Here is a 50,489-nt window from a genome sequence, read left to right as displayed (position 1 = left end):
CCCAAAGTGGTGGGATTACAGGCGTGAGCCACTGTGTCCAGCCTCGTGTACTTTTAAGTTACCAAAATGACTGAAGGCTTCAAAATGACCGAAGGGAATGGCTTCCCTACATATTTTACACTTACAGGGTTTTTCTGCTCTGTGAGTTGTTATATGTTGACAACAGTATTTAAAAAGAATTGATTGCTTTCCCACATTCCTTACATTCATATAGTATCTCTCCAGTGTGAGTTGTTTCATGATTTTGAAAGGAATAAAAATTATGAAAGGCTTTCCCACATTTACATTTATAGGGTTTCTGTCCAGTATAAGTTTATTCATGATGTCAAAGGGAACTGGAAATATAGAAGACTTTATCATTGTTTACATTCAATTTGTTTCTCTCCAGTGAGTCTTTTCATGTCTTTGACATACACTGGGATAAACAAAGGCTTTCCCACATACCTTGCATTTATTCGGCCCATCTCCCGTATGCATTACCATATGTCTTCGAAAGCTTGAGCTATGAGATAATGCTTTCCCACACTGCTTGCATTCATAGGGTTTCTCGCCACTGTGAGACTTTTCGTGTCTTTGACATACACTGGGATAAACAAAGGCTTTCCCACATACCTTGCATTTATGAGGTCCACCTCCAGTGTGCATTATCATGTGTCTTCGAAAGCTTGAGCTATGAGATAACGCTTTCCCACACTGTTTGCATTCATAGGGTTTCTCTCCTGTGTGAATTCGTTCATGATATCGAACTAAACTGGGACGATCAAAGCCTTTCCCACATATCTTACATTTATGAGGTCGATCTCCAGTGTGCCTTTTCATGTGTATTTGAAAGCTTCCAAGATGATGAAATGCTTTCCCGCACTGCTTACACTCATAGGGTTTCTCTGCACTGTGAGTGGTTTCATGTCTTCGAAGGGAACTGGAAACACTGAAGGCTTTCCCACATTGTTTACATGTATAGGGTTTCTCTCCAGTGTGAGTTCTTTCATGTCTTATATAGGAACTGGAATCAGGCAAGGCCTTAGAACACTGCTTACATTCATATGGTTTCTCCCCAGTGTGCATTCTCTCATGTCTTAGATAGGAACTGTAAAAAGGAAAGGCTTTAGAACAGTGCTTACATTCATACGGTTTCTCTCCAGTGTGCGTTCTTTCATGCATACGCAATAAACTGGGCCAAAAAAAAGCTTTCCCACACAACTTACATTTATAAGGTCTGTTTCCATCTTGCACTACCATGTGTCTTCGAAGGTTTCTACGAGAACTGAAGGTTTTTCCACATTCCTTACACTCATAGCGTTTCTTTCCAGTGTGAGGCCTTCCACATGACTGAAAGGAGTGATGATAACTGAAGGCTTTCCCATGTTGTTTATGTGTATGTGGCTTCTCGCCATATTCCTGATAGTCACATGGTTTGTATCCAGCATCAACTCTGATGTGGCTATTAAGGGATAAATGACCCATTATGACTTCTTCACACTCGGTGCTTTGACATGGATCTTCTCCAGGACAAATGCTGTTGTTCACAATACTACCTCGAATCAGGCTAAATGTTTCTCCACATTGACTACTGTCTTTACTTTCACTGAATCTCTCTACCATATGACATCTATAAAAAAATAAGAAGTACGTTACTAAATAGTTGCTTCTAAATGATTTTATGTGTATTAATAGGTATCAGATGTACTTTTTCTTTTTTTTTTTTTTTTTCCCTGAGATGGAGTCTTGCTCTGTTACCCAGGCTAGAGTGCAGTGGCACGATCTCGGCTCACTGCAACCTCTTCCTCCCGGGTTCAAGCAATTCTCCTGCCTCAACCTCCCAAGTAGCTGGGATTAGAGGCGCACGCCACCATGCCCAGCTAATTTTGTATTTTTAGTAGAGATGGGGTTTCACTATGTTGACCAAGCTGTTCTCAAACTCCTGACCTCGTGACCCACCTGCCTTGGCCTCCCAAAGTGCTGGGATTACAGACGTGAGTCACTGCACCTGGTCAGATATACCTTTTTATTTATTTTTATTTTTATTATTATTATTATTATTTGAGACGGAGTCTCGCTCTGTCACCCAGGCTGGAGTGCAGTGGCCGGATCTCAGCTCACTGCAAGCTCCGCCTCCCGGGTTCCCGCCATTCTCCTGCCTCAGCCTCCCGAGTAGCTGGGACTACAGGCGCCCGCCACCTCGCCCGGCTAGATTTTTGTATTTTTTTAGTAGAGACGGGGTTTCACCATGTTAGCCAGGATGGTCTCGATCTCCTGACCTCGTGATCCGTCCGTCTCGGCCTCCCAAAGTGCTGGGATTACAGGCTTGAGCCACCGCGCCCGGCCAGATATACCTTTTTAACATTACCATGCAAAGTGTAGGCTTCAAGCCCTGTTTGAACATGAATGAACTGAATGCTATGCAAGACAACCCAACACCAGCAGGGTTTTTGGTTTTTTTGTCTTTTAATTAATTTATTTTTTGAAACAGGATCTTGCTCTGTCACCCATGCTGGAGTGCAGTAGCAGGATGATGGTTCATGCAGCCTTGACCTCCTGAACTCAAATGATCTACCTACTTCAGCTTCATGAGTAGCTGGAACTATAGGTGTGCACCAACACACTTGGCTAATTTTTTTTTTTTTTTTTTTTTTTTTTTTTGAGACGGAGTCTTGCTGTGTCACCAGGCTGGAGTGCAATGGTGCAATCTTGGCTCACTGAAACCTTCACCTCCTATGTTCATGCAATTCTCCTGCCTCAGCCTCCCAAGCAGCTGGGGTTAAAGGTGCACACCACCATGATCAGCTAACTTTTGTACTTTTGTAGAGAAAGGGTTTCGCTATGTTGGCCAGGCTGGTCTCAAACTCCTAACTTCAAGTAATCTGCTCGCCTCAGCCTCCTAAAGTGCTGAGATTATAGGCGTGAGCCACCATGTCCAGCCTCATATGTAAATTCTTAGAATATGTTTTAGGAGGAAATATTTAAAGACTAAATAAATTTAGGCTGGTGCAGTGACTTACGCCTGTAATCCTAGCATTTGGGGAGGCCAAGGCAGGCAGATTACTTGAGCGTAGGAATTCAAGACCAGCCTGGGAAACATGCCAAAACCCTGTCTCTACAAAACATACAAAAATTAACCAAGTGTGGTGGCATGCACGTGTAGTTCCGGCTACTCAGGAGGCTCTGGTGGGAGGGTCACATGAACCTGGGAGGTTGAGGCTGCAGTGAATCAAGATCATGTCACTGCACTCCAGCCTGGGCAACAAAGCAAGGCCCTGACTAAAAATAATAATAAAAATAATTTTAAAAAATAAAAAATAAATTTAAGCTGGGCTTGTTCATTTTGTTTTTAAAATTTCCTTTCATTCTGAGAATCACTTCAGAAACACAACTTTCTCCTGTGAGTGCAAATTACCTTAGATTTCTCCTAGGATTTTTGTTCTGATCTTCAGTATTCTGGCCTTCCCATATCTTTCCTAAAAGGTAGACCCAGAAAATCACTATACATTATTATAAAATTATATAAAACACTAAGATTTTACATATACTGCAATCATACATGATTCATTCATCAAACTACAGTTAATTCTGTACAGTTTGGGGGTGGAGGCAGAGTCTCACTCTGTTGCCTACGTTGGAGTGCACTGGCACGATCTCGGCTCACGGCAACCTCCGCCTCCCAGGTTCAAGCGATTCTCCTGCTTCAGCCTCCTGAGTAGCTGGGACTACAGGTGCCTGCCACCACACCCAGCTAATTTTTGTATTTTTATTGGAGATGGGGTTTCACCACGTTGGCCAGGTGGATCTCGAACTCCTGACCTCAAGTGATCTTCCCACCTCGGCCTCCCAAAGTGCTGGGATTACAGACATGAGCCACTGTACCCAGCCTTACAGTTGATTCTCTAACAACACATGTTTGAACTGCACAGCTCCACCTATATATGAATTTTCTTCAGTTTCTGCTGTCCCTAAGACATCAAGATCAATCCCTCCTCTTACTTAGCCTTCTCAATGTAAAGATGAGGATAAAGACCTTTTCATCATCTACCTCCACTTAATGAATAGTAAATATAGTTTCTCTTCTTTATGATTTTCTTATCAGTATTTTCTTTCTCTAGCTCACTTTATTGTGAGAATATAGTATGTAATACATGACTTACAATATATGGATTAATATGGATTAATCAACTTTATTTTATTTTTTTATTTTTTTGAGAGGGATTCTCGCTGTGTCTCCCAGGCTGGAGTGCAGTGGCATGATCTCGGCTCACTGCGACCTCTGCCTCCTGGGCTCAAGTGATTCTACTGCCTCGGCCTCCTGAGTAGCTGGGATTATAGGCACATGCCACCATGCCCGGCTAACTTTTGTATTTTTAGTAGAGACTGGGTTTCACCATGTTGGTCAGGCTGGTCTCGAACTCCTGACCTCGTGATCCACCTGCCTTGGCCTCCCAATGTGCTGGGATTACAGGCGTGAGCCACCGTGCCCAGCCAATCAACTGCTTATGTTAGCAATAAGGCTGCTGGTCAATGGCTGCCTAAGCTGTGGTGGACAAAAAATTATATGAGGAAATACTTCTTTCAGGGCTGTCACCTCTGAATTCTGTGTTGTTCAAGAGTCCATCACATGCCCTTTCCATATTTCAAATCATTGAACAGCACTGATGACCATGAAACAAATGTCTGTAATTGATTAAGTGAAGACATGATACCATCCTTACTTATACAGTCCAGGTTCCTGATGGTTTCTTGCATCACATATCTGTACAAATTCTTCTGTGATGGACCCAACAAAGCCCATTCCTCCTGGGTGAAGTTCACAGCCACATCCTCAAAGGCCACTGTGTCCTGAAACATTAAAAAGTTACTTTACCGGCTGGGCGCGGTGGCTCAAGCCTGTAATCCCAGCACTTTGGGAGGCCGAGACGGGCGGATCACGAGGTCAGGAGATCGAGACCATCCTGGCTAACATGGTGAAACCCCGTCTCTACTAAAAAACTACAAAAAACTAGCCGGGCGACGTGGCGGCGCCTGTAGTCCCAGCTACTCGGGAGGCTAAGGCAGGAGAATGGCGTGAACCCGGGAGGCGGAGCTTGCAGTGAGCTGAGATCCGGCCACAGCACTCCAGCCTGGGTGACAGAGCGAGACTCCGTCTCAAAAAAAAAAAAAAAAAAAAGCTTCTCACTGGCTGGGTGCAGTGGCTCACACCTGTAATCCCAGCACTTTGGGTGGCTGAGGTGGGCGGATCACCTGAGGTCAGGAGTTCAAGACCAGCCTGACCAATATGGAGAAACCCCATCTCTATGAAAAATACAAAATTAGCCAGGTGTGGTGGCACATGCCTCTAATCCCAGCTATTTGGGAGGCTGAGGCAGGAGAATTGTTTGAACCCAGGAGGTGGAGGTTGCGGTGAGCCAAGACTGCGCCATTGCACTCCAGCCTGGTTGATAAGAGTGAAACTCTGTCTCAAAAACAAACAAACAAAAACCCTCTTACCAACAAAGTGACAGTTTTTCAAAAACAGATAAAGGATTTTGAAACTATAATATTCAGCACCCCATACCATTAACAAAGAGATAAACAAATAGATAAATAAAAGTGTAGCCGGGCGCGGTGGCTCAAGCCTGTAATCCCAGCACTTTGGGAGGCCGAGACGGGCGGATCACGAGGTCAGGAGATCCAGACCATCCTGGCTAACACGGTGAAACCCCGTCTCTACTAAAAATACAAAAAACTAGCCGGGCGAGGTGGCGGCGCCTGTAGTCCCAGCTACTCGGGAGGCTGAGACAGGAGAATGGCGTGAACCCGGGAGGTGGAGCTTGCAGTGAGCTGAGATCTGGCCACTGCACTCCAGCCTGGGTGACAGAGCAAGACTCCATCTCAAAAAAAAAAAAAAAAAAAAAAAAAGTGAAAAAATGGTAGAAAACCCTTGTGGAGTTTTTACTTGTCCTTGGCCCAATCACTCCCCACCTCTGTGCCAGTCTTGAAGACAGCAGCCTGAGATCCCAGTGTGGAACTCTGGTCACTATTCTAGAGAAAGCAGATCAGATGTTATTCACAAATTATTGTCTTTGTATTTTCCAATCATTCTGGGGATGATCAGAAGGTGTGAAACAAGGCTCTCTTTTGTTTTTAATCTACAATGGAATCCAGTTAGGGTCAAACATAAGAAATGCTGAAAAATGTTGCAAAATACACAAATAGCCTGCAACTACTTGGGACAACAGATTGTAGTTAAGACATACATCAAGGCCAGGCGCGGTGGCTCATGCCTGTAATCCCAGCACTTTGGAAGGCCAAGACGGGCAGATCATGAAGTCAGGAGTTTGAGACCAGTCTGGCCAACATAGTGAAACCCCGTCCTCTGAAAATATAAAAATTAGGCACGCTTGGTGGCGCATGCCTGTAACCCAGTAGCTGAGGCAGGAGAAATGCTTGAACCCAGGAAGCGGAGGTTCCAGTGAGCCGAGATGACGCCACTGCACTCCAGCCTGGGCGACAGAGCAAGACTTCATTTCAAAAAAACAAAACAAACATCAACAAACCAACAGATGATTCGCTGAAAAGATCTGTAAAATGGATAAGCCCACAGCAAAGTTAACATAGAAAAAAGAGAGGCCATCGCTACTAACCCTATGGACATTAAGAGCACCATGAAATATTAGAAACAACTGAATGGCCCACATATTTGATAAATTACATGGAATGGACCAATTTCATAAAAGATACAATCTACCAAAACTCACAAAATAACACCAAGTCATATGAATAGGCCTCCATCTATTGAAGAAATTGAATCAATAAATGATAAATATCCCAAGAAAAAGGAACAGGCAAGGATGGTTTCACTGGTGACTTATGACAAATACTTACGGAAGAAATGATACCAATTCTCTACAATGTCTTCCAGAAAACAGAAGCAGAGGTAGGAAATACTTTCTTTTTTATTTTTATGTTTTGAGACTGAGTTTTGCTCTTGTTGCCCAGGCTGGAGTGCAATGGCGCGATCTTGGCTCACTGCAACCTCTGCCTCCCAGGTTCAAATAATTCTCCTGTCTCAGCCTCCCGAGTAGCTGGGATTATAGGCACCTGTCACTATGCCCAGCTAATTTTTGTATCTTAGTAGACACAGGGCTTCCCCATGTTGGCCAGGCTGGTCTTGAACTCCTGACCTCAGGTGATCCATCCACCTCAGTCTCCCAAAGTGCTAGGATTACAGGTGTGAGCCACCATGCCCGGCACAGAGGTAATACTTTCTAATTGATGTTACAAGGCCAACATTGCCCTAGTACTAAAAACAGACATTACAGACATATCTCCACTATGTAAGGACATAAAGGGAAGATTGCCATCTTTAAACCTGGAAGCGGGCCCTAACCAGAGATCTGACCTACTTGAACTTGAATTCCCAGCCTCTACCCCTTTGAGAAATGAACGAATATTGTTTAAGGCATGCAGTTTATGGCAATCTAGTATAGCAACCCTATGTAATTAAGACAGGGAAGCCCTTTCTCTACCACACATCAAGGTTTTGAAGTCTACAGTAATCAGAAGAGTATGGTGTTAGCAAAGTGATGGGTACAAAGTCCAACGGAAAATGGCAAATTCTGGAACAAGAGCATCTATTTAAGGTATGAGAAACTATGGCACAGCAGGTATTGCCAGACAGTGATACAAATGACAGCCACTTCAACCCAAAGAACAGGGACAAATTCTTAACTCCAGGAGAGTAATCAATCTTCTGCCTAACACCTCCATATACAATAATCAACTAATTACAGATCTGCTTATTTTCATGAATTTTTATTCACTCTATTACCTCAGCTTCCATTTTGAATGTGGTTCTACCTTTCTCATACCAGAAAAAGTATTTTAAGAGCCTTGAGACAGTATTCATTTTTCTGTAGTCATCATGGAAGAAAGTTTTTTCCAATTTATTTTTCCTGGTAGCATTTTCTCTGCTAAACCCTGAAATTCTATTTGAGATAATCCAATTAAAAAACTAAACAACAACAACAAAACAGACCTGGGAAACTTGCTATACAGGCTCTGTGTAGTATGACAGAAAAGTAAACAAAAATTTTTTAAAGGCATATAGGACTAGATCTATACAATTTGTTTTCTGAAATCCAACTCTCTCTTGTCCCTTTAGGAACATCTTATCTTCTCTATCAATCTCTAATGATAGAATGCATTTTTTTTTTTTTTTTTTTTTTTTTGAGACGGAGTCTCGCTCTGTCGCCCAGGCTGGAGTGCAGTGGCCGGATCTCAGCTCACTGAAAGCTCCGCCTCCCGGGTTTATGCCATTCTCCTGCCTCAGCCTCCCGAGTAGCTGGGACTACAGGCGCCCGCCACCTCGCCCGACTAGTTTTTTGTATTTTTTAGTTAGAGACGGGGTTTCACCGTGTTAGCCAGGATGGTCTCGATCTCCTGACCTCATGATCCGCCCGTCTCGGCCTCCCAAAGTGCTGGGATTACAGGCTTGAGCCACCACGCCCGGCCTAGAATGCATTTTACAGTTAAGAAAAAACTGAACAGAAATGAGTGAACAAATCTTCTCAAGGTTGACAACCCCAGGGAGGGGCAGTGCTGACTGGAACACAGACAAGTCTCATTCAAGGGTTAGGTCAGGTCCTCCTGTCACCTGGGACATCCCCCAGCCCCAAGCTGCTCATTGAAGTGCTCAGTGACTACTCCCCACCCCGAACCACCAGACGCCACACTGTGTACTTTCAGGCTCTTGCACCACCTCACTGGGGTAAGATATCCTTGACCTTTTGGATAGTTTTTCTTGCTTCACTAGTCTAAAAGAATTCAAAGGATGGGAACGATTTCTATTTTACCCTCTCAATACCAGCAACTGAGTGTCTGACCAGCCATGTCTCTAAGAAATGAAAACTGGGCTTGGGGTGAGAAAATTGAGTACCCAGGGCTTAACTTTTTACAAGAGGATACCAGGGGAATCCTCCCACCACAGGGGATCCAACTCTTCCCCTGGGAGGCCCCAGCCCTGCATCTCAGGCTGTCCTCCGGGAGGAGTGACCCAGGGGCTGATATTCACTACCCTCCAAGACAAGGCTGCTGTATCCACTTGGTGCCAGTCCCAGGCAGTTATCAAAGCCAGCACCAGGAGAAGATAGTGTGGGCTCAGGACTCATCAGCCGGTGGTTTCCAAAGGGGAACCTCAACCCAGACACATTCAGATAAGGTGCCTGTGCCCAGGGAAGATAAAAGGAGGAGAGGCGCAGACGTTTTTCTTGTTCGTTTTTACAGCGGAGTGGTTAAACCACCTGACAGGTGGTTATTCTCTGCATCCTCACATATGAAACACTCACAAACAAAAATAGTATCTTCTAAAAAAGAGTCATATATTGCTACCCGGGGGAAAAAAATGACAGTTAAAATACCGCGTTTGTTTGAAATACAGCCTAGGGGACAAAGAGTTCATTATGTTGCTGTGAACTGAGGACAGTGTGGAGTCTTAATTAGGGGAAAGGTTAAGGGGAACAGGGGAAAAGGCTGTTAAAATCTTAATTAGGGAAAGGCTAAGGGGAACAGGGGAAAGCAGAAAGATAAAGCAAGTAAGCTATAAATCTGTCTATCTTCATGTCCAGAGAATTTAAACAAAAGAGAATGCAGGTAAGTTACAGGTCTAACTTTGTCTTTTTTCTTTTTTTTTTTTTTTTTTTTTTGAGACGGAGTCTCCCTCTGTCACCCAGACTGGAGTGCAGTGGCACGATCTCAGTTCACTGCAACTGCCGCCTCATGGGTTCAAGCGATTCTCCTGCCTCAGCCTCTCGAGTAGCTGGGATTACAGGCATATGCCACCACTTGCAGCTAATTTTTGTATTTTTACTAGAGAAGGGGTTTCGCCATCTTGGCCAGGCTGGTCTGGAACTCCTGTACATATCTAACTTTCTTTATGGCCCAAGACATATGGCCCAAGACATGGCCTTCTTGCCCAGATAACGCACTTAATTCACAGACTTCCTGCTCACCATCAAACGCCTCAATTTATCAAACACCGGGGCTGACAGAGGAATGCAAGTTAAGCTCCCTGCTGCCTTGGCACCCTGCTGCTTTGGCACTATCAATCAGTCCAAGTTCCATTCTATAAAATCGCCCACAAGCCTCGGTTTCTCTCCTGCAGGCTTCCCATGGCCTCCCTTGCGATGGATTTTCCTACTTTCGCTAATAACTCTACCTACAACTGTCTCGGTAAAAATTCTTTTATCCCAGCATTACCGGCCCAGATGGCAGTCGTTCCTCTGTGACAGAGAGAAATCAGCTTTATTAAATGCAGGGCGAAATCTGGAAATCTAGGGATTTACTGCCAGCCCCAGGAGTTAGGGTGAGGAGACAAGATAAGGCATTAGACACCTGCCTTCCCAAACCTTTGAAGACTCAGAGGGAAACCGGTCCCCTTTGGGAAGAAAACAGAGACTGAGGATCCCACAGATCACAGCTCCTCCCACGCACGAACCCCACACACGAGTGGGGATTCCTCCCATGACCCTCCCCCAATCTTGGGGAGAAGTGGGGCTCCGGGCGCAGAGCTGCCCAGAGAGGGCTCCGAGGTCCGGACCGCAGTCGCCGCGCAGGGACCAGACAGGACGCCCGGGGTCCCGGCTGCCGGCCCAGCCTCATCCTGCAGAGCAGAGCTGCGCCAGAGGGACTCGGGTCCCAGACCCGGGAGCTGACAGCGGGGAAGGCCCAGGTTTCGCCGTGGCCGGTTCTGGACGGTTCCAACCAGCCCTTCCCCACTTTTGGGACACTTGACCCTGCACACGCACCATTTCCCGGCTTCCGGGATGTTCCAGGGTACTCCCTCTGCTTCCCGCTGCCAGTGGGGGTCCCAGTGTGACAGAGGCCGCCACAGACTTTCCAGGGCGTCTCTCAGTGACCGAGGCTAAAGCTGGGCGCAGGGGCGTGGAGAAGACGCCGCGGGCTCTTTGAACCTCGCACCCTCTTCCCAGCCGCGCGCCTGATTGACAATTCCTACGACCTCGCCCCATGGCTCTGATTGGATAGGGCTCCAGGTCCAGCCCCTTGGGCACTGAGTGACAGAAGAAGCGATCACGCAGTGCTGAGTAGAGCAGGATGAACGAGTTCCAGGCACAGCCCTTGACAGGGCAGGCTTCCTCCCAGAGCTGTGTAATGATCCCTTCCACTCAGCGGGCCCTTACTGCCTTTTCCTCCTGGAGAAGGAGTCACAAGTGTTTTGCAGGGAATCCCAGACTCAACGGTCCGGTGGAGCCATTTCCCTGGCCTTAGAGCAGAGGGAAGCCCAAGGCCACACAGGCCACACTGCAGCAGGAGGGGGGCCTCATGTCCACCGGGCGTCAGGATTTGAGGATGAGACTCTTGGCAGCAAGGTCAAGCCTTCCTCTCTCACCTTGCATCTCAATCTACTCATTTTCAGCCAAGGAAATAAAAACAGGTCAAGAACGGTATTAAAGTATCAAATGTGTGGAAGAACTGAAACCATACGGCAGCAATAAATGAACGAATGAATCAAAACAAAAATGAATCAAAACAGAAAAAAAAAAAAGCAAAAACTTGAACTAGTGCAGATAAGCAGCCTGCTGCCCTCACACTTCACAAGCAAAAGTCCCATTCAGGAGGCTAAAAATATTCCCAGACTTGGCAGCCAGACTCTTGACTGTTGAAATGGAACTCCAGAGTGAACCAAAACCTGGTGATGAGACTGGGACACTGAAGGATTTGGCTCTGGGAGCTCAACATACTTCCCTGTGCCCTCTGCAGAGTGTGGAAATGGTCTCTCCGTCAAGACGTGCATTTTCACCAGCAGGAGAGTTTCATGTAAAGTTAGTTTAAGGGCCCAGCGCGGTGGCTCACGCCTGTAATCCAGCACTTTGGGAGGCCAAGGCGGGTGGATCACCTGAGGTCACGAGTTGGAGACCAGCCTGGCCAACATAGTGCAACCCCATCTCTACTAAAAATACAAAAATTAGCTGGGCATGGTGGCGGGCACCTGTAATCCCAACTACTCGGGAGGCTGAGGCAGGAGAATCACTTGAACCTGGGAGAAGGAGGTTAAGTGAGCCAAGATCGAGCCATGGCATTCCAGCCTGGGTTACAGGGTGAGACCTGGTCTCAAAAAAAAAAAAAAAAAAAAAAGTTAGTTTAAGGCACTGACCTACATAAACTGTCAAATTAATCAACCCTTTACCCAGATTTTCCTTTTTTTTTTTTTTTTTTTTTTTTTTTTGAGACAGTCTCACTCAGTCGCCCAGGCTGGAGTGCAGTGGCACGATCTCCGCTCACTGCAAGCTCCGCCTCCGGGGTTCACGCCATTCTCCTGCCTCAACCTCCTGAGTAGCTGGGACTACAGGCGCCCGCCACCACGCCTGGCTAATTTTTTATATTTTTAGTAGAGATGGGGTTTCACCGTGTTAGCCAGGATGGTCTCGATCTCCTGACCTCCTGATCCGCCCGCCTCGGCCTCCCAAAGTGCTGGGATTACAGGCGTGAACCACCGCGCCAGGCCTACATATAAATGTTAAGTTCTGATTCTATGCGCAGCTTCGGCCTACGTGCAGGCAAGCACAGGCTGCGGAGGAAGCACCAAAGGGGGCTCTATTTGCCTCCCTTTGCAACCTTCAGAATGGGCTCGGTGTAGAGTCACTGCTTCAAACTCTGCTGCCCACTCTAGGTGGTCGGGGCTCAGAAAACAATACCCCAAAAAGAAGACCTTGGAAGAAGCCTCAGAAGCAAAAGTTTTTCTCCGCAGAGGGCAGAGGAAAAACAGTCCCATTCTTGGAACTCTTAGTCCTACTTTTCTAACCAAGGCTAGCAATAGAAACGAGAATCTCTCTTCTCCAAAGTGGGTCATAGAATCCAGAACCCTTTTCCCCTAAATCCAGGCATAAAATCAAAACATATTACTCTAACTTTCCATTGTCCTTTCTGTGTAAAAACTGGCCATAAGCAAATTAACTGTCTAACAAATTAATTGTAGGTCAGGGGTGGCCCTGGGGCTTCCACATTGGAAGAAGAATCATCTTAGGCCATATATAAAATACACTAACAATAGCCGATGAGTTTTTTAAAAAGTAGCAAAAAAAAAAAAAAAAAAAAAAATCCTAATGTTTTAAGAAAGATCATGAATTTGTATTGGGCTGCATCCAAAGCCGTCCTGTGCCATGGGTTGGACAAGCTTGCTGTAGGTCATACGACCTTCCATTTCAGATTGGGTCCTGCCTCATACCCAAAGGAAGGAATGCATGTTCAAAAAGGCCAAGAACAATCTAGACACACAGGCCTTGATGGGTTTCCCCACTCAGTCTGTTAGCATTGGATCATACTCTTTTGGTCTAATCACATTTCTACATGGCTGTCCATATGTTGTTAAGCCTAAGCATAAAAATGAACAAGTTCCTTTGTATCTCTGGGTCTTTATTCTGAAGCTTCCCAGATATACACATTAAATAAAATTTGTCTGCTTTTCCTCCAATTAATCTGCCTTCTCTCCAATTAATTCAGCAAAACATCAGAGGGCAAAAGGGAACATTCCCCATGGCCTCTGTAAGAGTCTTCACTTGCTTCCCACCAGCACTGATGAGTTAACTGAGACAAAGACCCTCAATTCCACTGTTTGAATAAAAAATTGGCCGGGCGCGGTGGCTCAAGCCTGTAATCCCAGCACTTTGGGAGGCCAAGACGGATGGATCACGAGGTCAGGAGATCGACACCATCCTGGCTAACACGGTGAAACCCCGTCTCTACTAAAAAATATAAAAAACTAGCCGGGCGAGGTGGCGGGCGCTTGTAGTCCCAGCTATTCGGGAGGCTGAGGCAGGAGAATGGCGTGAACCCGGGAGGCGGAGCTTGCAGTGAGCTGAGATCCGGCCACTGCACTCCAGCCTGGGCGACAGAGTGAGACTCCGTCTCAAAAAGAAAAAAAAAAAAAAAAAGGAAAAAAAAATTGGCAGTCTTGCGTTTCTTCCTGTGTTTATATATAAAGTAGAGGAAAAAATATATATATAAGATATTTAATAGGGATCTGGAAACTGGTAAATACACTGGGCATGGTGCCTTGGGCCTGTAATCCCTGCACTTTGGGAGGCAGGAGGATTGCTTGAGCCCAGGAATTGGAGACCAGCCTGGGCAACATGGGGAGATCCTCTTTCTTCTAAAACAAAACAAGGCCCAGTGCGGTGGCTCACGCCTGCAATCCCAACACTTTGGGAGGCCGAGGCAGGCAAATCACAAGGTCACGAGTTCAAGACCAGCCTGACCAACACAGTGAAACCCTGTCTCTATTAAAAATACTAAAAATTAGCCAGGCATGGTGGTGCATGCCTGTAATCCCAGCTACTCAGGAGGCTGAGGCAGGAGAATTGCTTGAACCCGGGAGGTGGAGGTTGCAGTGACCTGAGATCGCACCATTGCACTCCAGCTTGGGCAACAGAGCGAGACTCCATCTCAAAAACAAACAAATAAACAAAACCAACTGGTAAATATTCCTTTGAGAAACAAACATGCTAACAAACTATTATTTTTACCTTAACAAACTGTTGTGTAAAACGACTAATTAAATGTGAGCTTTCCCCTCTCCTTGGCTTCAGTTACTCCCTGACCTTCACAGTTCAGGGTTGACATCATGTGCTCTGTGCCTGGAGACGGACATGTCCCATTTATCCATTTGAAACCCCCTCTCAACCTCAGCCCACACCATTGACCCACTTAGTCATATCTGTATCTAACTCCTAAGCATTATATAAGTACTTTTTCCTTTTAAGCAAACTGGCCCAGGTTGAATTCACCTGTTGTTCTCATGCCCAGAATTTCATTTATTCATTTGAAACAGTCTTCCCATATAATGTCTTGGGTGAGTACATATCCATTTTATTTGCTTCTGTTCTTCTTAACCTGTCTCACTACCTGCTTAGTGAGGGTACAGAGAGAATATTCTAAGTGACCATCACCTGCTGTAAATACTGGAGGTCTCAGCACAACCCTGAGAAATCTGCACCAGGGAAAGGATGTGTGACTATTAATGTCACCCCTTACCGCAACAGTTAGCTTTTTTTGTTAGTTTGTTTGTTTTTTGTTTTTTGAGAGAGGTTCTCGCTCTGTCACCTACACTGGAATGCAGTAGTGTCATCATGGCTCACTGCAGCCTCAACCTCCTGGGCTCAAGCGATCCTCCTACCTCAGCCTCCCAAGAGGCTAAGACTGCAGGCATGTCCCACCATGCCTGGCTAATTTTTGTATTTTTTTGGTAAAGATAGGGTTTCACCATGTTGGCCAGGCTGGTCTAAACTCTTAGACTCAGATGATCCACCCACCTTGGCCTCCCAAACTGTTGGGATTATAGGTGTGAGCCACGCTGTCTGGCCATTTTATTTTCCTTTCTGGAAAAAGGCTTTTAAAAATGGTTTTCCAGGGTACTTTCATATACAGCAATACAGATGATAAAAGTAAACATAACACCATTCAATTTGGTTTCATTTATATTATTTAATTTTTCTTTTTTTTTTTTTTTTTTTTTTTGAGATGGAGTCTCGCTCTGTCGCCCAGGCTGGAGTGCAGTGGCCAGACCTCAGCTCACTGCAAGCTCCCCCTCCCGGGTTCACGCCATTCTCCTACCTCAGCCTCCTGGGTAGCTGGGACTACAGGTGCCGCCACCTCGCCCAGCTAGTTTTTTGTATTTTTAGTAGAGACGGGGTTTCACCGTGTTAGCCAGGATGGTCTGGATCTCCTGACCTCGTGATCCGCCCGTCTCGGCCTCCCAAAGTGCTGGGATTACAGGCTTGAGCCACCGCGCCCGGCCTAATTTTTCAACAGTTAAGAAATCAAAAAATTCTGTCAACCTTAATTGGATCTCCCTGAATCTAAAAAGTGCAAAGAAAAAAATTCTACAAACAAAAACATGTAAGAGTCACTGAGGTGGTATGAAGAACCCTGAGAAGGTGACATTTAATGTGAGACATGAAATAATATATTAGTGTAAAAACTCAAGGCAAAGCCAGGTGCAGTGGTTTATGCCTGTTAGCTCTGCCCTTTGAGAGGCCAAAGCTAGAAGTTCAAGACCAGCCTGGGGAACAGAGTAAAACCACCATGTCTACCAAAAAATAAATAAATAAATAAATAAAAATTAGCTGAGCATGGTGGCATACATACACCTGTAGTCCTAGCTATTCAGGAGGCTGAGGCAGGAGGATCACTTGAGTCTAGGAGGTCAAGGCTGGAGTGAGCTATGATCACACCGCTGCACTCTAGCTTGGGCAACAGAGTGAGACACTGTCTAAAAAAGAAAGAAAGGAAAGAAAACAAACAAACCCCTCAGGGCAGAGGATTCAGGGTAGATGGCAGGGTACCAAGCATAAAGAAGCTGTCTCCCCACCTAGACAACAGTTTAACTGGCAAAATCTGTCTGATTGAGCTGTTTTTATTTTTTGACACAGAGTCTTGCTCTGATGCTCAGGCTGGAGTGCAGTGGCACAATCTCAGCTCACTGCAACCTCTACCTCCTGGGCTCAAGTGATTCTTGTGCCTCATCCTCCTGAGTAGCTGGGATTACAGGTGTGTGCCACCATACCTGGTTAATTTTTTGTATTTTTAGTAGAGATGGGGTTTTGCCATGTTGGCCAAGCTGGTCTTGGACTCCTGAACTCAAGCGATCCACCTGCCTCAGCCTCCCAAAGTGCTGGGATTGCAGGTATGAGGCACCACGCCAGACTTGATGGAGCTATTTTAAAACACTGCAGTCAGCTGAGCGCAGTGGCTCATGCCTGTCATCCCAGCGCTTTGGGAGGCCAAGGCTGGAGGACCACCTGAAGTCGGGAGTTTGAGACCAGACTGACCAACATGAAGAAACGCTATCTCTACTAAAAATACAAAAATTAGCCAGGTGTGGTGGTGCATGCCTGTAATCCCAGCTACTTGTGAGGCTGAGGCAGGAGAATCGCTTGAACCTGGGAGGTGGAGGTTGCACTGAGCCAAGATCATGCCATTGCACTCCAGCCTGGGCAAGAAGAGTGAGATTCCATCTCAAAAAAGCAAAACAAAACAACACACTACAGTCTATTGAAGCCTTGAAAATTCCAGAAAATGACTTGAATGGTAAACTGTGGTTAATTGTGGCCATTTCAACATTCAGCATAGGACCAGCTGGCCTTCTCCCCACTACCTCTGCTGCAGGCAGCCATGCACATGTATTTTCCTCCAATTTGGCACTGGGGTCTCTCAGGAGTGTGGCTATGAACTCTAGTGCTGCCATGATGGGGCTACAGGACATCTGGTTGTGATGTGTTACAGTGTGCTTTTCACGGGACGCTTCATTCTGGCGAAGGGACTAATGTTTAAATGTTAATCAGTGACCAGGTGTCCCTCACAGGAAACTTGGTTATAGTGGCTGATGTCCTTGAGGCTCTTGTCTGACCTGCATCCAGTTAATTTCTTTTTTTTTTTTTTTTGAGATGGAGTCTTGCTCTGTCGCCCAGGCTGCAGTGCAATGGCATGACCTTGGGCTCACTGCAACCTCCGCCTCCTGGGTTCAAGCGATTCTTCTGCCTCAGCCTCCCGAATAGCTGGGATTACAGGTGCCCGCCACTACACCTGGGTAATTTTTCTATTTTTAGTAGAGGCAGGGTTTTACCGTGTTAGTTAGGCTGGTCTCAAACTTCTGACCTCAGGTGACCCACCTGCCTCGGCCTCCCAAATTGCTGGGATTACAGGCATGAGCCACCGTGCCCGGCCAGCATCTAGTTAATTTCTATCAAAATAGCCACTCTATACAGAGCCTTGACCTGGAAATAAGTTGGAATTAGGTGTAGCAGTCAGGTGAGACATGTAGGAGGGCATTGAGCAGGCCAATACATGCACTGTGGGAACTTCAGAAGGAGAAGAGAGAGAGAGAAGGTGAAGGGAGAATATTTTGAGAAATAATGGCTGAACACATCCTAAATTAAGTGAAAACCATGGATGTAGACATCCAAGAAGCTCAAAGAACTTTAAGTAGGATGAATGCAAAGAGAAACGCGTGAATGCACATTATACTAAAGCTGTCAAAAGCCAAGGACACAAAGAGAATCTTGAAAGCAGCAAAAAAGAAGTGATTCATCACATATAAATGATCCTTCATAAGATCAGTAGATTTCTCATGAGAAATGTTGGAGACCAGAAAATACTGGGCAGATGTTAAAGTCAAAGTGCTAAAAGAAAAAAAAAAAAAAAATGTGGCCAGGTGCAGTGGCTCACATCTGTAATCCCAGCACTTTGGGAGGCCAACGCGGGTAGACACCTTGAGGTAAGAAGTTTCAGGTCAGCCAGGCCAACATGGCAAAATCCATCTCTACGGAAAATACAAAAATTAGCCAGGCGTGGTGGCATATGCCTGTAATCCTAGCTACTCAGGAAGCTGAGGCAGAAGGATCACTTGAACCCAGGAGGTGGAGGTTGCAGTAAGCCGAAATCACGCCACTGCATTCCAGCTTGGGCAAAAGAGTGAGACTCTGTCTCAAAAAAAAAAAAAGAAGAAGAAAAGAAAATGTAACCAGGCATATAGTCACAGCTACTCAGGAGGCTGAGGTAGGATCACTTTGGCTTAGGAGTTCAAGACCAGCTTGGGCGATATAGTGAGACCCTATGTCAAACGTAAAAACAAAAACAGTCAGCTGGGCATGGTGGCTCATGCCTGTAAACCCAGCACTTTGGGAGGACAAGGCAGGTGGATCAGTTGAGGTCAGGAGTTTGAGATCATCTTGGCCAACATGGTGAAACCTCATATCTACTGAAAAAAATATAAAAATTAGCCAGGCGTAGTGGCGTACACCTATAATCCCAGCTACTTGGGAGGCTGAGACAAGAGAATCACTGGAACCTGGGAGGTGGATGTTGCAGTGAGCCAAGACTGTACCACTGCACTCTAGCCTGGGCAACAGAGCAAGACTCCATCTCAAAAAAAAAAAAAAGTCAACTAAAAATCCAACATCTGTCAACACTGTTTTTCAAAAGTGAGAAAATAAGACATGCCCACATGAAAAAACTGAGGTAGTTTTAAAAATTATTATTAGATGTGCTGTGAGAAATGCAGAGTATTTTGCAGTTTGAAATAAAAGAACATTGGGCAAAAAATAAACAAAAACAAAAAAACAGCACTGGACGGTATCCGGAAGGTGTAGGTGGAAATAAAGATCTTAGTAAAAAGAAATACATGGAAAATTATAAAAGCTAGTATTTTTATTTATTTATTTGGGACAGGGTCTCACTTCCATTGCCCAAGATGTAGTGCAGTGGTGCAATTTTGGCTCACCATAGCCTCGACCTCCTGGGTTCAGGTGATTCTTCCACTTCAGCCTCCTGAGTAGCTGGGATTACAGGTGCATGCCACCAGGCCTGGCTAATTTTTTGTATTTTTAGTAGAGCAGGGGTTTTGCCATGTTGCCCAGGCTAGTCTTGAACTCCTGACCTCAAGTGATCCACCTGCCTCAGTCTCCCAAAGTGCTGGGATTACAGGCATGAGCCACTGTGGCCAGCCTTAAGGGCTTTCTTATCATTACTTTATATGAAAATGAATTAAACTCACCAATAAAAAGGCAGAGATAGGCAGAATGGGTGAAAAATATGATCCAACTATATTCTGTCTACTAGAAACTCATTTTAGATCTCAAGACACAAATAGGTTGAAAGGGAGGGCATGCAGAAAAATATTCCATGCAAATAGTAATCCGAATAGAACAGGGGTGGCTACACCAGTATCATACAAAATAGAGTTTAAGCCAAAAACTGTTAAAGGAGACAAAGAAGAACACTATTTATAAAAGAGTCAACACATACAGAATGTACAACAATTATTAACCTACTTGCACTAAACAACAGGGGCTCAAAATAAATGAAGTAAACATTAACAGAAATGAAGAAGAAATGGAGAGTTCCACAATAAGAGTCTGAGACTTCATACAACATTTTCAAGAATGGAGAGAACAATCAGACAGATCAATAAAGAAATGAAAAAACTTCAACAACACAATAAATAAAACAGAGAGACAGAATGACATATACAAGCATACTCCACCCAATGATAGTAGAATACACATTCTGGTCAAGTGCACATGGAATGCTCTCCAAGACAGACCATAATTAGGACATAAAACACAAAAGCTCTTCAAACAATTCTAAAAACTGAGATAATAAGATGTATCTTTTTCTTTTTGAGACAGGGTCTTGCTCTGTCACCTAAGTTGGAGTACAGTGGCATGACCACAGTTCACTGCAGCCTTGATTCCTCAGGCTTAAATAATCCTCCCATCTCAGCCTCCTGAGTATTTGGGACCATAGCCTGGAGTGTATGCCATCACACCTGGCTACTTTTTTCAAATTTTGTAGAGATGAGGACTTACTATGTTGCCCAGGCTGGTCTTGACCTCCTGGGTTCAAGCAATCCTCCTACCTTGGCCTCCCAAAATGTTGGGATTATAGGCGTTAGCCACCATATCTGGTCTCAAATGTATAGTTTTCAAATACAATGAAATAAAACTACAGATTATTAGAAAAAAATACACAAATAAGTGTAAATTAATTCACTCTTCAACAACCAATGGGTCAAATGAGAAGATGCAATAGAAAATACCTTAAGACCATGAGACTCTGTCTCAAAAAAAAGAGGTTGGGGTGGTGCCTGAAACCTGTAATCCCAAAACTTTGAGAGGCCAAGATGGGAGGATTGCTTGAGACCAGGAGTTTGAGACCAGCCTGGGCAACACAGTAAGACTCTATCTCTACAAAAAAAAAAATTTAAAAATTAGCCACAGTGGCATGTACCTATAGCCCCAATTACTTGGGAGGCTGTGGAAAGAGTGTCACTTGAGCCCAGGAGTTGGAGGCTGCAGTGAGCCCTGATTAGGCCACTGCACTCCAGCCTGAATGACAGAGTGAGATTGTATCTCAAAAATTAAAAAAAAAGGCCGGGCGCGGTGGCTCAAGCCTGTAATCCCAGCACTTTGGGAGGCCGAGACGGGCGGATCACGAGGTCAGGAGATCAAGACCATCCTGGCTCACACGGTGAAACCCCGTCTCTACTAAAAATACAAAAAACTAGCCGGGCGACCTGGCGGGCGCCTGTAGTCCCAGCTACTCGGGAGGCTGAGGCAGGAGAATGGCGTGAACCCGGGAGGCGGAGCTTGCAGTGAGCTGAGATCCGGCCACTGCACTCCAGCCTGGGCGACAGAGCGAGACTCCGTCTCAAAAAAAAAAAAAAAAAAAAAAAATTAAAAAAAAAAAGAAAAAAGAAAAGAAAAAGGGAAAATACCTCGAAACCACTGAAAACAAAAACCTAACACATCAGAACTTATAAGATGCAGCAATGGTAGTGCTAAGAGAAAATTTTATAGCTTTAAATGCGTTCATTGGCTGGGCGCAGTGGCTTACACCTGTAAGCCCAGCACTTTGGGAGGCCAAGACGGGTGGATCACAAGGTCAGGAGTTCAAGACCAGCCTGGCCAACATGGTGAAACCCTGTGTCTACTAAAAATATAAAAACTTATCTGGTGGTGGGCACCTGTAATCCCAGCTACTTGAGAGGCTGAGGCAGGAGAATCACTTGAACCGGGGAGGCGGAGGTTGCAGTGAGCTGAGATCGCGTCACTGCCCTCCAGCCTGGATGACACAGCATTGACTCCATCTCAAATGGGGGAAAAAAAAAAAAAGCATTCATTGAAAATGAAGAAAGAACTCCAATAAGTATTCTAATTCTTCAGTTTAAGGAACTAGAAAAGGAAGTACAAATTTCTTTAGAAAGGTAGTATACAAACAGGATGTGGTGGTACATTCCTACAGTCCCACCTGCTCAGGTGGCTGAGGGAGGAACATTGCTTGAACCCAGGAATTCTACACTACAGTGCACCATAATCATGCCTGTGAATAGCCACTATACTCTAGCCTAAGCAACATAGCAGGATCCTGTCTTTAAAAATATTTTTTAAAAGGTACTACAAAGAAGTAAATAATAAAGATTAGAGCAGAGATAAATCAAATAGAGAATATAAAAACAACAGACAATATTATTGACACCAAAAGTTGGTTTGTGGAAAAAAATGGAAGAAACAAGTTCTAATTCATTTTGTGAGGCCAGCCTCACTTTGAGATGAAAGCCAAGAAAAGACATTACAAGAACAGAAAAAGACTACAGAATACCTTTTATGAATATTGAAGCATAAATTCTTCATAATATCTAGCATAATTCTTCATAATATCAAGAAGACAGGATGTCCACTTTCAACAGTTCTGTTCAATATACTAATGGAAGTTATAGCTAGAGAAATAAGGTAAGAAAAAGAAAGACAAGGAATCTAAATTGGAGAGAAAGAAGTAAAATTATCTGTGTTTATAGATTACATGATTCTATACGGAGAAAACACTGAAGACTCCACAAGCGAAAAATAAAATTTTAGAGCTTATAAAACAAATGCAGCAATGTTGCAGAATACAAAATCAATACACAAAAATCAGCTGCCTTTCTGTAGAATAACAATGAATAAACAATCCAAAAAGACAATTAAGAAAATAATTTTAGTTATAAAAGCATCAAAAAAAGTAAAACACTTAAAAATAAATGAAATCAAGAAGTCAGTGACGTGTACACTGAAAACTACAAAACATTCCTGAAGCAAATTAAGGAAGATAATGGAAAGATATCCCATGTTCATGGATTCCAAGACTTACTATTGTTAATATTAAAATACTACCAAAATCAATCCACAGAGTCAACATGATACCTATCAAAATCCTAACAGCCTCTTATACAGAAATAGAAAAGCCTATTCTAAAATTCATTTCAAATCTCTAGGGATCTCTAATACCAAAATAATCTTGAAAAAGAATAATGTTGAAGAATTCACACTGCCTTATTTCAAAACTTACTACAAAGCTACAGCAATCAAAACAGTATGGTACTGGCATAAGGACAAACAGGCCAATGGAATAGAATAGACAGCCTGGAAATAAATGCTTATATATATGGTGAAATGATTTTTGACAACAGTGCCAAGATCATTCTTTGGCAGAAGGACAGTCTTTCAAAAAATGGTGTTGGGAAAACTGGGTATCTACATGCAAATAATAAAAGTGAACCATCGGCCGGGCGTGGTGGCTCAAGCCTGTAATCCCAGCACTTTGGGAGGCCGAGACGGGCGGATCACGAGGTCAGGAGATCAAGACCATCCTGGCTAACACCGGTGAAACCCTGTCTCTACTAAAAAAAAAAAAAAATACAAAAAACTAGCCGGGCGAGGTGGCGGGCGCCCATTGTCCCAGCTACTCTGGAGGCTGAGGCAGGAGAATGGTGTGAACCCAGGAGGTAGAGCTTGCAGTGAGCTGAGATCCGGCCACTGCACTCCAGCCTGGGCGACAGGGCGAGACTCCGTCTCAAAAAAAAAAAAAAGTGAACCATCACATTACGTCATGTATAAATAGTAATTTATATTTAATCAAAGACCTATACTTAAAAGCTAAAACTAAAACTATAAAACACTTAGAAGAGGCTGGGTACAGGGGCTCATAGCTGTAATCCCAGCACTTTGGGAGGCCAAGCAGATCTCTTGAGGTCAGGAGTTGGAGACCAGCCTGGCCAACATGGTGAAACCCTGTCTCTACTAAAAATATAAAATTTAGACAGGTGTGGTGGTGGCTGCCTGTAATCCCAGCTACTTGGCTACTTGGGAGGCAGAGGGACGAGAATCGCTTGAACCTGGGAGGTGGAGGTTGCAGTGAGCCAAGATCATGCCTCTGCACTCCAGCCTGGGTGACAGAGGGAGAAAAAAAAAATTACTTAGCAGAAAACATAGAGGAAAATTTTGTTACAGTTGGCAATGATTCATTGGATATGACATTTAAGGCAGAGGCAACCAATAAAAGACAAACTGGACTACATCGAAATTAAAAACTTTTGCGCACCAAAGGACAATCTCAAGATGAAAAGAAAACCTACAGAAAGGGAGAACACATCTGCATATCACATATAAAATAAGGGCTTAATACCCACAGTGTATAAAGAATTCCTACAACTCTCTTCCAAGCATTTGGGAGCTGAAAAAAAAAAGAAATTTTTGAAATATTAAAAATTAAAAATTTTAAATAAGAATTCCTACAACTCAACAACAAAACACAAATGATTCAATTTTAATATGAGCAAAGGATTTTAAAACAAACTGGTTCAAAAAATATACAAACAACCAACAAAAACAAAAACCAATGCTCATTATTATTGGTCATTAGGGAAATGCAAATCAAAACCACAATGAAAAACCAGTACAGAACCATTAATTGGCTATTATGAAAAAAAAAAATACGACATAACCAGTATATGTGACAATGTGGAAAACAGAAACCCTTATGCATTGCTGGAGAGAATGTAAAACATTGTAGCCACTTTGTAAAGCAATATATCTGTTCCTGAAAAAGGTTTACACCAATTATTCTGTGAACCAGCAATTCCACTCCTAGGTATATATCCAAAAGAAGTGAAAGCAGGGACTCACACAGACATATACATACCATATCCACAGTGGCCTTATTGATAGCAGCCAAATTATTACTGTGGAAACAACCCACGTTTATCAATATAAAAATGGATAAACAAAGTATGCTTTAACTATACAGTGGAAATTTATTCAGACACAAAAACAATGAGTTCCTGATACATGCTACCACATGGATAAACCTTGAAAATGTTCTGCTAAGTGAAATAAGCCAGACATGGAAGAGCACATGCATACTTCCACATATATCTCTCTCTATGAATAGTTAAATTCACAGAGAAAGTAGAATGGAGATTATCAGTACTTTGGGGTAGGATGGAATAGGTAATTACATGTATGGAACACTAAGAAGATATAGCAAGTAGCACAGAAACATGTATAAAATGATCCCTTCCTGGGTGTATTCTAGTTTGTACCAGCACTGTAAAAGACACTTCCAGATGGGCAGTTCCAGTGGTTAATGTTGGTAGTTCAAAGCGTAACACTGCTCTCTAGGCAACATTGTGGAGGTCTATTTGAGATATATTTCTCTGCAAGTTATTCCCATGAACACTCCAATGAAACAGCTCTTATCAAGGCCCCCAGTGACCAAATACTTGCCAAAATCTACACTCAACCCTTCTTCCTTGTCTTATTCAAATTCTCAGTGACCTGTGACATAGCTGACCACTCTCCCCACATTGAAATACCTTCTTCTGGAGGCTACCAGGAGAGGATACCCATGTTTTCCTCCTACTACTTCATTGGGTGTTGGAAGCCATTATGGAGTGAGGAAGTCAATGATTTCAGGAGCTTCTCCACTATTGATGCAATATCAGGAATATCTCAAATGCTGCAGGCAAGGGAGGTTGGTGGGGAAGATGATCTATGACATGCTTGAAGACTTTACTGAGGAACACACTGACAGGACAACAGCACTGCCATCTTTATAACACCCCTCCATCCTAAGTTGTAAGTTTCTAATTTGGCCAAAACTGCAAATGTCAGCCCCACTCATAACTTCAACAGAACATAATGGCCCTAACTGTAACAGAACAGCCAGGACTTCCCTAACCCCTCCTTAATATAATTTTGTTTCAAAGCACACTTCCCCACTGGGCCCTTTAAAAAAGCCTCAGGCTGTAAGAAAAGTTTGCACCTGACCCTGCCGGCTGGAAGCCCTTCTCAGGTTTACTCTCAATAAACCTGTCTCAACTGTTGAGCCACCTTCTCATCTCTCCTTTCCTTAATCTTTCTATCCCAACACACATAAGAGAGCATAAACACTTACTAACAAGGAACTTGAAGATATACTGAAATTCTCTACAGATAATGATGATAATGATGATGCAGACTTAGAAGAGGTAGTATCAAAGATGTGACACCTGAAAAATTTGCAGCAGTTTTTGGGGCATCTACAGCTTCTGCAAGGTGAAAGTATTAAAGATTACAATCCTCACAGGGCGCAGTGGCTCACGCCTGTAATCTCAGCACTTTGGGAGGCTGAGGCGGGTGGATCACCTGAGGTCACGAGTTCAAGACCAGCCTGGCCAACATAGTGAAACCCCATCTCTACTAAAAATAAAAATTAGCCAGGCATGGTGGTGGATGCCTGTAATCCCAGCTACTCTGGAGGCTGAGGCAGGAGAATCAGTTGAACCTGGGAGGTGGAGGTTGCAGTGAGTCGAGATTGCGCCACTGCACTCCAGACTGGGCGATAAGAACGAAACTCCGTCTCAAAAAATAAATAAATAAATAAATAAAAAGATTGCCATCCTCAAGTAAGATCCTTCAATGGAACAAAGCCTTTGTGTCACCCGAGGGATAACATGCCAACAAACACTGCAAGGATATTTAAAGAAAAATAACCAACTTCCTACAATGTTTCTAACTAAATATCTGCAAATATGAAGATAGATCTTTCAATGTGTACACATCTTCAGCTCTCATGCTGAACAGATCCTGACATTAGTATTATTTAGTCTCTTCCAAACTCAGCATCTGCAATCAGAACCTGGTTCATCCAACACAGATGATCATCCTGACATCTTGTCAAGATTCAAGTGAGCCTGATGTCTCACTGCTTATCTACACTGCCACCCATCTAGTCATCTCAGTGAATCATATTAGGCACCATACTGTAATCATCATCATCATCATCCTTGGGTTATCAAGGAAGAAGGACCAGGATTTTCGTAAGTGTTAGCACACGATTCCAGGTCATTAAATAAAAGCAATCTATGATTGCTGAAAAAAAGAAACTGTAGATTACAGGCTCATGCCTGTAATCCCAGCACTTTGGGAGACCGAGGCAGGCAGATCACCTGAGGTCAGGAGTTCGAGACCAGCCTGACCAATATGATGAAACCCTGTCTCTACTAAAAATACAAAAAAAAAAAAAAAAAAAAAAAATTTGGCGAGGTGGCATGTGCCTGTAATCCCAGCTACTCGGGAGGCTAAGACAGGAGAACTGCTTGAACCCAGGAGGCAGAGGATGCAGTGAGCTGAGATTGTGCCATTGCCCTTCAGCCTGGGCAACAAGAGTGAAACTCTGTCTTAAAAAAAAGAAAAAAAGAAATTGTAACATTCTAGGTGACATGTACTATGTAGGCAGGCCTGCGATGACTGGGTTTGTTCTCAAAATTATAGGATTATTTTCATGATTCTCTAAAAAAATACAATAAAATGACTATTTACATAGCTTTTACAACACATGAGGTATTTTAGTAACCTACTTTTTATTTTTACTTTTACAAAAGCTTTGGGTTGGTGAAAAATTAAATAATCTAGGCATGATTTACAGGATGCAGGAGGATGTGGATACGTTACATGCAAATCTCATTTTATAAAAGGGACATAGCATCTGTGGATTTAGGTACGCTTAGGAGGTCTGGAACCACACCAATCCCCTACAAATGGTTAGGGGATAAGCATATGCAAAAGAAACATCTTAAGGCTTTACCATGTGTTTTCATTCTTGAGGCTTATCTCCTATGTGATTTATTTCACATTTTTGAAATGAAATAAAACTAATGAATGCTTTCCCACATTTATAGAGTATCTCTCCAGTGAGTCCTTTTATGTCTATGCAAGGAACTGAGAGAACTCAGTGTCTTCCCACATTCCTTACATTCATGCATCTTCTCTCCAGTGTGAATCCTTTCATGTCCTCGAAGGAAACGGGAACGAGTGAAAGCTTTACCACATTGTTGACATTCATAAGATTTCTTTCCAGTGTGAATTCTTTCATGTCGTAGAAGGCAAGTGAGCCAAGAGAATGCTTTCCTGCATTCCTTACATTCATACGGTTTCTCTCCAGAGTGAATCCTTTCATGGACTTTTAAGTTACCAAAATGACTGAAGGCTTTCTTACATGTTTTACACTCATAAGGTTTTTCAGCTGTGTGGATCCTTTTATGTTGAGAAAGGTATGTGAAACAACTGAATGCTTTCCCACATTCCTTACACTCATATGGCTTCTCTCCAGTGTGAGTTGTTTTGTGATTTTGAAAGGAATAGAAATCAATAAAGGCTTTCCCACATTTACATTTATAGGGTTTTTCTCCAGTATGAGTTGTTTCATGCCTTCGAAGGGAACTAGAAATACGGAAGGCTTTACCACATTCTTTACATTCATAGGGTTTCTCACCAGTATGAGTCCTTTCATGTCTTTGAAATACACTGGGATAAACAAAGGCTTTCCCACATACCTTGCATTTATGAGGTCCATCTCCAGTGTGCATTATCATATGACTTCGAAAGCTTGAACGATGAGATAATGCTTTTCCACACTGCTTGCATTCATAGGGTTTCTCTCCAGTGTGAGTTCTTTCATGACTTTGCAGTGAACTAGGACAATCAAAGCCTCTCCCACATATCTTACATTTATGAGGTCCATCTCCAGTGTGCCTTATCATGTGTCTTTGAAAGCTTCCCAGATGATGAAATGCTTTCCCACATTGCTGACATTCATAGGGTTTCTCTCCAGTGTGAGTTCTTTCATGTATTCGAAGCGAACTGGAAACATTGAAGGCTCTTCCACATTGTTTACATTTATAGGGTTTTTCTCCAGTGTGAGTTCTTTCATGTCTTACATGGGAACTGTAATCAGGGAAGGCTTTAGAACAGTGCTTGCATTCATATGGTTTCTCCCCAGTATGTGTTCTTTCATGTCTTAGATAGGAACTGTAAATAGGGAAGGCTTTAGAACACTGCTTACATTCATACGGTTTCTCTCCAGTGTGAGTTCTTTCATGTATACGAAATAAACTAGGCCAAAAAAAGGCTTTCCCACACAACTTACATATATAAGGTCCACCTCCACGTTGTACTATTATGTGTCTTCGAAGGTTTCCTGAAGAACTGAAGGTTTTCCCACATGCCTTACAATCATAGCGCTTCTTTCCAGTGTGAGGTCTTTCCTGTGTTTGAAAAGAGTGGTGATAATTGAAGGTTGTCCCACATTGTTTATGTGTATGTGGCTTTTCTCCATATTCCTGACACTCATCTGGTTTGTGTCCAGCATCAAATGTGATGTAGCAATTAAGGAATGAACAACCCATGATGACTTCTCCATGCACACTGCTTTCACATGGATCTACTCCACGAGTTTTTTCATTCACAGTACTACCTGGAATCTGGCTACTTTCACTGAATCTCTCTACGATAAGACATCTGTAAAACATAAGAAGTATATTAATAAAGGTTTATTTATAAATGACTTTATATTTATTAGTAGGTACTGGATTTACATTTTACATCATCATGCAACGTGTAGGCTTTATGCACTGCTCGAATGTGAATGGACTGAATGTTGTACAAGATAACTAGACCCCAGCTGTTTTCTTGACAATGATAAACACATGGAATTCTTTTTTTTTTTTTTGAGATGGAGTCTCGCTCTGTTGCCAGGCTGGAGTGCAGCAGTGCGATCTCGACTCACTGCAACACCACCTCCCGGTTCAAGTATTTCTCCTGCCTCAGCCTCCTGAGTAACTGGGACTACAGGTATGCGCCACCATGCCCAGCTAATTTTTGTATTTTTAGTAGAGACGGGGTTTCATCATGTTGGCCAGGATGGTCTCAATCTCTGGACCTTGTGATTGTCCACCTTGGCCTCCCCAAGTGCTGGGATTACAGGTGTGAGCCACCACGCCCGGATGAATTCTTCATATGATTTCTTTTTCTTTTTTTTTTTTTTTTTTTTTGAGACGGAGTCTTGCTCTGCCGCCCAGGCTGGAGTGCAGTAGCCGGATCTCAGCTCACTGCAAGCTCCATCTCCCGGGTTTACGCCATTCTCCTGCCTCAGCCTCCCGAGTAGCTGGGACTACAGGCGCCCACTACCTCGCCCGGCTATTGTATTCTTTTAGTAGAGACGAGGTTTCACCGTGTTAGCCAGGATGGTCTCGATCTCCTGACCTCGTGATCCGCCCGTCTCGGCCTCTCAAAGTGCTGGGATTACAGGCTTGAGCCACCGCGCCCGGCCTCTTCATATGATTTCTAAGGGAACTATTTTTGCAAACACTGAATAGCTATGTCACATTTAAGTATATGTTTCTGGAGAAAATTTTCTAGGAATAAATTTATACTGGGCTTGTTCATTTTCTTTGCCTAGTTGTATAATTTCCTGTCATCCTAAGAATTGCTCCACAAATACATGTCTTTCTCTTGTGAGTGCAAATTACCTTAGGCTCCTCCTGGGATTTTTGTGCTGATCTTCAACGTCTGTGTCTTCCCATTTCATTCCTAAAAGGTGGACACAGAAAAAACACTGTAGATTATTATAAAATTCTAAAAACACTATAAGATTTTATGTACAATGGAATCATGCATGATTCATTCACTGAATTATAGCTGTGTCTTGAACAACATAGGTGTGTACCTCACAAGTCCACTTATTTTGTATTTTTAAGATGGAGTCTCGCTCTGTCGCCAAGCTGGAGTGCAGTGGTGTGATCTCCATTCACTGCAACCTCTGCCTCCCAGGTTCGAGCCATTCTCCTGCCTCAGCCTCCCAAGTAGCTGGGACTACAGGTGTGCACCACCATGCCCAGCTAATTTTTGGATTTTTAGTAGAGACAGGGTTTCAGGTGGGTTTCGAACTCCCGACCTCAGGTGATCTGCCCGCCTCGGCCTCCCAAAGTGCTGGGATTACAGGCGTAAGCCACCACACCTGGCTCACAAGTCCACTTATATACAAATTTTCTTCAGTCTCTCCTACCCCTGGGACACCAAGACCAGTCTCTCCTCTTACTCAGCCTACTCAATGAGAAGATAATGAGGATGAAAACCTTAATGATGATCCATTTTAACTTAATGCACAGTAAATACATTTTTATGTATTTATGATTTTCTTAACATTTATTTTCTCTAGCTTACATTATTGTGAGAATATAGTATGCAATACATGTGACAGACAGAATATGTGTTAATCAATTGTTTTTGTGACCAGTCAACTGAAGGGTAAGTTGTGGTAAACAAAAAGTTACAGGAATATGTACAACTGGTTGGGGACCCGGCATCCCTTAACCCTGTGTTGTTGAAGGGTCAACTATATCCCCTTTCCATATTTCAAATCATTCAACAGCATTGGTGACCAAGAAAAAAATATCTTTTTTTTTTTTTTTTTTTTTTTTTGAGACGCAGTCTCGGCTCTGTCACCCAGGCTGGAGTGCTGTGCCGGATCTCAGCTCACTGCAAGCTCCGCCTCCCGGGTTCACGCCATTCTCCTGCCTCAGCCTCCCGGGTAGCTGGGACCGCCACCTCGCCCGGCTAGTTTTTTGTAGTTTTTTTTAGTAGAGACGGGGTTTCACCGTGTTAGCCACGATGGTCTCGATCTCCTGACCTCGTGATCCACCCGTCTTGGCCTCCCAAAGTGCTGGGATTACAGGCTTGAGCCACCGCGCCCGGCCGAAAAAAATATCTTTAATTGACTAAGTGAAGACATAATGTCATTTTTACCTATACAGTCCAGGTTCCTAATGGTTTCCCACATCACATCTCTGTACAGAGTCTTCTGTGATGGACCCAGCAAAGCCCACTCTTCCCGGGTGAAGTTCACAGCCACATCCTCAAAGGCAACTGAATTCTGAAACATTCCATATGTACAAAGGAGGAAGGTTGAGACTGACAGTACCAAAAATTTACACCCACTTCATAAACTTTGCATGATACTATTGTTTCTAAGCAATGATTCAATGACATGGTAAATCCACCCTTATTCTCTGTCCACACTTTCTCCAACACAGCAATTCTGATGCTAGAATTGAATGTTGTTGTATAAATAATAGTCAAATAGGAACAAGTCTCTTTTTGATGACTTAAATGAGTGAATTTTATTGCCAGGATCATCCCTAATGTCTACTTTATAGTGGGTCTGTAATTCCTGTCATGACAAAGTCCTACGACTCACTGTGCAAGAAGAGGAGTCCTGAGATTGTATATATTTACAGATGCTGGTTAACAAAGTTGGATCCTTCATGTACTCTGGCACTGGATTTATAGAGGGTCTCCACCAACATAACTAACAACAGATGCTGAGTATGCATAAACTGTTTATGGAAAAAGTATAGTATTTGCTTAACTCTTATCCTCTCTTGGGGAGCTTGGAATTTTGTTACATGCTCAGCAGTGGGAGCATAGCTGATCAGCCAATGCTAGGTTTGAATGTTTGTCCCCACCAAAATGCATGCTGAAACTTAATCCGCAATGTGACAGTAATGAAAGGTGGGGCTTGAAGAGGTTATTGGGTCTTGAGGGTTTGGATCTGAAGAAAATCAAGATTAGGCCGGGCACGGTGACTTAAGCCTGTAATCCCAGCACTTTGGGAGGCCGAGACGGGCGGATCACGAGGTCAGGAGATCGAGACCATCCTGGCTAACACGGTGAAACCCTGTCTCTACTAAAAAGTACAAAAAAAAAAACTACCCGGGTGAGGTGGCGGGCGCCTGTAGTCCCAGCTACTCCGGAGGCTGAGGCAGGAGAATGGCGTAAACCCGGGAGGTGGAGCTTGCAGTGAGCTGAGATCCGGCCACTGCACTCCAGCCTGGGCAACAGAGCGAGACTCCGTCTCAAAAAAAAAAAAAAAAGAAAATCAAGATTAATCCATTCTTGGATTAACAGCTTAAAGAATAAATGGGTAGTGACAGAGTTGGACTTATGTCCCTATGAGAAGAGAAAGAGACCTGAGCTAGACACTCAGCTCCCTCATCACATGATGCCCTGTGCCACACAGGGACTCGACAGAATCTCCACCAGCAAAGAGGTTCTCACCAAATGTCCAGCCTTGACCTTGGACTTCCCCGCCTCCAGAACTACAAAATACATATATTGTTTCATTTCAATCACCTAGCTTCAGGTATTCTGTTATAAGCAACAAAAAACACACTAAGGTAGGCACAAGGAAACACTCTGGGCACTGAGTCTCTAATGAATGACATTCATAAATAACTTTTCAAAATGTTTACTGCAACATGTTACTTGGGGGATTCAGCCCATCCTATGTGATTACACTAAGACAGAACATTTAGAAGCTGGCAACAGGTTTCCTCAAATGTAGCAAAGCAAAACAAAAGACTAATAAAATATACTTCACCATCCCAATGTAAAAATTTTAAACTTTTTATTAGATAATGTCAAAGGAGAATAAAGGGGACAGATTGCACATGTTCTTAGAAAGAACTCAATGTCACCTCTCATGAATATCAATAATATTCCCTAAATAGCTAAATCAGACCTTTAGTAGTCAACAACAACAAAAAATGATATCCCCAAACCTAATAGAAGTCACAAATGTATAAAAATGCTAAAAGCTTTCTCACCAACAAAGTGACAGCTTCACAAGAACAGATAAATAATTTTTTTTGGTGGGGGGAGACAGAATCTTACTCTGCTGCCCAGGCTGAAGTGCAGTGGCACGATCTCGGCTCACTGCAGTCTCCATCTCCCAGGCTCAAGCAATTCTCCTGCCTCAGCCTCCCAAGTAGCTGGGATTACAGGCATGTGCCAGCACGCCCGGCTAAAACATTTATGATGATCCATTTCAACTTAATGTACAGTAAATATGGTTTCTCTTCTACTTTTTTTTTTTTTTTGAGACGGGGTCTCGCTTTGTTGCCCAGGCTGGAGTGCAGTGGTGTGATCTCGGCTCACTGCAAGCTCCGCCTCCCGGGTTCACGCCATTCTCCTGCCTCAGCCTCCTGAGTAGCTGGGACTACAGGTGCCCGCCACCATGCCCGGCTAATTTTTTTTTGTATTATAGTAGAGACGGAGTTTCACCGTGTTAGCCAGGATGGTCTAGATCTCCTGACCTCATGACCCGCCTGTCTCAGCCTCCCAAAGTGCTGGGATTACAGGTGTGAGCCACCGCACCCGGCCGAGAGTTTTCTTAAGTAACAAAATAAAGCCTGGGTGCAGTGGCTCACACCTATATTCCCAGCACTTTGAGAGGCCAAGGCACGTGGATCTCTTGAGCCCAGCAGTTCAAGACCAGCCTGAGCAACATGTTGAAACCTGATCACTACAAAAAATACAAAAATTAGTCCAGGTGTGGGGGTGTGTGTCTGTAGTCCCAGCTACCTGGAAGCCTGAGGTGGGAGGATCACCTGAACCCAGGGAAGCAGAGGCTGCAGAGAGCCTGGATGATACCACTGTACTCTAGCCTAGACAACAGAGTGACACCCTGTCTCCCCCAACCAACAAAGAGAAAAGAAAGTTGGTCCCAAATGAGGAGTTTTCCAAATTTAACTCTGTTAAAATTAGTCATAGTGGCTCACACCTTTAATTCCAGCATTTTGAGAGGCTGAGGTGGGAGGATCCCTTGAGCCCAGAAGTCTGGGGCTGCAGTGAGCTGTGATGGCACCACTGCACTCTAGCCTGGGGTCACGGAGCAAGATTCTATCTCAAAAAAAAAAAAAAAAAAAAGTCCATCAAACTGTAGAATGAAATAAAAAGATAAACCACCATCTGGAAATAAATACTAGCAATCCCTCCATGTGAAAACTGGTTAGTATGGACAGTATGCTTAAAAACAAAAAGAAAGACAGGCTGTGGTGGCTCACACCTGTAATTCTAGCACTTTGGGAGGCTGAGGAGGGTGGATCACCTGAGGCTGGGAATTCAAAAACAGCCTGACCAACATGGCAAAACCCTGTCTCTACTAAAAATACAAAATTAGCCAGGCATGGTGGCGGGCACACCTGTAATCCCAGCTACTCAGCAGACTGAGGCAGAAGAATCGCTTGAACCTGGGAGGTGGAGGTAGTGGTGAACTGAGATCACTCCATTGCACTCCAGCCTGGACAAGAGCAAAACTCCGTCTCAAAAAAAAAAAAAAAAAAAAAAAGAATGAGAGAAACAAGGCAATAATATCCAAATAAATTAAACATGAAAAAAGACTGAAAATTATTTCACAGAAGATGAAAGACCACAAAGAAAAAATGCTCAACACCAGTGCTAATCAGCAAAAACCAATGGAGATATGTAAAACATAAATCTTTACAAGGCATAAACACACACACATCCATGGTCTGAGAGTTGATCTACACCTGCTATTAGGATTTCTTCATAAATTTAAACTATCCATAATCTACAATATAGCAACTTTTCCCAATGAATAGTATCTCAATGAGCTAAAAATTCATGAAGTGTTAGCACTTCGCGACAAAGAATAACATTTTCAACAACATCATAAGGTTAACTTGAAAGAACTCAAGTCCCATGAACAGCGAAATGTGTGAGGACCTGGTGACTCACAGCCTCAGACAACAGCATATGTCAAACAGATTGAAGCAAATAAACAAATTGAAAACTTTTCATCGTATTTTCTCCCCTCTCCTTTCATCTCTTCACGCCTTTGGAGTCAATTAAATATTTTTCATTATTCCAACTTGTTTATTTTCTTTGCATTTTAGTTCTATTTTTGTGCATTACATTTTAACAAGCTGCTCCTGGGAAGTGGTTCTCATACTTTATGTGCATTACAAGCATCTGGAGGACTTAATGTAGATTATTGGATCCTACCCCTAGAATTTCTTTCTTTTTTTTTTTTTTTTGACAGAGTCTCACTCTGTTGCCCAGGCTGGAGTGCAATGCTGCGATCTCGGCTCACTGCAACCTCCACCTCCCGGGTTCAAGCAATACTCCTGCCTCAGCCTCCCAAGCAGCTGGGATTACAGGCGCCCACCACCAAGCCCAGCTAATTTTGTGTATTTTTAGTAGAGACAGGTTTTGCCATGTTGGCCAGGCTGGTCTGGAACTCCTGACCTCAGGTGATCCACCCGCCTCGGCCTCCCAAAGTGCTGGGATTACAGGTGTGAGCTACCATGCCCAGCCCTGCCCCCAGAATTTCTAATTCAGTAGGACTAGAATACAACCCTGAAATGTGCATTCCTTTTTAAATTTTGATGTTTTGTTTGTACATATTCATGGGGTATAATGTTGCCACATCGATATAGTGCATTGTGGTGAATGAAGTCAGAGCCTTCAGTGCATCCATCACTGCAGCAAGGCACATGTACTCACCAAGCAACCGCCCATCATCCACCATCCTCCACCCTCCTAGAGTCTCCACGGACCATTATTCCACACTCTGCTTCCATGTGTACACGTTATTTACATGTGGGAGGTATATCTGCCCACATTTTTTTTTTTTTTTTTTGAGATGGAGTTTCACTCTGTCACCTAGGCTAGAGTGCAGTGGCACGATCTCGGCTCACTGCATCCTCTGCCTCCCAGGTTTAAGCAGTTCTCTACCTCAGCCTCCCAAGTAGCTGGGATTACAGGCGCCTATCACCAAGCCCAGCCTTTTTTTTTTTTAAGTAGAGATGGGGTTTCACCATCTTGGTCAGGCTGGTCTTGAACTCCTGATCTCATGATCCACCCGCCTTGGCCTCCCAAAGTGCTGGGATTACAGGCGTGAGCCACCGTGCCCGGCCTATTCTCCCACTTTTAAGTGAGTACGTGTGGTATTTGTCTTTCTGTGTCTGAATTGTTTTGCTTAAGATAACTGCCTCCCAATCCATCCTTGTTGTCACAAAGGACATGATTTCATTCTTTTTCATGGCTGAATAGTATCCCAATGAGTATACATACCACATTTTATTTATCCAATCCTCCACTCAGGTTGATTCCATATCTTTGCTTTGTGAATAGTGCTGCAAAAAGCAGACAAGTGCAGGTATCTTTTTGATGTACTCATTTATTTTCCTTTTGGTAGATACCCAGTAGCAGAAATGCCTTTTCATCATAATACTGAGGGCATATTAATGGTAAAATTAACTAACTGAAAACAGAAAAGAGGCAAAACTATGCTTCTAGATAAATACACACTGAACCTATAATGAGTGACAAAATACAAACTCTAGGTCAGTTATGCTTCTGACCTGTAGTGTCTTACCTCACACAACTTCTGACAACAAACGTATGGCATTTGCTGTACACTAATTCTCCAACAAAAAGTGGTATCCACCCAACATTACTACAGACCCCTCAAGTTGAGGGTTGAGTATCACAACCCATCAGCCGCCAGGCAGATGCCAGTGGCAAGCCCCAGAGACCTTCCTTTTAATCAAATGTGTATAAAACCAATGACCCTCTCCTCAGGGTCAATAATGTGCTAAGCCAACCCACAGAACTCAGCAAGTCACTCTGCTTAAGGTTATCAGTTTGTTATAAAAGGTATCTCAAGAATAGCCAAAAAGAGAGAGAGACAGCAAAGGAAGGGGAGGGACTGGCAAATCTTCCCCTCTTGATTGACATTACCCACCCAGCACATCCAAATACATTTTTTATTATATCACAGACCCAGATAAACTCTCAGATTCATAAATGCTTTATCCATCACGCAGAATCAAAAGGTATCTTTCTCTAAATCAGCTGTAACAGACTTTTTAATTTGTACTCTGATTAAACCAACTTAGTGAATGCAAAACCAGGATGCTGATAATGTTGAATTTTACCCAAGCCCTGTAACTCTGGTAAATAAGACGACAGAAAATCACCTCAAATCCCCAAGCCCAGTTCTTTGTGTTCTGGACAAGCAGCCACAAAACAAAACAAAACAAAACAAAAGCACCCTTTGCTTACCTAGATTATGCCCCTCCCCGCTTTTCTAAACTATAACTCGGCCAGATAAAGAACCTCCAAATTCCCATTTTTTATCTTATGATTAGCTGAGCAGTTTTGTCTTTGCTGATCATACTGAACAAAATACAACTAAAGAAAAGTTTGCTTAAGTTTCTCTCCTTGCTCCAGGACTGTGAACTTTGACCCATCCTCAGCCTGAGCCAGCATAAAACCCCTCCTTCATAACCCATCTGAAGAACAGACTTAGGTCAGAGTAAAACATTCTCTGATCTAGAATCTGATTCTCGGCTGGGCATGGTGGCTCACGCCTGTAATCCCAGCACTTTGGGAGGCCGAGACGGGTGGATCATGAGGTCAGGAGATTGAGACCATCCTGGCTAACATGGTGAAACCCCATCTCTACAAAAACACAAAAAATTAGCCGGGCGTAGTGGCATGCGCCTGTAGTCTCTGCTACTCGGGAGGCTGAGGCAGGAGAATCACTTAAACCAAGGAGGCTGGAGGTTGCAGTGAGCCAAGATCATGCCACCACACTCCAGCATGGGCAACAGAGCTCTCGAGACTTCATCTCAAAAAAAAATCTGATTCTCATCCTCCATCCTGCCCTCCCCTTCGCATCTTCCTTCTAATCTTGGGTGCTCTTCCCTTAGCAAGAAAAGAACTTTTCTGCCCAACCTTAGAGATGCCGCAGATCTTTTTTTTTTTTTTTTTTTGAGACCCAGTTTCACTGTTGTGAGCCACTGTGCCCGGCTAGGATGCCTCAGATCTTATACTTGATGCTTTCCCCTTTAGAATGAAGTCACTTAGCTAAATCCAGATTTATTTTACTTGAGAATGTCTAGCGACAGCCCCACAACAGTAAGAAATACAACCTCAAACAGGGAATTAGCCCAACCGCCTCAGCCTTCTAATGCTCTGTAGCTTCTCTCAATATAAAAGCCTCCTCCCATGGCTGGACTGATCAGGTTGGGACACCTGCAGGGGAGGCTTCCAGGAAGAACCAGTTTAAGTGGGCCTTCCATAACCTCCCATTGCAGGCTCAAGATTGGCCTCAACTGGGAGTCACCGGCCTCAGGCCTCTCCACCCCACTCAAGGCCATTCACTTCCCTCCCATGCCTTACATGGATAGTTACTTGGTTTAGTCAGTATTTATTAGTTAGTTTAGTTAGTATTTATTTATTTAGAGATGAAGTCTCACTCTGTCACCCAGACCGGAGTGCAGTGGCACGATCTTGGCTCACCGTAACCTACACTTTCCAGGTTCAAGTGATTCTCCTGACTCAGCCTCCCAAGTTAGCTGGGACTACAGGTGTGGGCCACCACATTAGCCTGTAATCTCAGCTAATCAGGAGCCTGAGGCACAAGAATCACTTGAACCTGGGAGATGATGCTTGCAGTAAGCCAAGATTGTGCCAGTACACTCCAGCCTAGGCACCAGAGCAAGATTCCATCTCAAAAAAATAAATAAATAAAAAATAAAGGTAGGCTGGGAGTGGTGGCTCATGCCTGTAATCCCAGCACTTTGCGAGGCCAAGGTGGGAGGATCATTTGAGGTTGGGAGTTCGAGACCAACCTGATCAACATGGAGAAACCCTGTCTCTACTAAAAATACAAAATTAGCCGGGCGTGGTGGTGCATGCCTATAATCCCAGCTACTCAGGAGGGTGAGGCAGGAGAATCACTTGAAACCGGGAGGCAGAGGTAGCGGTAAGCCAAGATCACGCCATTGCACTCCGGCCTGGACAAGAAGAGTGAAACTCCATCTCAAAAAAATAAAAAATAAAAAATAAAGTTAAATAGGAAAAGCACAAGTATCTATCCATTTCAGACAACAAATACCATTTAGTTACTACTTTCATAATAATAAGGCATTTAGTAAATTAATAATATTTGAGTTCTTTAGCTGTTGGAAAGTCCTGTGCCACAGAATTTAGCATTAATCTGTCAAGGATACGTAACAGGAACAGAACAGTTATCCACTGCCCTAAATTCCCCACCCTAAAAAGGAAAGAAACTAAAGTTTTGGTAAATCTTTATAATTCAATCAAATACCACATTTTCTGTTAATATGTGTTCACTTTTTCTGCAGCCATAAAGAAAGCACGACCAAACATTTTTCCTTCATCATACTATCACTGCTAAGTCCTGAAATTCCATTTGAAATAATTGGAGAAACTTACCTGACAGGCTCTGGGGGAAAAAAAAAGTAAATGAAGGGTTTTTGTTGTTGTTGTTGTTGTTGTTGTTGTTTTAAACAAAAATTGGAGGCTGAGATGGCAGATCACTTGAGGTCAGGAGTTCGAGACCAGCCTGGCCAACATGGCGAAACCCCGTCTCTACTAAAAATACAAAAAAAAATTAGCCAGGTGTGGTGGTGCAGGACTGTAATCCCAGCTACTCAGGAGGCTGAGGTGGGAGGATTGTTTGAACCCAGAAGGCAGACATTGCAGTGAGCCGAGATCGTTCCACTGAATTCCAGCCTGGGAGACAGTGAGAGGCTCCATCTCAAAAAAAAAAAAAAAAAAAAAAAAAAAAAACAAGGAACAGATGACTACATATATAACCTGTTTTCTGAAATCCAACTCTTTCTGGCCTCTGTGGAAATACTTTATTTTCTCTATCAATCTGTAATGATAGGATGCATCTTATAGTTAATAAAACGTTGAAGCTGAAAAGAGTGAATACCTCTTTTCAATGTGACAACCTCAGAGATGAGCAGTGCTGACTGAAACACAAACAAGTCTAACTCAGGTGTCAGGTAAGGTCATCCTATCTCCTGGGACATTAGTCACCCCCATCTGCTCAGTAAAGTGATCACCCGCCACCACCCCAGGAGATACTGCACTGTGTGCTTTTCAGGCTCATGCACACATGACCTGAATAGGAGGTTCTTGCACAACCGGAATGAGTGGGTTCTCCAGTGCTTACATATTGTTTTCTCTCTTCATTAGTCTGAGAGTCAGGAAGGAAGAAATCATTTCTGTCTTCTCCCCCAAATACGATCATTCAATTGGCTGACCAGCCTGTGTCCCCAAGGAATGGAAACTGGGGTTGGGGAAGAAAAAGGTGATTGTCCCAAGGGTTAGCTTTTTATAGAAATGATATACCAGAAGATTCCTCCCATCCCACCCAGGCATCCAGCTGTTCTCTGTAAGGCCCCACCCCCTCAGGCTGCTCACTGGGAGAAATGACCCAGGGGCTGATATTCACTAGACCTTCCCAGAGACAGGGCAGCTGTGTGTCTCTTGGGTCAACCCCAGGCAGTTCTGAAACAGAACCAGGAAAAGACGGAGAGTGGGCTGAGAACACATCACTCCGTAAAGTTTCCAAAGGGGACTCTCAATGTTGGGAAGGTATCCGCACCCAGGGGAAAGAAAAGAAGGAGAGGCACAAAGGTTTTTTGTTTGTTGTTTACAGTCGAGTGTCAGGTTATTCTCTGCTTTCTCACATGTGAAATGTTCAGGAACACAAATCTTTTAAGAAGCCGGCCGGGCGAGGTAGTCACGCCTGTAATCCCAGCACTTTGGGAGGCTGAGGCGGGCGGATCACCTGAGGTAATGAGTTCGAGATGAGCCTGGCCAACATGGTGAAACCTAGTCTCTACTAAAAATACAAAAAATTAGCCGGGCGTGGTGGCGGGCGCCTGTAGTCCCAGCTACTTGGGAGGCTGAGGCAGGAGAATGGCGTGAACCCGGGAGGCGGAGCTTGCAGTGAGCCAAGATCGCGTCACTGCACTCCAGCCTGGGCAACAGAGCAAGACTCCGTCTAAAAAAAAAAAAAAAGCCAGACATTGATCTGTGAAAACAAAATGAAAATTAAAACACTGGGACTCTGAAATTTAGCACGGGTGGGGCGGAGGAGGGAGGAGTTCATGATGTTGCTATGAATTGAGGAGGGAAAGTTAGCCTGGGTAAGGCTCTGTAAACCAAGGGAGTTACTACCACCTCCAGGAGGAGTTAGAATGAGGAAATAGGGTAGTGGATTTGAGACCCTGCTACCCTCATCTCTGAAAAACTCGAAGAGGAATCAGTCACCCTGGGAAGAAAAGAAGGGACTGGGGACCCCGCAGACCACAGCTCCTCCCATGCACAAACCCCACGCAAGAATCTGGATTCTGATTGCAGTTAGATACTAACCAGGCACCCTCAGCCCCACTGCCTCGCGAGGCCGCCTCCCTGAGAGTCAGGTCACAGAAGACGCTGACCGCCTGCGTCCCCATGGTGTCTGGGGATAAGATCTTGGAGAGCTACTCGATTCGCCCATGTTCTTTCTCAGATCTTGAATTCCAGCGGAAAGGCTGGCGCCAAGCAGGCTGAAAACCCCACGAGGGAACCCACTCAGCGGGAGAATGAGGTTTCTTCACCTCGCGTCCCAGGATTCGGCCGTCACTTCCCCACCAACTAGCGACCCCACACCTCAGCCGCCCCTGTCCAGACCCCTAAACACCCCCATCCCCAAACCTCTCACAGAGGCGGAACTGGGGTCTTCTCCCCACCCCTCTATTAAACTCTTTCTGCTGCAGCCCTTGGAGTCTCGGTGCAGTGACTCGGACCGCGAACCTGTGCCGGTTACAGCCGCACAATCTGGAGAGACGTAGGGCTGCGGGCGCGGAGCTGCCCCAGAGAGGGCGCTGGAGCGGGGGGCCGTAGTCGCCGCGCAGAAACGGGACAGGACGCCCGGGGTCCCGGCTGCCGGCCCAGCCCCCACCCCCAACCCCGCGGCTGAGGGGAACAAGGGCAGGCTGTGCCAGGGGAACTCGGGTCCGCAGACCCCGCAGTCTCCGCGGGGACGCCCGAGTCCCGCCACAGCCGGTTTTGACCGGTTCCAACCAGTCCTTCGCCCTGCCTCAGGACGCCGGGCCCCGCACACTCACCATTTCCCGGCTTCCGCGGTGTCCCGGGTTCTCCCCAAGGCTCCCCGCTGCCAGCATACGACTCAGTGCGACACAGCCTGCCACTGAACTGCCAAGGCGTCTCTCAGCTACAAAGCCGGGAGCAGGAGCTCAGAGGGGTGGAGAAAGCTCCACCCTCCTCCCGGGAGCACGCCTGATTGGCAGTTCCCACGAACTCGACCCTAACACTGATTGGGTAGAGCTCCAAGTTCCGCCCCCCCCGAGAACTGATTGACAGAAGAAGCGATCTTACACAGCTGAGTGGAGCCGGATGAAGTGGTTCCAGACGCAGACCTTGATAGGGTGGGCTTCCTCCCTTCGCTGTGACCTGACCCCTCCCACGGGATATTTGCATTTAAGCGGAATTTCCTGCGTGTACTCAATGTGCTCTTCCTGCTCCTTCTTCCTGGACGGGGACCCTCAAGTGTGTCCTGGGAATTCGAGACTCACTGCCCAGTGGAGCCATCCCCTAGCCTCTGAGCAGTAGGGGAGCCCAGACCACACAAACCACACTGAAGCAGGAGGGAAGGCTTGGTGTACTCCAGGGATCAGGAATTTAGGATGAGGCTGCTGGCTCCATGGTCAAGCCTTTCTCCCCCCTTCTCTCTCAATCTACTCATTCTCAGACCAGAAAATAAAAACACATCAACAATGAAATAAAATTGTTAAATGCATGGAAAATCTGGAATTATATGGCAGCAATTTTCTATAAAGGAATCAGAAAAAGGGGGAAAAAAAAAAAACAACCTGAATTACTTCAGAGAAGTTTCAGCCACAGTTCAGCAGGAAACCCCCTTTCAGGAGGTTAAACATATTCCCAAGCTTAGAAGCCAGATTCTGACTCCTGAAATTGAGTGCCAGAGTGTGTAACCAGCAGCTTAGCAATTAAGTCTCCAACCACGTTTTAAACCTTTTTTGTCTTCTTCTTTCCCTTTTCCTCTTTCCCTTCCCGATCCCAAGATAATAACTTCGAGATAAACCGGATAGATGTTACCTCTCATCTTAAAATACAGCTTCAGAATGTACTGTGAACCTCCACTCTCTTTCCTTTCCCATACTATACTGCCATGCCTTATGCACATTTATTTTTATTTTATTTTTTTGGAGACAAGAGTCTCACTCTGTCACCCAGGACAGAGTGCAGTGGCACGATCTCGGCTCACTGCAATCTCTGCCTCCTGGGTTCAAACACTTCTGCCTCAGCCTCCCAAGTAGCTGGGACTACAGGCGCATGCCGCCATGCCCGGCTATATTTTTTGTATTTTAGCAGAGACAGGGTTTCACCGTGTTGCCCAGGCTGGTCGAGAACTCCTGAGCTCAGGCAATCCGCCCGCCTCAGCCTCCCAAAATGTCAGGATTACAGGCGTGAGCCACCACGCCTGGCCTATGCACATTTATTTACCTAAATACTTATTAAGCACACACCATGCTCTCTTATTTGGTCATATATTTCCTTAGAAGCTTCAAGGGTTGGATCCTGATAGGGACCAGGCACCTCTGCAATTCTCTCTCCAACAAAAGAATACTTCAAAGACGGAAACCACACCCAGCTGAAGAGTGACTACAAGACTGACTGCGACTAATTTGAAGTAGTCCCTTCACCAAATGGGACAATAATTCAAGGGGGGCAACCAGAGCAAGTCACGCCACCTGGTACCTCTAGCCCCCCTTGACTCTTCTGCATTCCAAACTCTTTCTTTAAAAACCCCTGCGTTCCCTCCACAAATTGAACAGTGGAATTGCTTTCTGTTCTTCCCCTGCTAGGACAGATAATAAAGAAATCTCGCTCCCTCCTATCACAACTCGTTATTATTTTGACTTCTTTCCACAAGCGGCAAGCAGCCAGACCCTTTTGCCAGTTACCAGTGGGATCAGCACCTGGTGATGGGGCAGGGGCACTGAAGGATTTAGGGATGAAGGAGCTCAACTTGCCCTTCTGTGTCCTCTGTGCAGTGTGGAAATGCTCTCTCCTTCAAGACTTTAAATATTAATGAATTAAATGCTCCAATCAAAAGTCAAGGCATTAGACTTTGAAAATATAAAGATTTCCCATATTTGTATGAAATACAAGTGTACCTGGTAAACTGAGTTCTTTCTCTAGTTTGTATGAGTCACAAAGAAAGAATATCTAATGGAACAAAAAAAAAGGCAAAACAGGACTTATTTTCTGGCCAGAGAGGAAGGGGTCAGAGTCAGCTCTTGCTCCGAAGACACTTGCTGCTCCTAGAGCTGTGGGAAGCTGGGGAATTTTAAGCAGCTAGATATGGGATGGGGACATTTGTAATATGGGCAGAAAGGAACTTCAGATGTGCAGGCACAAATCATAAACATGTCTCTTTATACCACACATGTTCCAAAGGCTGGCCGGGTGTGGTGGTTCACGCCTGTAATCCCAGCACTTTGGGAGGCCGAGGCGGGTGGATCACCTGAGGTCGGGAGTTCGAGACTAGCCTGACCAACATGGAGAAACCCCGTCTCTACTAAAAATACGAAATTAGCCAGGCATGGTGGCACATGCCTGTAATCCCAGCTACTCGGGAGGCTGAGGCAGGAGAATCGCTCAAACCTGGGAGGCGGAGGTTGCAGTGAGCTGAGATAGCACCACTGCACTCCAGCCTGGGCAGCAAGAGCGAAACTCCATCTCAAAACAAAACAACGGACCGGGTGCGGTGGCTCACGCCTGTAATCCCAGCACTTTGGGAGGCCAAGGTAGGCAGATCACGAGGTCAGGAGATCGAGACCATTCTGGGTAACATATTGAAACCCCGTCTCTGTTAAAAAAAAAAAAAAAATTAGCTGGACGTAGTGGCACATACCTGTAATCCCAGCTACTCAGGAGGCTGAGGCAGGAGAATCGCTTGAACCCAGGAGGCAGAGGTTGCAGTGAGCTGAGATCATGTCACTGCACTCCAGCCTGGCGACAAAGCTAGATTCCATCTAAAAAAAAAACAACAAACAAAAAACAACAACGAAAAAGCTGCCGTGACTTTCTTCTATGGGTGAGGATTTTCATCTTACAATAAGGTGTCAATGATCTAAACCAGCAGTTCCCAACCTTTTCGGCACAGGGACTAGTTTCTTAGAAGATAATTTCTCTATGTACTGGAGTGGGGATGGTTTTGGGGTGATTCAAGTACATTACATTTATTGTGCACTTAAATATTATTATTACATTGTAATATATAATGATGTAATCGTACAACTCGCCATAATGTAGAGTCAGTGGGAGCCCTGAGCTTGTTTTCCTGCAACTAGATGGTCCCATCTGGGGGTGATGGGAGACAGTGACAGATCTTCCAGATTCTCATAAGGTGCATGCAACCTAGATCCCTTGTGTGCGCAGCTCACAATAGGGTTCATGCTCCTATGATAATCTAATGCTGCCTTTGATCTGACAGAAGGCAGAGCTCAGGTAGTAATGTGAGTGATGGGAAGTGACTGTCAAATACAAGTAAAGCTTTGCTCACTCGCCCGCTGCTCACCTTCTGCTGTGTGGCCTAGCTCCTAACAGGCCACGATCTGGTACCGGTCCATGGCCCAGGGGTTGGGGATCCCTGATCTAAAGGCAACTGGTTCTGGTTTGCTCTGGTTTTGAGCAGGCCTTATCTAACTCTGATAATTGGCAAAGGGTCCTGAAGCTCCTAGGCCATCTGGAGTCCTAGTAAGCTAGCATACCTAAAGATAAACAGTCTAGGGAAAAAAAATTTTATCTACTGCTTGAGAAAATAATTAGCGGCCGGGCACGGTGGCTCACGCCTGTAATCCCAGCACTTTGGGAGGCCGAGGCAGGTGAATCATGAGGTCAGGAGTTCGAGATCAGCCTGGCCAACATGGTGAGATCCTGTCTGTACTAAAAATACAAAAATTATCTGGGTATGGTGGCGGGCACCTGTAATCCCAGCTACTTGGGAGGCTGAGGCAGGAGAATCGCTTGAAACCAGAAGGCAGAGGTTGCAGTGAGCTGAGATCGCACCATTGCACTCCAGCCTAGGCAACAGAGCGAGACTCTGTCTCAAAAAAAAGAGAAGAAAAAGAAAATAATTATCCATTTCAGCTGTTTTGCTTTCTCAGCTATTTTTCCAGGACTGGCCCAGTAACAAAAGTACCAGACATAAAAGCATCATGAACTGGAACCAGGAACCCATGGCTAAAAAGAAAGGAGCCAAACATCAAGTATAATTCAATCAAACAAAATCTTGAATCAACTTGTGAAAACTGTAGTGTTGGCCAGGCGCGGTGGCTCAGGCCTGTAATCCCAGCACTTTGGGAGGCTGAGACGGGCGGATCACGAGGTCAGGAGATCGAGACCATCCTGGCTAACACGGTGAAACCCCGTCTCTACTAAAAAAATACAAAAAACTAGCTGGGCGAGGTGGCGGGCACCTGTAGTCCCAGCTACTCGGGAGGCTGAGGCAGGAGAATGGCGTGAACCCGGAAGGCGGAGCTTGCAGTGAGCTGAGATCTGGCCACTGCACTCCAGCCTGGGCGACAGAGCAAGACTCCGTCTCAAAAAAAAAAAAAAAAAGAAAACTGTAGTGTTTCCTGATAATACAAATGGGCATGTTTGAAAAACAAGAAAAAAAATGATGTCTGATTATAACTAATGAATAAATGATATTCATGCCTTTAAAAATTACAGACACATGCATGCACGCACACTGACAATCTATTATCACAAGACTCTGTTCTCTCTCTGAAGGATCAACTATCTTTCTGTCAGATGCTTCATCAGCCTTTCACATTAACTGCCTTTGGAATAATATTATATACTTACTTTTCCCTAGATAGTTGTGAAAAGAGGGTGCAGTGGGTCAAAGGTGATGTCAGGGGTTTATGTACAGATTTTGCATATTTTTACAAATTGCAGCATTTAACTAGTTCATTACTGTGTTGATTTAAATTCTTACAAAAGCTTTCAGACAAAAATAAACACTCATATAACCATGAGGAAAAAAATTCAGAATAGAATAGAGAGTCCAAAAATAAGGTCACACACCTATGACCACCTGATCTTCGACAAAGCTGACAAAAACAAGCAATGGGGAAAAGAGTCCCTATTCAATAAATGGTTCTGGGTTAACTGGCTAGCCATAGGCAGAAGACTGAAGCTGGACCCCTTCTTTATACCATATACAAAAATCAACTCAGGATGGATAAAGACTTAAATGTAAAACCTCAAACTATGAACACCCTGGAAGAAGACCTAGGCAATACCATCTTGTACATAGGAACAGACAAAGATTTCATGGCAAAGACAGCAAAAGCAACTGTAACAAAAGAAAAAATTGACAAGTGGGATCTAATTAAATTTAAGAGTTTCTGCACAGCAAAAGAAACTATCAACAGAGAAAACAGACCACCTACAAAATGGGAGAACACATCTGCAAACTATACATCAGACAAAGGTCTAATATCTACCATCTATAAGAAACAAAGAAAATTACAAGAGAAAAACAAACAGCACCGTTAAAAAGTGGTCAAAAGACATGAATAGACATTTTTCCAAAGAAGACATACATGCAGAGGCCAGGGGCAGTGGTTCATGCCTGTAATCCCAGCACTTTGGGAGGCCAAGGTGGGCAGATCACCTGAGGTCAGGAGTTCGAGACCAGCCTGGCCAACATGATGAAACCCCATCTCTACTAAAAATACAAAAAAATTAGCCAGGCATGGTGGTGGCACCTGTAATCCCAGCTACTTGGGAGGCTGAGGCAGGAGAATCACTTGAACCTGGGAGGTGGAGGTTGCAGTGAGCCCAGATAGCGCCATTGCACCCCAGCCTAGGTGACAAGAGCAAGACTCCATCTCAAAAAAAAAAGAAGAAGAAAGGAAAAAAACAGAGAAAAATGAAATATACTTCAATCAATGCAATCATCCAGAGAAACATAAAATAAAAGGCAAATTTTTATTAACTGATTTCATCAAAAAATACTACCTATTCAACTCGTGAATTTATGTGTCAAGAGAACTTATTTACAGAATTCTCTCACCTCAATGTGATTTTTTCTGAAAGTAAGATATAGGAATCCATAGTCCAGATCCACTTTAAGCCGGAGGCACTGATAAAGAGAATTGAGTTTTACATTTTATGACAATTCCTTGATGTTCCAAATTTTCTGGCACATTTTGCATGAATGAATTTGGATCTCAGTTTTCTTTCTTTATTTTTTTTTAGAGACGGAGCCTTGCTCTGTCGCCCAGGCTAGAGTGCAGTGGCGAGATCTCGACTCACTGCAACCTCTGCCTCTGGGGTTCAGGCAATTCTCCTGCCTCAGCCTCCTGAGTAGCTGGGACTATAGGCGCCCGCCACCATGCCCAGCTAATTTTTGTATTTTTAGTAGAGAAAGGGTTTCACCATGTTAGCCAGGATGGTCTTGATCTCCTGACCTCGTGATCTGCCCACCTTGGCCCCCCAAAGTGCTGGGATTACAGTAGATGTCAGCCACCACGCCCGGCCGGATCTGAGTTTTCTAAATTACATTTATGGCATATCTAGCCAGTGTGAGTTCTGACAAGGAATCGTCAATCTACCAAAGTTGTATTAATATATATATCCATGGAGGTGACACGTCAATTAACCCTTACATCATTTCATCAGGAAACATAGACAGATGCTGCACATGAAATTAGCCCTAGGCTGGATGCAGTGTCTCACGCCTGTAATCCGAGCACTTTGGGAGGCCACGGTGGGTGGATTGCTTGAGTTAAGGAGTTGGAGAGCGGCCTTGGTAACATGGCAAAACCCTGTCTTTACCAAAAAAAACAAAAATTAGCCAGGTGTGGTGGTGCACATCTATAGTCCCAGCTACTTGGGAGGCTGAAGTGGGAGAATCGCTTGGATCGCTTGAGCCCGGGAGGCGGAGGTTGCAGAGATCCGTGATGCCCCAATTACCCTCCAGCCTGGGCGACAGAGGAAGACTCTGTCTTTAAAAATAAAAGAAAGGCTTTTACCTGAGAGCAAGATGGGTCACCAGCTGTACTGGAGCCAGCGGTTCTCACTCTTGTCGCATCTGTTCAAACCAGCATGGTCTGATCTGGAAATACGGCCTCAATATGTGCCGCCAGTGTTTCTGTAACTATGCAAAGGATATAGGCTTCATTAAGTTGGACTAAATGACCTTCCTTCAAAGGATTATCCAAGGCATCTACCCAATGAAAAACCAGGATAGTTCTTTGTATACAAAATAAACATCTTTTAAAAACCTTCAAAAAAAAGAAAAAAAGACGTTAGCCCTATTCCTCAGAAATGTATATATTTTTGCAAGAAATGTGATTTTATTTCAATAGCATACATGTTATTGTAAATGTAGTACATGTTTACTCCATAAGTAGGAAATTCACTCCTTCCCAAGTTTTAACAGTTTTCTAATACTTTTAAATGTTTTGTCTTTAGTCTCCCAACCAAATATGGCTATCATCTCTAATCACAATAATTTTTTTCCATCCTAGTTTCTATATTCTTCATTGATTTTTGACAATGAGTTATATAGATTACTATAATGGTGAGAGGAATTAAATAGTACTTATTTACTCATTTATTTATTTTTTGAGATAGGGTCTCACTCTGTTGCCCAGGTTAGAGTAAAGTGGTACAATCATGGCTCACTATAGCCTCAACCTCCTGGGCTCAAGTAATCCTCTTGCCTCAGCCACCTGGGTAGTTGGGATTACAGGTTAAAAACACCATGCCTAGTTAATTTTAAAATTTTTGGTAGAGACAGGGTGTCACTATGTTGCCCAGGCTGGTCTTGAATTCCTGGGCTCAAGTCTTCATCTTGCTCTGGCCTTCCAAGGTGCTGGGATTACAGACAGGAGCCACTGTGCCTGGCTATGTTTGCTTTTGTTAGCTTATGATCCTCCTTTCAGCCTGTCACACAACAGTTTCTCATCATGCTGTGCTCTGAAACATACCTTAACCACGAATCCTACATCAAGCAAAGCTCAGGTTTAAAATGAAAGACAAGGCCGGGCGCGGTGGCTCAAGCCTGTAATCCCAGCACTTTGGGAGGCCGAGACGGGTGGATCACGAGGTCAGGAGATCGAGACCATCCTG

General features: G+C 44.2%; 2 protein-coding genes across 14 annotated transcripts; both read right to left on the bottom strand.

Annotated features, from left to right (window-relative positions):
* Window positions 1-276: 276 nt before the first annotated feature.
* Window positions 277-10,967, bottom strand: ZNF563 (zinc finger protein 563). Of its 7 annotated transcripts, none has more exons than XM_010361665.2 (4): window positions 10,773-10,967; window positions 4,701-4,827; window positions 3,395-3,455; window positions 277-1,609 (listed from the first exon to the last, which is right to left on the bottom strand). In XM_010361665.2, exons 1-4 carry the CDS (start codon window positions 10,773-10,775, stop codon window positions 370-372), a joined length of 1,431 nt encoding a protein of 476 aa, XP_010359967.1. In that variant the 5' UTR covers window positions 10,776-10,967; the 3' UTR covers window positions 277-369. The 7 variants fall into 7 exon arrangements, with proteins under 7 accessions (XP_010359967.1, XP_030792465.1, XP_030792466.1 ...); XM_030936605.1 differs by lacking the exon at window positions 10,773-10,967 and adding an exon at window positions 5,950-6,267; XM_030936606.1 differs by lacking the exon at window positions 3,395-3,455.
* A 12,834-nt stretch (window positions 10,968-23,801) lies between these two features.
* ZNF442 (zinc finger protein 442) lies at window positions 23,802-45,274 on the bottom strand. 7 transcript variants are annotated; one of them, XM_030936597.1, is made up of 5 exons: window positions 41,682-41,921; window positions 40,474-40,590; window positions 31,422-31,548; window positions 30,146-30,206; window positions 23,802-29,135 (listed from the first exon to the last, which is right to left on the bottom strand). In XM_030936597.1, the coding sequence occupies exons 2-5, from the start codon at window positions 40,549-40,551 to the stop codon at window positions 27,512-27,514; spliced, it is 1,890 nt and encodes a 629-aa protein (XP_030792457.1). In that variant the 5' UTR covers window positions 40,552-40,590; window positions 41,682-41,921; the 3' UTR covers window positions 23,802-27,511. The 7 variants fall into 7 exon arrangements, with proteins under 7 accessions (XP_030792457.1, XP_030792459.1, XP_030792460.1 ...); XM_030936599.1 differs by lacking the exons at window positions 40,474-40,590; window positions 41,682-41,921 and adding exons at window positions 42,419-42,525; window positions 42,690-43,091 and having other exon boundaries at window positions 27,181-29,135; XM_030936600.1 differs by lacking the exons at window positions 40,474-40,590; window positions 41,682-41,921 and adding an exon at window positions 45,253-45,274 and having other exon boundaries at window positions 27,181-29,135.
* Window positions 45,275-50,489: the final 5,215 nt, after the last annotated feature.

Source organism: Rhinopithecus roxellana, chromosome 8 (assembly GCF_007565055.1).
Source record: "Rhinopithecus roxellana isolate Shanxi Qingling chromosome 8, ASM756505v1, whole genome shotgun sequence".
Lineage (NCBI taxonomy): Eukaryota > Metazoa > Chordata > Mammalia > Primates > Cercopithecidae > Rhinopithecus > Rhinopithecus roxellana.
This window is presented reverse-complemented; position numbering and strand designations above follow the sequence as displayed.

Coding starts and splice junctions, on each gene's coding strand:
- ZNF442 (XM_030936597.1), bottom strand. CDS start 40,551: ATGATCGTATTTGGGGGAGAAGACAGAAATGATTTCTTCCTTCCTGAC. Junction 31,549..40,473: donor ATGAAGAGAGAAAACAATAT/GTAAGCACTGGA, acceptor GGAATGTTTCAG/AATTCAGTTGCCTTTGAGGA. Junction 30,207..31,421: donor TAGGAACCTGGACTGTATAG/GTAAAAATGACA, acceptor TCCACCTTTTAG/GAATGAAATGGGAAGACACA.
- ZNF563 (XM_030936604.1), bottom strand. CDS start 4,836: ATGTTTCAGGACACAGTGGCCTTTGAGGATGTGGCTGTGAACTTCACC. Junction 3,456..4,700: donor CAGGAACCTGGACTGTATAA/GTAAGGATGGTA, acceptor TCTACCTTTTAG/GAAAGATATGGGAAGGCCAG. Junction 1,610..3,394: donor AATCCTAGGAGAAATCTAAG/GTAATTTGCACT, acceptor ATTTTTTTATAG/ATGTCATATGGTAGAGAGAT.